This window comes from Heterocephalus glaber, unplaced genomic scaffold, assembly GCF_053883595.1.
Source record: "Heterocephalus glaber isolate CG9 unplaced genomic scaffold, H.glaber_assembly_v1.0 deba00001203, whole genome shotgun sequence".
Classification (NCBI taxonomy): domain Eukaryota; kingdom Metazoa; phylum Chordata; class Mammalia; order Rodentia; family Bathyergidae; genus Heterocephalus; species Heterocephalus glaber.
Genome location: NW_028258213.1, coordinates 11221 through 83309, shown reverse-complemented (window position 1 = coordinate 83309; position 72089 = coordinate 11221). Strand labels below are relative to the sequence as shown.

Here is a 72089-nt window from a genome sequence, read left to right as displayed (position 1 = left end):
CTTACCTTTTATTTTTTTTTCACAAAAATTCACCATTGTCCATCCTTTTTATCCATACTTAGTGATTTGCAGTCCACACTTTTATCTTTTTAAGGAGTGTCCAAAAAAAATAAGAGATAAGAAATAGGTCTTGCTTATGTCTCCATGAAGAACAAAAGAGCCCTAACATTTTACTCAAAAACATTTACATGTTTAAATTATTCAAATTTGTACCAGAGATATTTGTGGCCATGAAAAAAAAAAGAAAAGTGAAGATAGAAAGCAGGGAACATACTTTGTGCAGTTGGGAACAGGATTTGGTGACAATGAGAGAGATAATGAGAGGAGAAGAAAAAGTAAAAATAAAAATGATGTGATTTGTATATTTATCAACTCTGCTGATGAATGTAATTGTTATGCATCACAAACATACCAATAAATATCACTGTTATATAAATGAGCAATCAAAGTGTAAAAAGTCAAATAACTTACAGATGTATATCATAAAATTCTTTTCATTTTTAAAGACTATTTTTTGGATTATGTGATATCTTTGTGTACTCCAAACAATTTTTAAAACTAAAAGAAAATAACAAGAGGCATATAGACAAGTGACCTTTAAGCTTGAGATGGTTCACACCTGGGAGTCACATCATGTTTGGCTGCATCAGCTTTTGAAAATTATTTTCATCAATAACTCACTATTTCTATAACAATGGAATTGTTTGCTTGAAGAAATCATGATAAGAGAACATTTTATTAATTTCAAAACATTCCTTAAGTGCTAGACAGGCTGTGCAGATAGATGAAATTTTCCCAGTGTCTCTTAAGCAGCAAGAGCACAGAGAGGGGCAGAATGTACACTCAGGGTGCACATGGCAGCAGGTTACTCACAGAGACTTCAGTGTTGAATTTCTGTATCTCAAACCAGGGCAGTGTCTCTACTATGGAGGCAAATGGAAATACTATTCTCCAGAAATCATGAGATTTCTTAGTAATTATGCAAGGATTATTATTAGATATTTATCAGGATATTTTTGATAGAATAAGTTAACCAGAATAGCCTGTATTTGTTTAGGGTGGATTTACTTTTAGAAAAAATATAGATGCTTAGTAGTAGAATGAAACATGCCTGACTTGTTGTGATTTATATAAATATCCCCACCAATATACTAACCAGAAATGTTTATCTGTATGATATGGAGAGAAATGGAAAGATTTGAAAGGATTATAATAACAAATTCACTAAATGATGTTCCCATCTAGGGTGAGGCTTTGCATCATATAAAGCATTTGAGGTAAGCAATTCACAGAGAGCCTTAAAACTACCTGTCATTTTAATATGGCACACTGAACTAGATGATGGAACATTGTAGACTAGGTATATGAGCTATTTCAGTGATACTACCTTCTTGGGTGATGTGATTTTCCTTCCTTTGTAGATGTAAGTGATCACTCAAATTGTGATTGTCATTTTTATTAGTGCATGTTTGTAGTACACAATGATCACATTCATCATGGGAGGTTTGTACATGTACATAAGAGATCTTAATTCTCTCTTTGCCTCTTTCCCTTCCCCTCCCTCCAGTCTTTATTCCTCTTTCCATTTCCCAAGGCTCCATTTCCATTCATTTTCCTTCAACTTTTTTCTTTAAATCCCTGTTCCCTTCCTTCCCTGTTTCCCATCTCCTATTCCCTTCCCATTTGAAAATATTCTTTCTATTACTAATATCAATCCTTCATTTTGTTCCATACTTATATTTTGACATTCTCACATAAGAAAAAAAATATGTTATTTAAACTTGGGTCAGATTTATTCCACTTAAGACTAGTATCTAGAGAAGCATCTATTACTTTAAAATGTCTCAAGTCCACCATTCTTGCTAGCCAAAGACCCAGTTGAACAAGAATATTAAAAAGAATCAAGTGGAATTACATCAAATTAAAAGCTTCTGCACAGTAAAGAAAACCACCAACAGAGTGAAGAGACCATCTACAGAATGGGAAAAAGTTTTGCCAGCTACTCCTCAGACATAGGGCTGATTTATAGAATACATAAAGAACTCAAAAAATTAGATACCCAGAATTTAAATACCCAATCAAAAAATGAGTATCTATAATTATCATTTTAGTAATTTAATATATAACTGCTATTCTTGATTTTGGTTCTACAAATTCTGATAAACGTGGTCTAGGTAAATGCATATAATTTTATGAGATCATGGTTCACAAATGTAGTAATAGTGTACACTGCACCAGTCAATGATTAAAAAATAATGAAATGCAAACTAATAATTGAAATTATATATTTTACACATTTTTGCTTGTATCATCTCCAAACAAGCTCATAAATATCTGATGTAGAAAGTGCCTCATTGCCTGGGTGTGAGTGAGCAAAACTGCAACCCCAACACTAACAGACAGAGGCAAGAGTATCCCAAGTTCAAACCCAGCCTGTGTAACTTAGCAAGTTATGTTTCTAAGAATTTAAAAAAATAAAAAAAAGAAGGGGGATGTAGTTCGGTACAGAGACTGTAAGTTCGATTCAGAGAGAAAGAAAGAAAAAGAGAAAGAAAGAAAGAAAGAAAGAAAGAAAGAAAGAAAGAGAGAGAGAGAGAGAGAGAAAGAAAGAAAGAAAGAAAGAAAGAAAGAAAGAAAGAAAGAAAGAAAGAAAGAAAGAAAGAAAGAAAGAAAGAGGTGAAGGGAGGGATGGAGGGAGGGCAGGAGGAAGAAAGGAGAGTATTTCACTGTGTATGACTCCCCCCTTTTTTAATCCATGCACCCATACATCGGTTCTTAGATTGTCTCAATTCTTGATGCTAGTGAGTAGTTCTGCAATAAATATGGAAGTGCAGATGTCTCTCCAACAGACTGATGTCATTTACTTTGTAGCTCTATTTTTAATTTTTATGAAAAATATCTGCACTCTTTTCCACAGTAGAAAGACTTTTTAAAAATCCTATTGATAGAAGTGACTTCTCATCACTTTTTCAACATTCTCATGGTGGAGAAGAATCACTAAATTCATGACACTCAATGGGTGGGGATTACACAAGAGCATGAGAACTAGGAGGCTCCATGAGAACCATGCTGCAGTGGGAGAGGCTTAGCTGCTGCTCCTCTCATCTTCTACCAGAACTCTGAGTTTAAAGTGCATTAATGTCATGTTTTTCTACTTTCCAGCATAACCCTCAATTCAGCACATTAACAACATATCAACAAATATCTCCTTAAGACAAATAACTAGTGGACTGAATTTGCTGACTACTGGGTATGTCTACAGTTTTCTTTTAATTCTCCTGTGATTTCTCCTAGTGGTACAGTGTTATGTGATGCTCTGCTCTCTGCTACACCAGAACAGCCCCTCCACTGAAATCATGCATCCCACAACTATTCCAAACCCTAATGTCCTCTCTGATTCTGATTTTCCTCCAAAGAAGGAAATCACCTAGATCCAGAATATATTTTTTGAATTATTTCTGTTCTCATGTTTTGAGCATTTTAATAAAACACGCCTGCTGTCAGTTGGGTATGATAACACAGTGCCTTTAATCTCAGGACATTGGTAGGCTGAGGCAAGATGATCACAAGTTTGAGCTCATCCTGGGCAATAAAAAATAAAAAAGAACGGGAGATGTAGCTCAGTGTTAAAGCCCTGGGTTCAACCCTATGTACTTCTAATAATAAAAACAATAGTAATATTAATGGCTTCTACTTATTGTTTTGTTTCTCATGCATAAAGTGATGTGTATGTGAATAGTAATCTCTTGAAAGAGTGCGTTATCATATTTATAGACTGTGTTGAAGAAAACAAAATTTGTAGATTACATTTACTTGATTCAAAGAGTTTATTCTATCCCTAATCAAAGTGGATATGTAAGAAAGTCTGCTATATAGCTGTATGCAAATAAGTGATGGAGGAGACTCTGAGAAGAAACAAAATGGCAGTATTTGTAGTGATTAATATGAAAGGCAGAATATTTACAGTGCTTGAATCATAAAACTGTAGTAGTAAAATGAAATCATTTCTTATTTATAGGTCATAAATACTATGAGTATAGCCAATAATTTAATGTAAAAACTGAAATAGGTAGATATTTTTAAATTCCCAAATCTCAACAAAGAACACAAGTCATGCAAAGAAACAGGGAAATATGGTCCAAGGAATAAATTAAATCTTCAGCAACTGACTCTCAAATCTTTCTTAAAGAAAGGCAGAACAATGGCTTATATGAAAATAAATTCAAAATAACCACCTGGTCCTCATGCAGTGGGACACAAGTGCATCTAAGCACTCTGGGAGCGTGAAGCAGAAGGATCTCAAGTTCATACCCAGCCAGGGCAACTTAGTTATTTAGCAAGATGTAGGGTAGTGAAAAGCCCTGGGTTTGATCTGCAATACTAAAAAATGAGAATAAAAATAGTCATGTGAAAGATGGTAAACAAACTAAAGAACACAGGAAACAAAATAAGGAATGTGATACATGAAAAAAACAAGAATAATAAGAGAAAGATAAATTATTAAAAATATTTTAACAAGGAAGAAGGGAAAGGAAAATTATGAGAAAGAAAAAAATGGAATCAAACTCTGTGTAAATAGGGAAGGGTGGAGTGGGTAAAGGGTGCACAGGTAATGGGAGAAAAAATAAAAACTAAGATACTTCATGTTCTGGTACAAACACCCAATGATAAATGTAAATGTATTTTATACCTAAAATGTACCAATAAATATATATATAAATTTAAACAAATATTTTGAATTGGAACAATACAATTGAAATTGAAATAATCATTAGACAATTCATAGCAAACTCTATGAGGTAGAAGGAAGAATCAGTGAACATATGGACAGGATAATTAAAATTATTAAATCAAGCAGCAGAAAATGAAATGAAGAAAAGGTAAGATATTTTAACAGAATTGTGGGATATCATTGAGATGAACATTTTTATTTTGGGAATTCCAGAGAAGAGAGAAGGGGGGGAGAGAGAGAGAGAATGAATCAGAGAAACAATTTTCAAAAAATAATAAAACTTGAAAATTCTCAAACTTAAAGCTTAAAGAACTGGACATACATGTTCAAAAATCTGAACAAACTTCAAATATGGTAGATTCAAAGACAACCGCCTTTATCCATGTTAAAGATCAGAAATTCAAGGACAACCTGGGAAACTTACTGAACCTGTCTCAAAATAAATGATTTAATAGGCTGGGAATATACTTGCCAAAAAGATGTAAATTTTATTTATTTGCTTAGAATTATTTTCTTTTTTAGTACAGTTTTTTAGTACAAATGTTTACATTCTTTGTGTAGAGTTGGTACATGTTCATAATACATCTTACTTCTTGTTTTCATCCCCTTTCCCTTCCCCAACTCCCTCCCATCCATTCCTTGATCATCTTCATTTTTGTACCTGTTTTCAGTACACGATGTTTAATTACCATTGTGGAGTTTGTACATGTACATAACATATCTTAGTTCCTTTTTTATCCCCATTCCTTCCCCTCCCTCTTCTCACCTTCCATTTCTTTATCCTCTTCCACTTTGAGAAAGATTTCTTCTCCTACTCCCTATTAGCTACCTTTTATTTCACTCTGTGTGTATAGTTTGTATCTTTTATATAAGATAAAGTATGCGATATTTATACTTGTATTTCTGATTTATCAAACTTAATATTATGGTCTCAAGGTGCATCCATTTTCTCGCAAATGGCTCAAGCTTATCTTAATAGCAGAGTAGTACTGCACTGTATATGAATGCCACATTTTCTTTGTTCACACAACTGTTGATGGACATACAAATAGGCCACTTCCAAGATTTGCTATAAAGTATTGTGCTGCTATAAAGATGGTTACACATGTACCACTTTACTAGGATGTCTCAGCATTTTCAAGAAGATATTTGTTTCAAGTGTCTTTTTTATGAGTTATCTTTCTAATGTGTTTGGATCATTAACATTAAGCTACAGAAGGCCCCATAGCTATAATAGGATTCAGGAATGTACACATGCAAGGAATACAAAACACTCCAAAATTCTCATTAAAGACAGGTCAATAAACCACTATTTACATTTGAAACAAGAAGGTGAATTAAAGCCATGAGAGCTACAAAATGGTGTCACGAATGAGGTGAGATTTTCCAGTCTTTCAAACATGGACTCCAAACGAGATCAGACTGTCTTTCTGAAGAGCCTCCACATGGTTCTCTTGATGTCTCTGTTTCTTAGGCTATAGATGAATGGGTTAAGCATGGGGGGCAGTACAGTACTGAGGCCACTGCACACTTCCTTGTAGAAAGTGAGACAGCTGAATTGTGATAAACGCCAAGCCCTGTCCCATAAAAGAAGCAAACCACTGAGAGGTGAGACCCCCAGGTGGAGAAGGTTTTACATTTCCCAACTGATGATGGGGGGTCTTAGAATGGAGTAAACAATTTTATAGTAAGAGAAAAGGAACACTGAGATGGGAGAAAAAACAGAGATGGCACCCACAAAGTACATGACTATATTATTGGTGAAGATGTCAGAACAGGCAAGGTTGAGGAGTTATGAAGGGTCACAAAAGAAATAAGAAATTTCCACATTCTTAAAGTAGGTAAATTGTAACAGGGTTGAATTATGCATCTGGGAGACCAAAAGGCTGATGAGAACTGACATCAAAACCAACAACGGGTTCATAATGACCTGGTAGTGCAAGGGGTGACAAATGGCTACAAAGCGGTCATAGGACATCACACTTAGAAGCAGACTATCCAAACATCCAAACGGTATAAAAAAGACATCTGTGTCAGGCAGCCTGCATACTCTGTTGTGAGTTTGGATGTTCACAATCATCTTTGGGACAGTAGTAGAGGTGAAACTGATGTCAGCCAAGGACAGGTCGGAGAGGAAGAAGTGCATGGGAGTGTGGAGGTTGGAGTCAAAGCTGACAGCCAGGATTATGAGTAGGTTTCCGAGCATCATGACCAGGTACATGGACAGGAAGAGCCCAAAGAGAATGGGCTGCAGGTCTGGATCATCTGAGAGGTGAATGAGATGAATGAAGTGAATAATTTTAAAATTTTTAAAACAATAGTTAAAGTAATTATTTTCCCTATAGTACCAATGACAAAACTGCTTGCCTGTTTGTACATAAATTTAAGGACTTTTGTCTGTTGCAAATGTTCCCAATTAAATCCAAATAAGAGCTGACAAAATAAAGGAACTTAGTACTAACACATTGCTAACACCAGCTCTTACTAAAATCAATACATAATGAAAGAGTGAATGCAGAGAAAGAAAAAAAAAAAGTACATTGTGTTGACAACATCGGTGTAATACAAAAGAAGGAAGGAATGTGAGGCATTTGAGAGTTTTGGAGAAGGAAAGTAAGAAAAAAAGGAGAAGAGAGTTGAAATGAAACACCAAAGAGAGTACAGAAAGATTGGTGTAGATGTATTACAAAACCAAATTCATAACTTTTAACCTTATGAAACAATGCTTGAAATCAGAAAATCTAATGTAGTATGGTAAGAAAAATATGTCCGATTCCTGTGCTCTTACTATCACACACCACCTTCCTCAGCTCTTTCAAAAGCAATGTCAGATGGTAGGAGAAAAAAGGTGCACACAAACAAAAAGACAAAATACAGAGTCCTTTCAAAATCCAGTATAAATTTTCAGTTTTGAAAATGAAAATATCCTGAATTCATATGATGTTTAGTGTTTCAATACAATGTGAAAGTAATTAAAGTTATTAAAGTGCATACTTAATGTGGTTAAATTGTGAGGTTCTTGTTATGTGTACATGATTACAAAATGAAATAAATGTGGATGGACATTTAGAAATAATACATAAATGACACAAATGGTTCGGACACAAAATGCTTATCTGAGTACAGGAAAAAAATCTGTGGACATTTATTTTCCTGTGATCTCCTTCTTCTGTTAGGTTAAGAAATTCTTAGAGATTGTGTTGGCATGGACCATTGTGACTAATTATGTGCCTGTGCATTGACCCTACAAAGTCATACAGTAGTCAATAATTAGCTTGTGCCTCCAACCCTTCAGTTTGATGACTTCAGTCCTGTGAGTACCATGCCTGTTTCTCAGCCTCTGTGGTTGTCTACATCAGGAAGCTCCTATCTGACTTTGCATTAATTTCAGTATTGAAGACAGACACTGAGGCTTCCCTGGCAGCAGACATAGCAGGATCTTTGGGTCTTCTCTCCTTGACTATGAACCACCAGAGAAAGAGTATCATCCAGTAAGTGCAGAGGTAAGTCATTGATGTGGGAAGGACCCTTGAAATGTTGCTTCATTATCATAAAGACAAACATGACAGGGTAGCCAAATGGGAAGGTACAAATATGAAAAATATCTGTTATGTGAAATGGATATTTTATATTCTTAGCTTTGATAAGGAAAGCAGAATTATTATTAAAACTTTGCTTTCTATACACCCCATTCCTACTTCACATTGGAGTCTTGCTCACAGTAGTAAAAATGTGTCCTTCCGCAGTGTTTCTTGAGTGCTCCAAAAAGAGGAAGAAGATGATAATGAAGATGTTGAGGAGTAAGATAATAACCATTATTAACTTGTTTTGAGGTCTTGCTATATTCCAGGCACTGAGCAATGTATTCTGTCCAGCCGGATTCATTTCATGTGCTTTGTCTTCTTGGAATTGTAAGTGTCCACAGTGTTACTGCTTAAAGAAAATGGAAAGGACTCTCATTTTAATGAAATCTGCAATAAGCTATTCATTAGAAAAATATTGTCACATAAAATAATCCATACTCATCCATTCTCCCAGACTTTAATTTTGATTGTTCCATTCCAATTGGCACCATTGCTTTGTCTCCTTCTCATAGTTTTCTGAAGTGGAAAGACCATATCTGACATGGTTGATTCCATGAGTTGATTAAAAGCTCTCTCTGGTTTTCAGGTAAGTGGGTGGTATTGATTCATCATTTTAGATAGAAGCAAGTACAGCCACAGCCTTAGTCAATAACTGTCGAGGGAGAGGATGGATGGAGAAAGGAGCATCATAACCATTGTTTCCCATCGTGAATACATACATGAATGTAGACAGTGAGAAGGGATGATTGGATTGTCCACAGTTTTAGCTATGAGTACTTTGAAGTTTAGATGCAATTTTCATGGAGAACTAAACATTTCAATTGTTTTTTCTTTATTCCCACACTGGTCCTACTCCCCATAGACATCTAATTCATGATTGTACATTTGGCTTTTTATAAATTCTTTACTCAGCACCTCCAAAGGATTATGAGTGTAATGATGAGGATGATAATCACAGGATTGGGAACCAATATTGAGAGATTTGCAAATGACAGCATCTCAATTCTTTGTTCCTGTAATTTTTTTCATTTTATCTGTACAGTGTTTCTCAAGGGTAAGCTTTTATATCATTTCATTTATAAGGAAATAAAGGATGGGGCCAGAGATTTAGCTCAGTGGTTCTGTAGCCTGCCTTGCAAGCACAAGGACCTGAGTTCAATCCCCGGTATAAAAAAAAAAAGTAAAAAATGGAATACAGTATTTTTGTGTAATCAATTACAGCATGCAGCACAGGAAAGAAGCAAAATGTGCTTATGTAAGTCTATTTGATAACACATACAGTGGATCTTGTGGGGCAAATCCAGCACACATTTATTTGACAAATCAAGCACCCCTCTCTGTTCCCTGCCTCTCCAGGAATGAACCACTTTCTCATCACTCTTTGGAGTGCCAAGTGGATCACGGGAGAAAGGAGAGGTGACACCTACTGCATCCACTCTAGGGAGAATTTCTGAGATCAGAGGCAAGGATCAAAGATAGAGAGGGTCAACAATAATTAGAACAGACCTCATTCTTTTTCAACACTCCAGGATTTTGTAGAATCCCTCCCCGTGGTCCTCCAATCTTTTATTCAATATTCTCCCTCTCAAGAAATGAAATCAACTCAGGGTTTGATTTCATTCCTGTTCAGAAATCTGGGAAGAGGTTAAGATTCCTCACAGAGCAATGTGATGTAGACCTCCAAAGCTCTGGTGGAAACATTCTGATGGTTTGGAAACACAGGAAAAGGGTTATGGATCAAGCTGAGGGACTGACAATTTAATTTTGAATCCTGTCTCCATCCTTTACTTCTGTAACATATGGCAGGTTATTTGTATCTCTGAGATTCAGCATTATCATTGAAGTTTATCTCTAGTTGGTACAACTGCAGTGAGTAGGGGTTAAATAAATAACAAATGCTCATTCTGTTATTACTAGGTGATAGATGTATATCATGAGGCTAAATGAGATTTAGATATTATTAATAAAACATGATAAAATACTCAGTTTCATACCATTCAAAACAAATGACTGGGATCTGCAGTTGTATTCATCTTTCTAATTGGGACTGTTTTTCGGCATTTGTATCATAATATGCAAATATTTGGAAAAGATTGACTTTCACTTCTGAAACCTCACATCCTATTTAATTCCTTGTATGCAGGAGAAATTAAAAGTAAAAATCACTGTTAAACATTGAACAGACCCTGCCTTGGCTCACAATGAGTGAACACAATCACTGTTGCTGCTACAGACTGATACTTTCCTATCTGCACTTTCATCTCTGTTAGGAATTTCCCATGGAGCTAGAAACAAGGAAAAAGTGCTCCTGTTTGTGGCTACATTACGGACACATGGTGCCTGAATCTTCATTTAGCAAAGGCCACAACATTAAATTATTCAAAGATCATGACACAGATCTCTCTGGATGTAAAACTAACGTTTTTATAAAGAGAATGGGGTAATATTGTAAATGAGTTTGAGGAATATTTTAGTGTTTTGCATCATATCACACCTCAGTGCCTGTTCACAGTTTTATCTAACAATAAACATGCCACCTGTACGAAGATAGAGTGCTCTATTTGAACACAAACCACAGTAGCTAAATATTTACATTCCAAATTTTCTTTAGGTTGCACCAATCTTTTGAAGCTGGGTAATTCTATGCATATTTCCAGCAAGCAGTAACATCTGAGAGAGTTAGATAGATTTACACACTGTACATTTAGTAATAGGTCAGTGGTACACATCTAAAATATCAATTTCCTAACTCTCATTCCAGATTACAATTTTCTCTAGTGGAGCCAAGTGAAAATGTTTCCTGTGCAAGATGATATATCCTCATGAGTAATAATGCAGGAATTATTGTTAGACAAATTGTTTTCATTTTTATGTAAGTTATCAATAATAGAATTGAGAACACCTCAGTTGTTAGACTTCAAACACACAGTCTCTACCCCCATACTATCTAGAAATTTTTATTGCATGATTTGTGAAAACCATAAAAATAATAAAAGAATAGTGTCATAATAATGAACTAACAAATTATATCACATCCTTTTATCTTACAAAGCAATGCATCAGTGAAAACATTTAAAGTGGCTGTGTGTAATTCACAGAGAGACTTAAATCCAAATGTGTATGTAACTACTATATGTCTGGGCAATAGCTGTTGTTTTCTTCACTATTTAGAAGATCATTATATAATCTTAAAGTTATTAAGAAAAATATTTTTATACCTAAATGAATATTAAATATATTTTAGGTGGGTGTGATTATTAAACATTGTGTCATCTTGAGTAAGAAATGTCCAAGTGATTGGATAGCATAGCTCATGGTGTGGCTGAATGGATTTACTGAAAAGACAATACCTAACCTGGGTGTAATTGGCACTATCCAATAGCCTGAATGGAATAAAAATAGGAAAGAAGAGGGAAGACTCACTATATCTTTGAAGGAGTGCCAGTCTTTAACTTTTATTAAAGCTTATTCTATGATCACTGACTGATTCAGATTTTGAATCAGGAGTGGCTCTAAAAGCAACAAAATTGTAATAATGAAATTCTTTAATGGCTTTAGTGATTCATGGAGTTGACTCTCTAATTTGATGAGATGAAAATGTGACACAGTCTCTGCTTCTGATAATGTGCATAGTACATATAATCCTTTGTTTAAGCTCTGTAAAGTAATACACAATGTAGATTTATTTGATTATCCCAATTCACCAATTGTGAGATGTAAGGAATTTAGTGTCTCCATATGAGACACTTTAGAATATTTTTGGCAGAGTGGGAAATGTCTTGCTGCTGTCTGCTTGATCTTAGTATCTCTGGACAAACTAGTGGAGGAAAATAATGAGCTCAAAACATGCACAGAAAATCTCAAGTGTTCTCAATGTGAGAACAAATTTAAAATGAAAAAGGAACTCCATGATGCAAATTTCCAGCTCCATACACACATAAAGAATCTAAAACTTCCTAAGTGTGCCCTAAAAGAGATTATTGCCTCCTTTAGCCACAAGGCTGAGATTTCAGACACCCAATATAGGCCCTCATAATTCATTTAGCTCTATTCTACCATAAATTTAAAGCTCAGCATCAAGGGATATCTGAAGTGAAGGTGAAGACACTAATGGGTAAAGAACGGAATCCCATAAATTGAGGTGGAGATATTTGGGAGGATGCTGAGGACCCTGGGACATTCAGTTCTTAGGTTCTAGTGATGTTATTATGCCAGAGGAAGAGATTTCTCCACCCAGAGTAGCAGAGGCATCCTCACACCCACTGTCCTCCTATATCTGAGGACACTAACTCTGTGTTGACCACGCACAATGACCCTGACACTCCTCAGCACCTACCCTCACCATCCACTTTTGCACCTACACCAGGCTCAAATCACAGAAGACTCCTAAAGGTGATGGCCATAGTGTGACCCATGAAGTTCATTACACTCCCAAAGAATTTCTTGAGTTTTCTAATTCTTTTAAGTAGGGGTGTAAAGAGCAATTTTAAGCATGGGAATAGATTTTAAATATATAGAGTAATGGTGGCAAGAACACAGAGACATAAATCAGTGTGAGTCTTCTGATACTGGCATATTAAGTAGAAATGTTTTTTTAAAAAATTAATGTTATAGCTCATTGGGGTTTTAAAAAATGTATTAATGGTTTATTTGTCTGCTTGGCAGAAATATGGATCAAAAGATGCCCCACTGTGTGTAGTTATAGATGACTGCTGATCTTCCTTTATCTGTTGTTGATAAGGGGATTCAAAAGCTCATGGAAATGAAAATGCTGGAGTGGGTTTGCCATGATAAACCTATTCCTTCACACTGGAGTTATCTAGAAAATATACCCTTCACTAACACCCTGAGAAAGAGATTCACAAGGGGAGCACCAAACTCCCTGAAGAGCCCTGTCATTGCTTTTCTCTGTATGTCAGATCTGATGGTGAGGATAATAGTCACTCAATTGGAAAACCTAAGGGTAATGTGTACAATTGCAACCTAGAGTGGCAGGGGCCAATGGGCACCATTCAAATGACCAAGATGAGGTACATGATGTGTATACTGTAATGGACAGCAGAAGCAGAATAACGATGGGAATGGTCTGACACATGAAGACCAAATGGGCTGATTAGCCATGGTGTTCCCAAAAGTGAAAGAGACAAAAAGACTACTAGACTTTTACTAGATTGATATAATCAGGAGATTTTAAGGCCAAATGAGCAGAAATGTACTTCAAATAGTGATAACACAGAATCATGGTCGCCTCAAAAAATTTCCCAGATTTTAGCCAGTTTAGAGACCTAGAACCCCTTGAATAAAGGGATGGCAAGGTATCCTTTAGGAAGGATGCTGGTGGACTATAAAAAAGTTATACGATCAATCTTTCACCCATTCTTACCCAGACAGACATAAGGCCTTTTACCAGGGACACTGTGCACTGGGGAAAGGGAAATTAGCAGACATTTTTGGGACTGCTGGATACTGGTTTTGAATTCTTGGTGGACAAGTTTTCATCTTGCAGGCAATGTACTCCTCACTGAGATGTGTTACTCCTGCCCAGTAACAAAATAACTTGAAAACTTGCTAGTTTCCATGGATCTCAAGAGAGAAAAGGCTATGCGATGAGGCCAGGTTACTGAGCAGGCTGCCTTGTCACTAGGGCCATATGACCAGCTGATCCTGTGGTATCAGGTGTCAGTGGCAGAGAGTGATGATATTCGGAGTCTCTGCTAGGGCAGCAAGAGTGAATCACAGCAGAGGCTTTTAGTATTTTGGAGCAAGGTTCTGGTCATAAATTAGTTTGAAATGCAGTTTGGCTACTAGGCCTGAGTTGAAATTGGACAACTTCATCATTGCACATCAGGTTACCATGCAAACTGAGCTCCCCTTCAGGAGTGGGGTATTATCTAATCTACTAAGCTATAAATTTGAAAATACACAGAACAGTCCATCATTAAATGGAAATGATATATGTGTGATCAAGCCTGAGCAAGTGCAGAGTAGTGTACAAGCCATTTTCATGAAGAAGTTGCCCAAATACCCATGGTTTCTACTCCTGTTACCTTGCCTTCTGTCTCCAAGCATGCACATGTCATCTTGTGGATTGAACTCTATTATTGTCTGATTGAGGAACAGAAGCCCAGGCCTGATTTACAGGTGGTTCTGCATGTTGTGTAGGCATCATCAGAAAGGGGATCCCTGTAGCATTGCATCCCCTTTTGAGGACATCCAAGAAAGACAGTGTTGAAGGGAAATCTTTTTAATAGGTAAAACATTGGTTGGTGGACCTCTTTGTACATTCTATCTGGATGTAAAAATCAACAGATGTTCAACTATATACTGATTCATGGGCTTTAGTCAATGGACTGGCCAGATGTTCAAGGACATGGAAGGAACATGACTGAAAAATTAGTGCCAAAGATATTTGGGGAAGAGATATGTGGATAGATCTCTCCATATGCATGAAGTGTGTAAACATGTGTGTCCTGGGAAAATGCTCACCAAAATGTAATCTGAACAGAAAAATAATTTAAAAACCAAGCATGTATGATGATCTATTTTGAGGATAGCAGTTCATTCTTCCTGTTATCTCTTGTGCAACTGGGATTCTGCTCAGAAAATCCTTTCCTATACCCATGTCTTCTAGAGTTCTACTTATTTTGTCCTTCAGGTGATTAAGTGATTCTGTTGTTACATTTACATCTTTGATCTACTTTAATTTTAGTTGTTAGTTCAGAGATGTAGTCCTCAATTCAATATTCTGTCTGTGGATGGCCAGTTTTTCCAGCATCATTTGTTTATGAGGTTATCTTTCCTCCAGCATATATTTTTGGATTCTCTGTCAAAGATCAGATACACAGAAATTTTATTTTTATTTTGCAATCATAGGGTGTTGCTGTGGCTGTCCAGGTGTTGGTGTTTCCAGGCTGGGCTGAAACATAATGATCTGCTTCACTCAATCTTCCTAGACTGTTCTAATCTCACAAAGAAAAAGAAGTTTAAGATTTGATTTCACACAGCTGCATTTAACAGGATAGAGTCTAATATCTTGACACACTCCTGTTATGGGTTTCCCTGGAGCTCTGATGAAAATATTCTGAAGTAAAGCACAGAATGAAATAGGGAATGCATCAGGCCCAGAGATGCCCACATTAATTTTGAATCCTTTTTGTAACACTTATTATTTAATGACATAGTGCCGGTGGTTAGTATCTCTCACACTCAACATTGTCATTAGAAGACTCTTCTTGTCAATTTCAATGTGGTAGAATTAAAGTAGACAATAGATATCCTTCATGACATTACAGTGGGAAATGCATAAGAGTAAAAAAAATTAAATATTATTTACATTAATGGAAAAGTTATACATCATATCACTAACTAAAAAATTCTAAGATCTCAGATTTCCATTTTTCTGTTTCTGTTAATATTTACATATATAATCAGTATATTGTAACAGGACTGCCTAACTAATTTCTATTTCCTTAAAACCATTATGTTGTTTACCACAGGGGAAACATAAAAAAAATAAAAATAAAAAAAAATGAAAACCTATGTGAAACAGTAACAAATTATTCCTTGTTTCAAAAGAAACCATCCCGAGTGTGACTTCAATAATGTGCTTTCCTGTCCACACTTTCATCAATATTAGCAAGGTCCCTTGGATATAAAAATAAGATGATCATTCAAAACTCAATATCAGATCTCAAGCTCATAGGGGTAAATATTTATCTTTTAGTATTGGTAATGGGTATTATTGACAATAGTAACAGGAATCACTAATGAAGTGTTTTTTAAATGTCAGGAAGTGGTTCTCAACCTTGTAATGAAGGACCACCAAGAATTCAAAATGCAGATATTCTGGTTTAATATTTTTTTAATCTTGGCCAGATGTCAGGATATGTTAAAATATTCATGGTAGAAATATTTTAATGCCTAAGAATGAGAACCACTATTCTACATTTTGAAGAGTTTCATAACAACATGTTTGTAAAAAGTCTATAAGCTAAGTGATCATCTGCATTATACTTAGGAGGAAAGCATCCAGGTGTGCCAGCATCATTTCCTGTGCTTTCTTTTATATTTTCCCAAATTCTATCATGCTGTGTGCCAACCAAAGAAAAAAATTGAGTACCTTCACATATCCGATGTAGGAGATATGTAGAAAATGTAACACAAAAGACTGATAAGAAAATCTATTAACTAGACATAAAGATGTTGGGGCTAAAACCTTGGTTTTAGGACCTTCTATGGTTCTGAAGTTGTCAACAATAAATTCCAGGATTGATTATTTGTAAATATCAAGGAAGAATTACAGGGTATGATCAAAACTTTTGGTGAATATTTAAAATAGAAATTATTAAAATAGAAGGCAAATTATACTGAATTAAAATAAAATACTCCCTCTTGCTTTGAGTACACTTTCACCATTACCCTTGCCACTTTCTGAGACAGTTCTGGAAAGTCCTCTTCTTTGAGGATATTAAATTCTCCTGTTGTGGCTACCTTGATGTCTTTAAATAATTAAAATCATTCACTTTTCATGGTCATTTTTACTTTGGGGGAGAGCCACAAATTGCATGACGCTAGATCACACCAGTGAGTAAGCTACATGAGGACATACATTATTTCAAAAAAAAAAATCTCCATAAACATTTTGAATTGATTCAGGAAATTTAGGCTGCCACAAAAAGACACAAAAGAGAACACCCAAACTGCATCAGGAACCAGCTAGAATAATAGGATAAGTGGGCTCAATTTGAGGGGGACTATTTAGATAAGGATTAATGGCAATGTTTGGTTATTAATTAATTAAATTATAATTATAATTTTAAAGTTTTAATGTAAACATCAAGCATCATTCTTGAACACAACTCAGATTATCATTTCACCAGATAATACAGAAGAAAATATTTTAAACAGAGATATTTCACACTAGATATTTTGTGTTGTTTTAGGTTATTGATACAAAAAATCCTGTATAAAATACAAAAATTCAAAGAATTTCTCAATTTTTATTTTTTTCGAATTATAATTTTTTTCTTGTTACTTCTTTTATTGGTACATTTTAGGTATACAATACATTTACATTTATCATTGGGTGCTTGTACCTGTACATGATGAATCTTGGTTCTTATTTTTTCCTCATTATCTGTGTGCCCTTCACCCCCTCCATCCTCCCCTATTTACATAGATTTTGTTTCCTTTTTTTTCTTTTCCAATAATTTTTCCTTTCCTTTCTTCCCTTTGCCCTTCCTCTCCAACCACCCCTACACGTTTGGAACTTTTCCTACTTCAAATTGTCAATTATTCATTTTAAACTTTTTAATCCTTATTTAGACTTTCAGTTCCTTGCACTAAAGAAACAAATCGGTATTTATACATGTGTGTCCTATTTATTTCACTTAAGAGTATGGCCTCACTATGCTTCCATTTAGGTGTAAATGACTCTAGTTTCTCATTACTTATGGCTGAGTAGCACTCCATTTTATTAAAAAACCACATCATCGTTATCCAGTTTCCAGGTGATGGGCACTTGGGCTGTTTCCAAACCTTAGCTATTACAAACTTTGCCACTATAAACCTAGGTGCACATATATAACTGTGGTATGATTCTTTTAATTCTTTGGGGAAGATATCCAGCAGGGGAATACTTGTTCAAATTGGACCTCTAGTCCTAGTTCTTTGTGGTATCTCCATACTTATTTCCATAGTGATTCCACCAGTCTGCACTTCCACCACCAATGGAGAAGGGTTCCTTTCTCCCCACACCCCTGCTAGCATTTGTTATTGGTTGATTTCTTGATAGCAGCCATTCTTTATGGAGTGAGGTGGAATCTCAGTGTTGTTTTCATCTGCATCTCTCAAATGACCAGTGATATTGAACATTTTTTTATATATTTATTTGCTGCTTTTACTTCTTTGTCTAAGAAATGTCTGTTCATTTTGAATGGCCTTTTTTGAATTGGTTCTTTGAATCTGTGAGGTCTGAATTTTTTCAATTCTCTATATATTCTCAATAGTAGACCTTTGTCTGAGGTACAGCTGCTAAATTTTTTCCAACATTGTAGGTTGTCTCTTAGCTCTGTTGTTGGTTTCCATTGCAATGCAGAAGGTTTTTTTGTTTTTGTTTTTGTTTTTGTTTTTGGTACCAGGGATCGAACTTGGGTCCTTGTGCTTGTGCAGCAGGCAGCAAAGCCACTGAGCTAAATCCCTGGCCCTGCAGAAGGTTTTTAATAAGATGAGATCCCAGTTGTTGATTCTTTGTGCTTGCTCCCGTGCTACAGAGGATTTGTTCTATGCCAATAACATCAAGAATTCTACCTAACTTATCTTCCTACAAGTTTAGTGTTTCTGTCTTAATATTTGATCTTTAATCCTCTTCAATCTTAGTTTAATGCATGGCAATCGGTATGGGTCTAGTTTTAATCTTAGGCAGTTTGAAATCCATTTTCTTAACACCATTTATTAAATAGGCTATCTTTCCTCCAATGAGGGTTGTTGGCTCCTTTGTGAAAGATGAAGGGGCTGAGTGTGTCTGGAGCAGTTTCTGCATCTTATAATCTATTCCACTGATCCTCAGGTCCCCATCCCAAAAGGTAAAGTTGCCATATTGAAGAGTTTATACATTATAAATATATGTTGGGTTGGTCCTCAGTTTTGATTTAATTTACACAGTTAAATTTGATAGATTAATAACTGCCATAAATTGTCACTTTCTAAGCTGCATTTGATGCTATGGTATTGCTGATTGTATCATTTGTGATAAGATGCTGTGATTGATCTAATCAGTTTTCCTTCCTGCTATAATGACAATGAAATAGCCTCAGAGTCATTAGAGTCTCAAAACCTAAAAGCCAGCTATATCTGGAAGCCACCTCTGAAAAGCAATCATTCCACAAGGTTTTTAATCACAAGCAACAAAGATATCTACATTAAGCAATTTTGAAATATCAACCCAGGAATTTAACCAAGGACAGTACCAAAAACAAAAATGAGAAGACATTTAAGCAAGGTGCAAACTAAGGCTTCCACTGCAGAAAAGGCAAATTCTGGGGGAAATGAGGAGGAAAAGTCTGATAATCAACCACCTGGACACCCTGAACTGATTGCACAGGAAGTAACAAAAAATGCATGAGGCTCTAGAAAAATTCAAAGCAGAAATAATCTCCCAGATAAAAACAGAGATGGTGAGTAGAGTGAAAGACATGATTAGAGGCTCTAGAACAGAAACAGATGAGAAAATAGATGAGATCAGAAACATGCTGGAAGCCATAAATTCTCAGCAAAAGAAAAAAATGGAAACCATGATCGCCCAACATAAGAAAGAAATGGAATCCACGAAACAGATTCAAACAGATATTCAGGAGATTAAAAACTCCATCAAAAGCATGCAGAGCACATTTAGAGAAGCTGAAGACAGAACGTTAGATATAGAAGACAGGATTGTGGTTAAGGACCATGAAAATAGATTTTTTAAAGATAATAGGGTACCATGAGAAATCAATCCAACAGCTGCTAGGTGATGCAAAGTAGAATAACATAAGACTGATAGGAGTCCACAAAAAAACATGAGAAAGTACAATTCACATAAAAAAAACTGTTCATAGAAATAATAGTAGAAAACTTTCCAGACAGAGGTGGAGAATTGGACATCAATCTTTATTTTTTGACAGGTTCAGTATCCACTAATTCCAGAACTACAGTCATTGCCAATATTGATTACGTATACTTAACTAAAAATATTTACTAAATTTGAAATGCATTTAAGCCAGGAGAAAGGATTATATATTACATAATTTCAAATGACAAACAAAATTTGAGGTAGAACTTAAATTTATACAAGAGGTAATTCAGAAAATCACAGAAAGACAAAGTGTTTAGACTACACAGACACATGACAATATTTTTCTCATTGTGATCCACAGCTTTGATTGCCTATTCAAATAATATTTGTCTTGTTCTTCTATGTTTTTTTTAATATTATAAAATGAATTTTTACTTTGGTCTTAGAAATAAATGTGATATATCTCATCCTTCATTGATATTTTTTAGAATAATTTTCTTCCTAAATGGAGAATGCTACTATTTATACCCTACTTTTTCTTAAAACATTTTGACTTTTGATAACAATGTTGTGATTGTTATGTATAATATTCTTTGCCTTCTATGGCATTTGAGTGTCTCTAAAGTAAGTTTGTATAATATTACATGAATAACACAGAATTCAGCATTGAAAGTGTTTTAATAAGATTGAGTTTGAGGTTAAATAAGATTAAGTTTAAAATGATTGAGTGAGAAATATCATTGAAGAATATGGATATCATGGGGAAATATTTTAATTCTGAATACATCAACTCAAAATAGAGAGAGCTAGATGCCCATATATTTCTTTTCTTTCTTTCATTCTGTTTTATTTTTCAAAACAGATTCAAGATATGCAGAACTACTTATAGTCACATTTCTCATAATTCTATCAAGAAATTCAGAAGATTCAGAACTGGAGCCTGACTTTTTGAACTGGTCCTGCAGTAAACTCTATGGTGAATATCTTCATCTGCTGCCTGAAAAACATGTACATTAAATATGCCCCAAGGAGTCTCCACAGCCAGACAATTTAATCTCAGGACCAGTGGCATTCATTTGGAATGTAGGGTGAAAAATTAACATGCAGATCTTTTTGTCATGGTTCCTTGATTTAGATTTTTTATTTTAGTTCCTCATCATATTAATAGTAGAATGGTCATTGCCAGGGTTGAGAGAAAGAAAAGCATAGAGTTTTTAAATGACTATTAGGTTTTAGATTGAGAAGATGAAGCATTTCTGGAAAGGTACACTGGTGATAGCTGCACAACAAGATGAACCTAACTGATACCACAAAATAGTGCACACAACTTGGAAAAATGTGTTTTTTAATTATACATGCTTTACCTTAAATAACAATGGATGTAAATAAAATACAGATGGACCTTAATAAGAAGGGAAAAAAGAAAAAAAATTCAGGAAAATGTACCCAGCACTCCCATCTGAATAGAGGAAGAACCCCCAAAAGTTGAGTGGACATTCACTGGCTCTTCTGTTTCTTCACTAGTAGTAGAAAGTCCTTAGAGATTAGAATAAAGTGGACCAATTTTCTAATTATGAGCTCTGTGCATTGGGGCTCAAAGTTCATATAATAAGAATCAAGATGTTTCTCCAGCCCTTCAATGTGATGGCTGTAGTTCAATGGGCTGTATAATGTGATTCCTTTTGTCATATTTGTCCACATCAAAATGCTGCTATCAGACACTGGCTTCATATCAAGACTGAGAAAGAAGGCAGAGTGCTATAATAGTACAAGGCAGAAGAGTTGCTTTGGATGTGAATCTATTTGTCATGACTGAGCACAGAATCAATTTAAGGCAGGAAGTGATGGATGGCAATAGAGTTTGAGAAAGGACTGTCAGAATTATCTTTTCCTCCTCATCAGGACTAACAGAAAAGGTTGAATGGCCTATGCAAGGGATACTAAGAGAAAAATTATCAACTATGCAGAGTCCCAAGTATATGACCTGTGTTGTGTCAAAGGTCCCAGATAACTCATTCCTTTTGTTTTCCTAATATGTATATATATATATATATATATATATATATATATATATATAGTACTTCATGGACATCTCACCCACAAAAGCATAGAATATACCACTCCCCACTGTCCCTAACATTTCAAAGGATTATCAAGGAGATAAAGAAAAAAAGGAGGAGGATGACAGTAACACTAACCTCATGAAGTATGTCTGAGGGATTGCATATGTCCAGGCTCTGATTAATGTGTTCTATATCTTGGTTCATTTTATTTCAAATGTACAGTAGTTCCCAAATCATAATTGTTCACTTTATTTTGCAGAAAAGGATGAAAGACTTTAGATAGAAAGTTGGCTAGCTGTCCCATTAACAGCCCAACATGTGACTTCCCAGTCACTCCAAGAGGAGACCCTTTGGTCACTATGCTCTTCCTATGGAGGTTGCTAGCTGATCAGAGGAGAGAGCAGTGAGTGTTGCCTGCTGTATTCAGCATAGGAAGGACACGCATAGATCACAGGCAATGATCACAGAAGGACCAGGAACATGGTCATTCAGCACACACTCCTGCCCTCTGTTGTTCACCCTTGCAGAAGTCCATATGTGCTTAATCTCCCTATTCAATCTGAAAAGGAGGTATTGATTCCATTTCTTTTCATGAAACTTTCCATATTTAAAAAAAATACTTCTGCTGTGTCGATAGTTAAAACCATTAGATTTTGGTTTACATTTACCTGATGGATGGGAAACCATGAAAAATGCTATTGCATGAGATCCAGTTTAATTTGTAATTTTTCAGTTCCATTCATGATTTCTGAGCCACTAACTGGGATGTTAGCATTTATGACACTCAGAATTGTCATTAGGTTAGTTCTAGTAGATACAACTGGATGAAACCAAAAACAGATACAGTTGCTCCCTGTGTGTTTAATACATGATAAACTTATAAAACAAGTGTAAAATATTTTAAAATATTATTGATGATCATAATGCTACTCTTTCCAGTGGTCAAATACAATATCCTGTAGTTGAAATAATTATTTCTCTATTTTAGTAATAAGACATTTAATCTTTCCCTTACATAAATGTATGCTATGAATTTGTAGAGAAAGTATCACATCCTCCAAGTCTTTGCAATATGTGGCATAGAGAAGATAGCAAAATAAAAATCTCTACTAAGCACTGGACAGATCCTTCCTGTGTATTTTTTTCTTCTTTTTTGCACAAATATGCACAGTAATCAATGCTTTATGGACACTCTTGATGATATTCTGTCTACACATTTATCATTTTCAAGAGTACCCAACATAATAAGAGGTAATAAATAGTTCTTGCTGGTTGGTATATCATGGGCAAAAGAGCCCTGGCAATTCAGCATCTACACTATTCCATCATTTCAAGATTTTAGTAGAGATATTCAGGGGCAAAAAGAAGAGTAAGACATGAAAGGAAACCTAGAAGTAGACTCTGTGAGATAAGATGATTTGGGTATGAGAGTAGAGGGGAAGAGAATGGACTGGGAGGTGAAGTGGAAGTAATAATAAAAAATATTTGATACGTATATATACCAACTCCCTAAAATGAGTGCAATTATTTAACACAAACACATACCAGTAAAAATCATTACTATATCAATAAAAAAATCAAAGAGTAATTACTCAAAAAATTTTTAAAATGTATTATGAAATTCTTCAACATTTAAATATTATTTCCTGGATTGTGAACCATATTTGTACACTTTAATGTATTTTAAAAGAACAAAAATCATAAGAAGCAGGAAGACAAGGAACCTTATGCTTGAACTAGTCCACATCTTGGCATATGATGATTGTAGATGTCACTGGCTTTTGACAATTGTCTTCATGAACAAACTCACTATTTCTCTAATGATGGAATGGTTCATTTAAAGAAACAATGCAATGACCAAAATATTAATTTCCAAATATCCCTTAGCTGCATAAATGTATTAAAGATAAATGTTTCCCTGTTTCTGCTAAGCAGCATAAGATTGGAGAGATGGAGAGATGTACACACATTCTGCCTATAGTGGCAGGTCTATGACAGGCCCTCAAATGTTGATTTCCTGCCCTTTAATCAGGACACTGTTGCCCCTACAGAGGCAAATGAAAATATTGCCTTTATGCAATATAAAATTAATTGGTGAATAATCATCCAAAGATTATTAGTTGGTATAAAACAAATTTTTGACAGGTAATATTATGAGTAATAGGTTGCATTTGATTAGGATGTATTATTGGGAAAGTAATGTATGTGATTAATAGGAAATGGGACATGCCTCAGCTGTTGTAATTCATATAACAATCCCCAACCAATATGTTATTGAGAAATTTTCTTTGTTTGACACAGAGAAAAGCAGAATGACTTTTCAAAATTATGTAACAAACTTACCATAATTACCTCAGTTAATGCTATGCATCTGTTTAAGCACTTCAAAGTGACGTATGTAATTCAGAGTGATGTAAGTAATTAACAGAAACTTAAAACCCTATTTCAATATATGTGGGTCTAGATGTTGTTACAATATAAACAACATAGATGTGCTCTAGATACTATATAGTTTAGAATTATATAGGGCCGGGGATTTAGCTCAGTTGTTTCACCGCCTGCTGAGGAAGCACAAGGACCCGAGTCTGATCCCCTGTACCAAAAAAAAAAAAAAAAGAATTATATAAAAGTGCTATGGATTCACAATTCACAAATCATTACTGACATGTATATATTGACATTAAAATTACCCGCTGATTTAAAGGTAACAGTTTCTTTTGAGGAGCATGTGTGCAGAAGAATATAATCTTGCAAAGATATTAAGAACTGAAATTTCATAGTTGATCTCCTAAACCACTCTAAAACATGAATTCTGAAGCATATGATACTAATAAATGTTCATTTATAAATATGGGTATTAGTGGGTATATTTATAGGTAATGTTAATGTTCTATATTCTAAAAATGAAGGGCCTGGGGATTTAGTTCAATGGCACCATGCCTGCCTAGCAAGCGCAAGGTCCTGTGTTTGATCTCTAGATCCAGAAAATAAAGAAATAAGGAAATAAAAGTAAAATAACATAAAAATTAGGACACATTCAATGACTGGTATCAAACCTGGTGTATGACAGAACTGTCAAGAAGTTAACATGCAAGTATCCTGAAAAAAAATTTCAGTTTGGTTCCAAGCTAAAATATCTTGAAATTTTAATATATTCACAAGTATATTTATGAAGGAGACAGAACTATAGTCTTTTCAATTTAAAAATATTTTGATACTTCTTTGCAATAATTGTAAGCTATGAAATTTTTGTCTGCATTTTATTGATAGGATATTTCAAATATCTATTTTCTTTATATTTTGTGCTTATGTTTTGCATTTTTCTCATTTATTCATACTGTGAGAAGACCAAACAACAAACCTAATTTACCTTCAAGTAATACAGTTTAGAGAATTGCAATGCCTTTAGAAGAAAGTGCTGATGTGAAAACCTATTAAATGGCATAAGAATGATGTGACTCCAACTTGGGCATTGGATTCTTACCTGATACTAAATTACTTACTCATACATGAATGACTTTTAAAATCAAAAAATTAAAAATAAACAGTAGTGTTCCCAGGGCACTCTTGCTAGAATACAGATGGAGGGGGAAGTAAAGCACTGTCTTCCTTCCAGGATACTTTATTAAGGTAAGATGGGGTTTACATATGTAACAATAAAAATAATTCAAAAGTGTTCATCACATTGTACTATTTTGTTGCATCATCAACAGTGAAGTATACATAAATGTCAAATGTATGGTCAATGATAATATTGGTTATACGCATTTTACTTAAATTTATCAAAACCTGAAGTGTGCTAAAGTTAAAAAGACGTTATGTATTACAGAGTTTTAAAATATGAAAAACTGTGAGTGAGAACTTTATTCAGGAAGGAAATAAAAAACACAATGAAACCCCTAAAAGATGACTGGCAATACTTTCTGATTGTAAACTGTCAAATTAAATTTAGTGTGGGTATAATGTAGTTCTAGTTATTGCATGCTATTTTAAATGTTAAAAATCATGGGAAATTTTACTGTTATTTTGTATTGGGTGCCTATTCTTTCCATTTTTTTATCCTATTTTCCTTTTTCAAAGGTGCCCAAATAATACAGAAGCACAAATCGAACACGTGTCTCAGAATTCCATCTCATGGCTCTTTCAGATGATCCTGTACTTCAACACATTTTATTTAGTCTACTCCTGTCCATATACTTAGTCACAGTTCTTGGAAATCTGCTCATTATTTTGCATGTCTTCTCTCAGTCCCACCTCCATACCCTCATGTCCTTTTTCTCTCCAACCCATCCTTCTCCAACATCTGCTTATTATCTACCACAGCCCCAAAGATGGTTGAGGACATCTGGTTTCAGAGCACAGTGGTCTCCTGTGTGGGCTGCCTGATTCAGATGTCTGTATTTCTCATCTTTGCATTTATGGATAATGTTTTTGACAGGTAGGGCCATGATATTAAAAGGTTGTAGAAGAAATTAATAAACTATACATGTTTAAAGAGAAAACAAAAGAAAAGTTTTCAGAAATCACTTAAAATGTCCAAGCAGGTGGCATCATCTTCCCTGATTTAAAATTATACTACAGAGCTACTGTGATAAAAACTGCATGGTGCTCAAGGATCAATGAAACAGCCTATAAGATGCAGGAGCAATTGCAGAAATACTCAGTCACCTTATCTTTGACAAAAGGAGCCAAACACTTTCACTTGAAGAAAGATAGCCTCTTTAATAAATGGTACTGGAAAAAAAGGCTTTCCATATGCCAAAGATTAAAACAAAACCCATGACTCTTTCTGTGTACTAAACTAAAATTGAAATGGATCAGATATCTAAATATTAAAACAGAAACACTAAATCCGCTGGAAGAAAGAATAGGTAGAACTTTTGACAACATAGGTATGGGCAAAGACATTATAAATAAAACCCCAATCACACAGGAAATATTACAAGAAATGAACAACTGGGATCTCATCTTATTAAAAAGCTTTTGCACAGCAAAAATTCAGCAACAGACTATTCACATAGTGGGGATAAATTTTGCCAGCTGTTCCTCAGACAAAACACTAATACCTAGACTACATAAAGTACTGAAAAATTCAAACTCCTCATTTAATGACCCAATCCAAAAATGGGTATCTGAGACAAATACACACTTCTCAGATGAAGAAGTACAGCCACAAATAAATATATGAAAATATGTTCAACATCATTGGTCATTTGAGAGATGCAAACTGAAACAATGGTGATATTCCACCTCACTCCAGAACAAGTGGCTATAATCAAGAAATCAACCAATAATAAATGGTGATGGGGTTTGGGGGTAAAAAGGAATCCTTCTTCACTATTGGCAGAAGTGTAGACTGGTGCCACCACTGTGGAAATCAATACGAACATACTTCAAAAAACTAGGACTAGAGGTTCCATTTGAGCCAGGTATTCCACTTCTCAATATCTTCCCAAAAGAATTAAAAGAATCAGGCCACAGTGATATATACACACTTATGTTCCTAGCAGCACAGTTTGCAATAACTAAATCTTGGGAACATCCCAAATTAACATCAATTGATGAAAGGATAAAGAAGATGTGATTTTTGTGTGCAATGGAGTACTACTCAGCCATAAAGAAAGGTGAAATTGAAATATTTATAGCTAAATGGATGCACCTACTTACCATAATTTTAAGTGAAATAAATAGGACTTGCATGTGTAAATATGAAATTGTTTCTGTGGTGTAAGAAACTGAAAGTGTAAAAAAGGACTAAAATATATAATAGAAAATGTGAAATAATTAGAACATTTTCAAATGGGAAGGGCACTAATAGGGTGAGGGGGACAGGAAGAAAGGGAAAAGAGAAAGTGAGGAAAGAAAGATAAAATATAAACAAAGGTTTTATGAGTAAAGAGGGGAACAAGAGTGGAAGGAAATGGAGAAAAATAGGAAAAAAACAATTAAGATATATCATGTACAGGTGAAAATTCCATATTATGAATGTGATCATAATGTACATCTTAATTGTACCAATAAACTTTACTAAAATTTTTTAAATGCCTAAATCAGAGATGGATAAAATAAGAAAAAAATTAGAACACCTGACTGAGTCAGTTTAAAAAATTAATGATAATTTCACCAAAGTTATAAAATCCTTGAGATTATATCAGTCAGAAATACCTCAAATGAAAAACTGTAGAATTCATAAATTGTAGAATAGACCAGTGTAAAGACAGAGTGTCTGGATTTGAATACAAAATGGTAAATTATGAAGTACTCAGAGAAGAAACAAAAAATAAGAGAACAAGAAAAGACCATCCATCAACTACTAGAAGACACTAAAACTACCGGCCTAAATCTAACTGGAATTACCAAAAACTAGAAGATAATACAAATAGAGTTACTAATATATTTACAGAAACTGTACCAGAAAATTTTCAAAATATGAGAAAAGGGTTCAATATAAAAGTGAGGATCCACAACACCAAACAAATATACTAAAAAATGAATCTCATCAACATGTAGCCTTATTGTATTGTCAGGGAGACAACAAAAAGAGCAAAACCAAAATTATAAAAATCAGAAAAAAATTTTAAAAAATTATAGATAAAGGTAACACTTTTAGAATTACAGCAGACTTCTCAACTGAAAGCTTAAATGCAGGAAAAGCTTGGAGTGAAGTATTTCAATCCTTACCTTAAGGGCAAACAACTTCCAACATAGATTAACATATCCAAAAAAGCTCCCCTTAAACATATCAATAAGGACCTTTAGTGTAAAAGATCAACTTGAGATATATATGACTGTCAAACCAGTACTCCAGAAAATACTCAAGAATATTCTACATGAAACCGCAAAACCAATAAAGGTAAAAGCCAAGATCAAATGAAGATTATAAGCCAGGTCAATGGATAAACAGCAGTTAAAAGTGACTAAGTCTGTTTCATCTCAAACTTGGCTCCATAGATAATTGTGGACTTCCAACCTCAGAACAGAGTCATCTCTAAGTGGCCTGCTTAACACAAGTATTTTTTTTTTCCTCATCTCTGGGTGTATGGATGTCATGCTCCGTACTGTGGTGGTCTGTGATTGGTTTGCAGCCCTCTATGACCCATTGATTAACTCAGCCATCACAAACCATTGCCTTTGTGGAGTTGTGATCTTGATTTTTATTTTTCCTTATCTTTTTGTACTTCCATATTCATAATTTTATTGTGCTAAGACTTGCCTAGATCAACAGTTGCTAATTTCTTATGTACACTGCCCTCCTCTTTAATCTTCTCTATTTGGACATTTTCCCCATACCATAGTGAATTATTGATGGTGCCATATTCTTTTGCCACTCAATCTTACGGATTATTTTCTCACATTAAAAATTGTTTCCTCATCTGAAAATCATCATCTGATAGAAAAATATGATATCTTCTCTACATTTGACTCCCAACTGTCAGTTCCTTGTTTATTTTGTGGAACAGGTGTTAAAGAATATATTGACCCAGCTCTCTTAAATTTTACCAGAAGTCTGACAGCCACAGGAATGAGTGCTATGGTCAACCCTGTGTTGAATCCCTTCACAGCCTGAGTAACACAGTAAATATAAGTACCCTGGGGGGACTACAGCACAATCTCATGACCACTAACCATTTTGGTTGTGTTAGTATGATAATTTCATGTCCTTTATTTCATAGTGTAATGCTGGGAGAATGTAGAGTGAACTCTAAAGTTGAGCATAAATTTTCAGTTTAGAAAATGAAAAATTCCTGAAGATATAGGATGTGGAGTGACTCACAATAATATTAAAATCATTGAATTTTATACTAATCAAGTATATGTTAAGGGTGTAACTTTGTTACATGCATTTTACTTCAAAACTAAGGCCAGCCACCATTTAAAAATCATATATAAAAAATAAAACAGAAACCATATATAAATGAAAGAAGTGATTAGGATAAACCAGCTTTATATTTATCTGAGTAGATGCAAAACCCAAAACTTCTGTGGATGGTCACTTATCTTCCTTTTGTCTTTTTCTTCCATTAGCGTTTGGAAGTCCTTAGAGATGGGGATGGCATGGACCAGTTTGGCTGATTATGAGTCAGCTCTGTGCACTGAGCCCCCAAGGTCACAGAGTAGTTAATAATCAGTCTCCAGTCCTTTAGTGACTCCAGTCCTGTGTCCAGCTCCATACCCATGTCTCAGGCTCTATTGTTGTCTGTATTATGAAGCTCCTATGTGTCTTTGTATTAATTTCAATCCTCAGGACAGAGACTGAGCCTTCACTAGGCAGCAGACTGAAGAGGGTCTTTGGATCTGCTCTCCTTGACTATGACCCAGCTGAGTGACAGCTTTACCCAGTAAGTACAAAGGGATGTCACTGGTATTGAGAAAGATACTCAAAACTATTATTTACTCATCTGATGAGAAACATGACATTTTTGATAGTCAGATGTGAGGGTACAAATATTAAAAATATCACTTATAAGGAATAGAAATTTTATGATTTTGTTTGTAGTGGGGAAAGAAAAATTATTATTTCAAGTTTCCTTTACATACACCCTTTTTCTACTTACATTGATGTTTCACTCATAAGAGGAGTGTCTCCTAAGTGCTCTGAAAGGATTATAAATGTGATGATCAGGATATAGAGGAAAACTGTAACCACAACATCATGAACTGGATTTCAGCCTATCTTCCAGGCACTAAGTAATTTCTTCTATGTGTCTTGTTTTATTTCATATTCTCTGTCTTCCTGGATTTTTATTTGCTTACATTGTCTTTGCTTGTAAAAAAAAATAACAGAAGAGTCTGCCATTTTAATGGAACCTGCAATATACTGTTATGTAGAACAATGACTTGGTGGAATTGGGTTGTCTGATTACAGACACAGGCTAATCCTGTTAGGTTGTCTCAGAACAAGCAGACAATTAATTCTCTTCAGAAGAGACCCCTTGCTCATTGTTCCCTTACTGTTGGAGTTTTCTGAAAGCTCACAGAACAGAAGTGTGAATAACCCCATCTGTGTCCATCTAAGGAAATGCAGATGACAGGCAAAGATCTGAGAGCATGCCCCCTTGAGCATTCAGCACAGATTTCTCTTGTGCAACCAGCATAGATTATTTTTGAGTTTCCCACATCCTTCTCCATGGTTGCACTTATTTCCCGACAACTCAAATGTGGAAAAGTCATGTCTTGATTTCATTCCTCTTTAGGAAATGCGAGAGTTGAAAATGTGCCTCAAACACATCTATGATTATCAACTCAGAAACTCAGCTTAAACTTCCTGAGCCTTGGAAACAATGAAAAATTTCAGTGCCTTGGATGGCACCTGTCAATTTATTTATTTATTTATTTCTTAAATTATTTTATTGGTACATTTTAGGCATAAAATGCGATTACATTTATCATTGGGTGCTTGTACCTGTACATGATGTATCTTGGTTCTTATTTTTTCCCAATTACCTGTGTGCCCTTCACCCCCTCCACCTTTCACTATTTACATAGACTTTGTTTCAATTTTTTTCTCTTCTCATAATTTTTCCTGTTCCCTTAAAGCTCCACTTATTATTTCTGTCATTCAGGGAGGGCTTTTTATATCTTTGAGAGAACACTGTCATTACAATTGAATTTACTTGAAGCAGTTACACTCAGGATCATGCAGATAAGGAGTGCTCTATTTAGGGTTAATATCTATAAAATTAGATTAAAATAAAATTTAGCTATCATTACTATCAGCCATAAAAATATTCATACCAATTATCTACTGTGTCTTATAGTTACTCTCTTTCTATTCCTTTTTTGGACATTTTGTTGGTTTTTGTGTAATTATAAGCATATGTTTGGAGAGGAATGATGCACTTTCCTTTATATCTGATTTTTCAGACCTATACCTTATTTGGCACAAAAGAGACATCAAAAATAAAAACTCTTGTTCAACATTGAATAGACCCTTCCACAAGTCATGATAAGTGTCCTTAATGAGAAAGTCATGAAGATGCCTGGTACATTAATGTCTACACCTTTGTCCCTTGACAAATGCCCCATAGATATAAAGACAAAAGAAAATATCTTTCATTTTTTTCTCTCTGTCATTGATACAGAGATCCTATAATTCACTTAACTGCATCTCTATAAGTTATTTTAAAACAAAACACAAAAAAGATATTCAAGTGCTTTTAAAAAGGCACAAAGAGAAAGTATCAAGTGATTATATGTCTTAAGCCTAGGTACATTAAAGAACATATCATTCCAGGCTCCTTTGCCACTTGAACATAGTTTTCTATAATATTAAAAATTTTATTGCTTAATGATATATGTCTATATTTCAAAAATGAAATCTCACATTTGCTAAATGGTTAAGTTCTAAATTTCTTCATTTGTCACACATGTGGATGAATGCTATTTTCCTTATTTCCCTCAAGCATTATGAGCACAAAGAGAGACTCACACACATTCTGCTACTATAGCAGGTCAATGACACAGGAGTAAAATCTTCATTTCTTCAGTGCCATCCATTGGCACAGGCTCCAAAACTAAAGCAAAATGTCAATGTTATTTTCCAGGTGATGATGAAATTTCTTTGTTATCATAGAGTTCACTATTAGAAAGATTATGTCATAATTTGAAGGTTTTCCTGAAAAATAAAGGGATTTAGGTGAAAACGAGTGACTTGTTTTGGAAAAAACTGATATTTTACATGTGTATTATTTGTTGGAAATCAGAAAATTATCCCTGTAATATATTATATGCCAATTTTGACATGAGTGACAGGGGAAAAGGCACAAAAATTTTGAAAATATTCTCATAAAAATTAACTTACGAAGTAAATGAGGCCTCTCTCTCTCTCTGTCCAGCAGATAAAGCTGCTCATTAGTTAAAGCCCAAAACCTTATATGTGGATGTAACCTAGCCTATGTGGTGTGGAAAAGGTGGGTTTTTTCACACTACTTCGATGAGTTTTTGCTCTTTTTTGGTAAATTTTTAAGAAAATTGATTGTGGGTTCATAAATCTCTGTTGACCTGGAAATATTGATGGGAAAACCTACCCTTAAAATTCATAACAATAGATTCCCTTGAGGACAAGAGAGCAAGAGAAATGGTACAAAATACTCACATTTTTAGGTATTTGTTCTGATATCTAAAGAATATTAATGGTGATATAAATATAATTAAATATTTATATGTCAATATCTATAGAGATGGTATGAATGGGAAATTTTCAAAATGTCAGCAAATATTCTCAGACAGTGGTTCTCAACTTTTGTTTAAGAAAGTGACTGAAAAACTTGAAATGTACATATCATGGTTACATATATTAGGGTAAGCCTAGGATATCTGGATGTATGACCATATCCCCAGATAAATATATTTCTAAATTAGACCTAACAGTGATGCAAATTAAATGATTTTTATAATATTTTCTTACAGCAACCATATAAGTTAGGTCATTCTTATCCATAGTTTACAGATGAGGGGGAATACATTATTTGCATGTGTGTTTACAAGACTTCACATGCCTCTTTCTAGTGCACCTGAATTTTAAGTTGTGCTTACATAATTGTGTGTACTATTTTGGGCTTTTTTCCAATTAAATCACAGAATGGACTGATGAAAATACACATCCCAGCTTCTATCACATTAACTGAAATAAGAAAACTTCAACTCGTACATCAGGAAAGATTGATGTGAAAATCTGTTGCTTAGATGTATGAAGGCTGGAACTCAGCCAGGGCCTTGGGCATTTCTTAGTTTCCAGCATCATCAAATGGTTACAAGAGGGTTTATGATCATAATAACAGGCATGCATATTATCAAGCTATGGTAGACTACAGAATCAAGAAAGTGATGTCTTATATAGCAGATATTTTACGAATATTGCTTGATTAAATACATCTGTATTAATTTTAATGGCAAAGGTTTTTCTTATCATTTATTAGTTTTAGTAACAAATGCAGTGTACACTAATCTACATTTTTGGTAATTTTGTCCCAAGATTATGTGCATGTATCTGTATCTGTGATATATGAATTGAATGCAAGGAAGACAAGGATAAAACTCTCATATTGCATAATTTATACACAAACAATATGCCCAATTTATATACAAATGCTGGGTAAGCTCTTACATTCTTATGAGATGAAATCAGAAAGAAACAAGAAATATGAAAAATTCATTTATTTTAGCACAATGGCTCAAATCAAAGTATTCTGATTATAGAGAATTAACTTTAATTTTCAGATAATGCAGTCCTAGACTTTTTACTATTTGTAGACATCCTAATTAGGGAAATTTGTAGCATTTTATGAATATAAAATATGGAATATTTCAACGCTTTTCAATTTGCTTCCAATAAAATGACATTTTCTTAAAGGGGGGTGGCTTAACTACCGCTATACTTTTTGGAAATTAATTTTTCTGAATTTTTCTGTGATCAAGGGCTTCAGAAATATACCTCCTTGCTCTTCTTACACTGTGCAATAGAGAATATGTAAAGTAAGAGAGTACAGAGTAGATGGCAAAAACCAACTAACACTGAATCCTTGATGGCGGGGTTCATCAAAATAGATCAATGTTGCTGAAGGTTGTGGGTTCCTGGTGGGAATTATTTACTCACGAATACTTGAAATCAGAATGTATTTGTGTGATATTTCTTGTTTCATTTTTTTCATGGAAATTTATTTAAATGTGCTCAAGCAACATGGAAAGACATAATCTCACACATGTCTCAGTGTTCTACTTCATGCACTTCTCTGAGGATCCAGACCTGCAGCCCATCCTCTTTGGACTGTTCCTGTCCATGTACCTGGTTACAGTGCTCGGGAACCTGCTCATCATCCTGGCTGTCACCTCTGACTCCCACCTCCACACCCCCATGTACTTCTTCCTCTCCAACCTGTCCTTGGCTGATATCTGTTTCACCTCCTCTACAGTCCCAAAGTTAATTGTGGACATCCTAACACACAGGACCGTCATCTCCTACAGGGGCTGCCTGACACAGATGTCTCTTTTTCTCCTTTTTGGATGTATGGATGACATGCTTCTGACTGTGATGGCCTATGACCGTTTTGTGGCCATCTGCCACCCCCTGCACTATTCAGTCATTATGAGCCCTCACCGCTGTATCTTACTACTTTTGCTGTTAGTCATTTTTAGCCTTTTGGATTCCCAGGCTCACAATTTAATTGCCTTACAAATTACCTGTTTCAAAGATGTGGAAATTGCTAGTTTCTTTTGTGACCCTTCTCAAATCTTTGACCTTTCATGTTCTGATACCTTAATCAAAAGCATAGTCACATATATGCTTGTTATCCTATTTGGTTTCTTTCCCATGTCAGGGATCATTTTCTCCTACTATAAAATTGTTTCTGTTCTTCTGAGAATCCCATCATCTGGGGGGAGGTACAAAGCCTTTTCCACCTGTGGTTCACAACTGTCAAGTGTTTGCTTATTTTATGGAACAAGCTTTGGGACTTATTCTGGTTCAAGTGCATCATATACTCCCAGCAAGGGCATGGTGGCCTCACTGATGTACACTGTGGTCACACCTATGCTGAACCCCTTCATCTACAGCCTGAGGAACAGGGACATTCTTAGCAGCCTGAAGAGGCTCCCCTTTTGGAAAATCTAATCCCAGGATTGTTTCCCTTTATTTTAAATTTGCTTTAGAAAATGTGATAAAAAAAGAAAATCCAAAACTTATCTGTAAATACTTCCTCCTTGTTTTTATTTTTTTTGAAGTTTGAAGTCTTTTAATTTATATGATAATTCATTACAGTGTCATGGGTGTTGAAGGAGTAGTATTTAGTGATCTTCATACAGGTGCAAATTTCAGTTGGGAAAGTGAAAAATTTCTAGAGATGGGTAAAAGTGATGGTTGCACAAAACAGTATAATATATGTAACCAAACTCTGAACCTAAAATTGCTTAAAATGGTACCTTTAGATGTGTATCTCTTTCCACAATGAACACTGGAAATGAAAAGCTGAAGTCTTGTTTCAAAAGGAAATAATTAACAAAGATAATAATTCTCTTATGACTTCTTGCAAGTGAAGAGCCCAAAATTTTTGATGATATTCATTCTTTAAACATTCATTAAATTTCAGATATTTCAAAGATTGGAATAATATGGACCTATATGGACAATTATAAGCTGTGTGCATTGAGATTTCAAGGTAATACGATATGACATAACTAGTCAATTCTACTGTTTGTTTGACATCGTGAGATGTCTGTAAGCCTTCTTTCATGTTCAACTAAAACAGGAACCCAATACATAACATTATCCATATCAATTCTCTGAGCTGTTCTTGAGCTTTTTCTGGTCTTTAGGGAGATGAGGTGTGTGGGATATGTTTGGGAATTCCAGAGAAAACACAGCTTAATTCAGAAAATATTGGATACAGGAAGGACTATTAGACAAATTTCTTCTCATCAGAAATGAATGTATGAAGACATACATGAATATTTGGCCAGTGAGATATGATGATGGTTGTGGACAGTTTCAGCTCAGAGAACTGTGAAATGTATGTACTTGATTACTACGGAGGACCAAAAATCTCAAAGTTTTCCTTTCCTCCCACACTGGTTCTGCTTCTCAGAGGGATCTAACCCATTGTAGCATACTATGGGTGTCAGTAAACTATTGCCTCAGCATCTCAAAAAAAGTACGGTAGAGACAAGGAGAACAATGGTGAGGAAGAAAATAACCATAATGTCATGAACCAATAACTGAAGATTTCCTCCATGGCAGCATCTAGGTTATGTATTCTATGTAATTCATTTCATTTTTGTGCCCAATATTTCTGAATAAAAGCTTCTATATTATGATTTTAAAAGGAAATAGAGGCTCTATATTTTTGTGTAACTAATTAAAAGTTGTTGGATAGAAAATAGTGACAAAATATTTACACAAGGTTGTCAGAAAACACACACAGTATATTTTACCAGGCAAATCCTGGCACATATTTCCTTTAATTGTCTAAGCACCCATTTCTCTTTCCTGTCACTCCAGAAAGGATCCATTTCTTACTCTACTCTACCCCTAGGAGTCCCAAGTAGATCACTGTGGAGAAAGGGTTGAAAACTGCTGCATCCACCTTAGGAAGGATCTCTAACTTAAGAAGCAAAGATCAAAGATTGAGAAAGTCTACAATGATTAGTTTTTCTCTCATGCCCCCACTCCATACTTTCCTTGAAGCTGTCCACACCATGCTTCTCTCTTATAAATCCTCCTTCTCAATGATTACAAGGGAAATCAACTCGGGTCAGATTTCTCTACAACTCTGAAAACTGAAGAGAGTTTAATATTCTCATATAGAACTACAGTGCAGACATAAGATCCTTGGCTGGAAACATTATGATGGTTAAGAAACAAATGATTCATGGTTCCCACAAAGAACTAGACAATTTATTTTGGAATCTTGTCCCCACATCTTACTAGTACGTAAAGTGTGGTGAGTTGTTTTTATCTTTGACTTCTGAGTTGCTTTCTAGTTAGTACAACTGTATTCACCATCTATTAAACATATAATGGATGTTCCTTCAATTATTAACATGTAGTGAATATATAGGATAAGGATAAAATTTAAATTAGATATCATCAGTAGAACAAATGATAAAAGGGTTAAATTTATGATGTTCAAATAAATATTCTGGTATCTCAAATTGTCATTTTCTTTTGTACATAATGGGAATTTTTTTTTCTTTCTGCCAATATATGTATGTATTTAAATAAAATTCATTGCTGAATCCCTAGTTCATATCTCTATCCTGGCACACAAGAGTAATTAAAAACAAAAATCTTCACTAAACAATAAGTAGACTCTTTCACCTCATAATAAGTGACAGTTACTCAGAGATCTGAGCAAATATTTTTATGGATATAAAAATTACATAAGTGAAGTAAAGGATCTAGTATTCTCAATTGTGCTGAGATATATATTGGCATTTACATCATCACAGGCTCCAGTGCCCCTTGACAATCAAATTTTTACTTGTGTAGAGGGCTTTATTTGAAAAGAAAACTCACAGTAACTAAATGGTTTAGTTTCAAACTTCCATAATGCATATATATGTTGTGGAAATGAGTGATAGTTTCCACATTTCCACTGAGGAATAAGAGCAAATAGAACTGCATAAATTTACATAGATTTTACATTTCTTAGCAGGTAAATAACACATATCTTACAGATTAATTTCCTAACTCTCATCCCACTTTACTGTCTCCTCTAATCCAAGCTGAAACGTCTTGATCAGTAGTGATGCAAGGATTAGTACTAGACATACCTCAGGGAATTTTTGAAACTATACCTTTAAAGTAATCTGATGTATATGATAGGACTGATTTTTTTATTGGGAAAAACATAAGTGGTAGTAATATTAAGTATATATCACATGTTGGATTTAAAACAAACACCCTCAACTCACATAGTGTCTGATAATTTTCACTTTCATGAAATGAAAAGATACAAGAATTTTGAAAGTATATCATCATAATAGTAAAGTAACAAATTATATCATGACCTTTTATCTGATAAAGCTGAGCAACAGTGAAGCATTTGAAATAGCCATAATTACTTCCCAAAAAGCCTTGAATTATACTAGTACATTTCGGGGAAATAGGTATTTTGTAGACTGCTTAGAACAGCATTAGTTAAATTCACTATATGTTTTTAAGAAAACAGTTTAGGGGTATTAAAGAAATATTAATTATATTTGGGGTAAGATATTTGAGAATCTGTTCAGGGATTCATTAGTCTATAGTGATATGAGGACATCGATAGTCACATCTACTCACCCAATTTTTGACAAGCGTTGCTTTTAGGGATATGTGTGAAAGAAAATGGAATCATGTAGAATTGTAAAAAATAAAGTTTAGAAGATAATTATTTAAATATGCATTAAGTGTTAAATCTGTATAATATATCAAATTTTACAAAATTCAAATCTGTATAAAGCATCTATTCTGAGGCAAGCATTATTAAATGTTGATATTTTAATATAGGCAGTGGATATTTTTTACTGTAAGCTAATCCTAAGGGATTATTTTCTAAATGCAGAAAATATTCTAAAGCAGTAGTCTTCAACCTTGGTGTAAAGAAAGATCACTTAAGAACTTCACATGAAGATATCCTGTATACATAGATTTCAAAGTGAGGGTACAGTAAGTGGGTATTAAAAGTGTTCCCAATTATACATATTGATAAATGAGATCAAAGCTTTTTAATAATGCCAAGTTGAAAATAAATTTTGCAAAAGTCCTATCAACTAAATATTTATAATCTCCATTTTCAGATAAAAACAACAGCCCAGGTCTCTCTACATTGTTATCATAAATGTTCTATTTGCATTTCCCCTAATTGAACCATAGTGAAACCTGAGTAATAAACTTGCATTGCCTCCGGGTAGCTAAAGTAAGTGGATTGTAGTCTACGGGTCAGAAAATTTGAAGTGAAAATCTGCTAAGTACAAGAAGGTTAGGTCTAAAATCTGGTGTTTTGAGCTTTTTCTGGTACTGAAATGCTCAATCATATATAGGAGGATTGGGCTGGGGATTTAGGTCAGTGGATCTGCTCCATGCCTCGCACAGACAAGGTTCCAAGTTCAATCCCTGGTACCAATAAATAAATAAGTAAATAAGAGGCTTTATATTCATAGAAATGATAAAATGATATTTTTAATACATGAGAGTATATAGAAAAGAAGACCAAAAATAAAAAGTTAAGTTTTTACACACCAGATATTTTGCCTAGAATGAATTGGTTTGATACAATACATAACTAAACATTAAACATGTATATATATACATATGTGTAAATATATATGTATATATATATTTTATACTTTAGTGTCTCTCAGTCATAGACAGGGGAAATGTGCACTAATGCCCCTTTAGTGATCAGTGATGTTCTGTGATTAAATACATTAAACAAGTACATATCTATTCAAATTTGAATTCCACCAAAGAAAAAGACTCATGGTATGCATTATGTGACTTTGAAAAGAAAACAAAATATGAGTGAAAACTTAAATTCACCAAGGAAGAACATAGATTCACAGAAGGATTAACCCCATAAATGATAAAGAAAACATAACAAGTTTTTTATTATGAACTATCAAATTAATTAATATACAGGTAGCACAATTCTATTAATGTGTAGTTATTTGAAATTATTTAAGTCACAGGAATATCTCCTATTGTCTTAGAGTAAAATGATGTATATTTGACTGCTTTCTAGTATCCAATTTGAATTACTTCTTTTATTACAAGCAAAGGGCTCTTTTTTATTTTCTCCTTCCTCTGAAAATAGTAGGATGAATTTTGCAGTGATTATGGATTTGTTATCACTAAGAGTCTTGGGCTTCTAACAACTGAGTGTTTTTAATGTATGTGTGAACAATAAGAGGTGACTATCACAAAAACCAACAATGCAAGAATTCTTAGAGAATGAACTTATAAGTAACTTCCTAAGGATGTGAAATTTTCCAATTCCTTTTGTGCTCCTAAATCAAGAGTCTTTCTTAATACTCCTTGTTATGAACACTTCTCCCACACATCTTCCCATCACCATAATGATTATTTCATCTTTCAGGGATCCTTTCTATTACTATATAAATATTTTCTCCATTTGGAAAATTCAAACATTAGGTTGGAATTATAATCCCTTCTCTTTCTGTGGGTATAACCAGTAAGATTTCTGTGGAATTTATGGAAGAGTCATTGTAGAGTCTCTTGGTTCAGCTATGTTGGTGACTGTTAAGGCAGCGCACCAGGTAAAACACTCACTACAAAGATAAAACTAAACCTCCATAAAAACTAACACAGATGGGAATAGGTATTGCAGATGACATTAAAATCCTTTATGTAATTTTACCATAAACATCTTAAAGAAACAGTTTTTGGTTACTAAACCAATATTAGGTACATATTAGGTAAGCTTTGCAGCAAAGTGTTTAAAGATACATAAACCTATACAGACTTGAGAACATGGAGGGGGAAATTTATTCACCTAATTCTTGAGAGTCCTTGACTTTGGGGATATGTGTGTGGGAAAATGGAATCATGCAAAGTAACCAAGACCTGCAGTTTTATAGACAATAATTCAAATCTCTATGAAGAATCAATTATGAACCCTGTACTATTACATGTCTATGTCTTATATAGTGGGAATTATTGATTTATAATACAAAGCACTAAGGAGTTTTTTTCACTTATAATTAGGTGAACAGCACGGGTGTTTCTCATAATTTTCTTTCTTTTATTTTTTTTATTTTCCCCTATTGAATCATACTGGAGAGCAGATTAATAAATCTGTTTTCTTCCAGTAGCTGAGGAAAAAGAATTTCAGTATATCTTTCAGAAAGGATTGATCTGAAAAATCTCATAACTAGGCAAAAGAAGGCTGGGATGAAAACTAAGTGTTGAAATTTTCCCGGTGCTAAAGTTTGCAACCATATATATGATTTGTAATAAAAAATAATGAAAGACTATTCACAGGCCACTAAAGCATACAGAAAAAAGGACATTACAATAATTTAAAATTATGTATTACCAGTTTTGATTGTGTTCAAATAATGCTTCCCTAATTGTTACCCAGCGTATTAACAACTCTGAATTTAATCTGTTCTGATGTTGTGGAATAAAATAAGGTATATTTGACTGTCCTAACTTCCTTTACTTAGAATATTCTTCTCAAATGGAGACACCTATTTGTCTCTATTTTTTTTGTAAAAGTGTTGGCTTTGTTTAACTGTGATAATGCAACCCTTAAATGTAATGATGTTGATCTTTTTCAGTTGAGTGACTCTCAAGCAGATTTTTATAGAATGATGTGAAAGACAAAGAGTGTAGCACTGAAAGGTGTTTAATAAAATTGTGCTTGTCACACCTGAGAAGTGTTGCTAAAATATATGGATGTCAGGTAGAAATATTTTACTTATGAAAGCATGAATTCAAAACAAATAGACTGCTGGGGATTCATATACTTTTTTTTCATTTTCTTCATTTTATTTGTTTTTCAAACTGTGTTTAAGCAATACAAGTCCACCTATTTTGACACATCTCCGAATTCCATTTCAGAAAACTCTCACAAAACTAAGAAGTGCAGCTTGTCCTTTGTGGTCTGTTCCACTGCTGAACTCTATGCTGGATCTTCACCTGGGGCCCGATGAAGAGGACTTTAAAAGTGCTCTGAGGAGGCTCCATAGCAGAGCAACCTACTCTCAGGACCTGTGGCATCCATTTGGAATGAAGGATGGAAAAGGCAGGAAAACTACCATGTAGACCCATATGAGACCTACTTATTGGAGATTTTAGGCTTTAACATATCATCATGTTGCAGAGTGAAATTTTTTTTTCGAGGTTAGGAGGAGTGAAAAACATGGAGTTTGAAAATCAATACTAGGTATTAGTTTGGAAAGAGGAAATATTTCTAGAAATGTATGCTCGTGATGGTTGCACAACAAGGTGAACAAAATTGATAACACTAGAAATTCACATGATGAATGATGATATATTTGAAAAAAGAAAAGCAACATGGCTTACAGGCATAAGACAATAGTATCAATTAAAGTGCATCTTATAAAGGTAAACTCTGGGCCCAGTGGAGACACTAGGCCACCTACTCAGGCCCTCACTTGTCTTTCTCCAGAAAGGGGTGTCAGGGAGAAGCTGTGAATGACCCAGTGTAGTCTAGCAGAGCTACTTACTGGGCTCTGCCACTTAGTCGCTCTTTAGCCCTCTGCATCTGCTGTCTTGTCTCAGTGACAATATTTTGTTTTTAGGTTTTTACAATTCTGAATTCTGTAAGGAAGTGAGTGATATATATATTTGAATGCAGGTCTGAAGAAATTCTCCTGTCTTGTACCATTTTTGTACTTGCTCTGGCTTCTTCCTTACAATGAACACTATTTGATTTCTATCAAACTGAATGGTTGCAGTAAAATAAAGATGGTAAAGAAAAATAAAGTAAAATAAAGATGGATCCTAATAAGAATACAAATAAAAGAAAACCAGTAAATTGTTCCTAGACCTTCCAATGAGTAGATGAATCCTCTCAAAATTTTGGTGGACATACATTATCTTTTCTTTTTCTTCCACTAATAATAGGAGATACTTAGAAATTGAGACAAAGTGGACCAATTCATTTAATTGTAAGCTCTGTGCTCAGATTCTCCAAGGTCATATAATAGTGAGTAAACAGCATTTGTGTCCAGCCCTTCAGTTTGGTGGCTCTGGGTCTATTGTGCTCTAAGTGAGCATTTCCTCCTCTCATGCTTGTCCACATCAGGAATCTGCTATCAGACACAGTATTCATAATAAGGCTAAGGAAGGAACCAGAGCCCTGTAATAGTACAAGGCAGGAGAGTGCTTCAGATCAGCAACCAGTACCCATGAACTAGCACAAAAGCAGCTTTATACAGTGTGTTGAGGGAGAAAGGACTATCAGAAATATTTTCTTCTTCATCAGGACTAACAGGACAGTTTTGGGAGCCAGACAAAGGAATACTAACAGAAAACTTTCAACTAGGCAGAGTGTGAAGTTTTGGTCCTGTGTTGGGCTAAGGGTCCGAGATAACTCATTCCCTTTTATTTTCCTCCTACACGTGTTGCTCTTCATAGACATCTCACCCACAAAAGCTTAAACCGGGGCCCTCTGAACTCTTCCTTTTTACTCCAGAGGATTATGAAGGGAGTAAAGATAAAGAGTAGGAGGATGAGGGTAAGCACAATATCAGGAACTATATATGATATGATGGAGTCTAGATTTCTGGCTCTGAGCTATGTCCATGATATATTTCAGTTTGTTTCATTTCATATGTACAGTCACCAACCAATCAAAAATGCCCACTTTTTTCCTAAGGAGGGACGAGTTGTTTGGATTTGTCTGTCTGAACACATTTACCAGACAGCCTTCCAGGACAGTGTTGACAAGCTGTTCTCTTCTCAGCCCTGGCATCACTTCCCTGTCACCTTGGGAGGACCCTCTTTGTTCACTGTGCTCTTCTTTGGTGATACCTGATTGATCACAGGATATAACAATATGTGCTGCCTGCTTTACTCAGCATAGAAAGGACAGCTGTGTATCACAGTCTATGATCATAGAAAGACCAGGAACATGATAATTCAGCACACATTTGCATCATGCCCCTGTCTAGTCTATACTTGCAGTGGTCCACATCTTCTAAAATGTTTGTGATTTGCCCACTCAAATTGAAAAGGAAATGTACATTCAAATATAATTTAATTTCTGCTGAAGTAATTTGCAAGTTTAAAAATGTTCTTCAGATGTGCCTGTGGTTTATACCTCTAGATATTGGATTAATTTTTCTTATGGCTGTGAAGCAGTGAAGAATGTTAGTGCATTGGATTCTGGGCCTGATAATCTTTTTAAAGTCATGTCTGCATGCACTAATGATTGCATTTCTTATGGGGAGTTGGCACATGTATACAACACATATCAGTTACTATTATATTCCCTTCATTTCCCCTCTCCCCCTCCTCCACTTCTTGTTTTGTCCTTTCTTTACAATTTGTGTTTTCATGTAAAAGAAACCATGTGATATTTAAGCTCATGCATCAGATTTATTTTACTTAATATGACCTTATGATTTCTATGACTCGTGACACATTGTTAGCATCTCTAAGACACAGAGTTGTCATGAGTTTATCTCTAGCTTATATGACTGAACTGAACAAGAAATAAACGGATGCTCAGTGCTTTCCATGTGTTTAATATGTGGCGAATGTATAAAATAAGGATAAAGTACTATTTAGATTGTATTATTCTTAGTCATAATGGTACTTTTCTTATCATTCACCTAAAATATCCTGCACTTCAAGTAAATATTTTCCTATTTCTATAATAGGTTATTTAAATTTTTCTTACATAAGTATGTGCTATAAATTTGTAGAGAAATAACTAATTTTGTTTTCTGATTCTGCAAGCCTAAGTCATATTTCACATAGAGGAGATATCAAAAATAAAATCTTCTGTTAATCATTGGAAATATCTTACTTTTTTTGGAAAAATTCACTATTGTCCATGCTGTTTCTCCATACCTAGTGATTTGTGGTCTATACTTTTATCTTTTTAAGGAGTGACCAAAAGAATTAGAGATAAGAAGTAGCTCTTGATTATATCTCCATCAAGAACAAAAAAGCCCTAACTTTTATTCAAAAACATGTACATTATTCAATTATTCAAATTTATACTAAATATATTTGCAGGCATAAAAAAAGATAAGTGATGGTAGAAAGCAGGAAACATACTTTATGCAGTTGGGAACATGATTTGGGGCTAATGAGAGAGAAGAGGACTGAGCAGGGAAGAGAGTAAAAATAAAAAAGTTGTGATTTGTATATTTACCAACTCTCCTAATGAATGCAACTGATACATATCACAAACACACCAATAAATATCACTGCTATATGAATGAGCAATCAAAGTGTAAAAAGCCAAATAACTTACAGATGTATATCATAAAATTCTTTTCATTTTAAAGAGTATTTTTCTGGATTATTTGATTCTTTTTTGTATTTCAATTTTTAAAACTAAAAGAAAATAACAAGAGGCAAATAGACAAGTAACCTTTATGCTTAAGATGGTTCACACCTGGGAGTCACATCATGTTGGGCTCCATCAGCATTTGAAAATTATTGTCATCAGTAACTCACTATTTCTATAACAATGGAATTGTTTGTTTGAAGAAATGATGCTATGAAAACATTTTATTAATTTCCAAACATTCCTTAAGTGCTACACAGGCTGTGGAGATAGATGACATTTTCTCAGTGTCTCTTAAGCAGCAAGAGCACAGAGAGGGGTGGGATGTCCACTCAGGGTGCACATGGCAGCAGGTTACTCATAGAGACTTCAATGTTCATTTCCTGTATTTCAAACCAGGGCACTGTCTCTACTATGAAGGCAAATGGAAATATTATTCTCTACAAATCATGAGATTTCTTAATAATTATGCAAGGGTTATTATTAGGTATTTATCAGGATATTTTTGATAGAATACATTAACAATAATAGCCTGTATTTGATTAGGATGGATTTATTTCACACAAAAATATAGGTGCTTATTAGTAGAAAAAAACATGCCTGACTTGTGATTTATATAAATATCAGCACCAATATACTAACCAGAAATGTTCATTTGTAGGATGTGGAAAGAAATGGAAAGATTTGAAAGGATAATAATAACAAATTCACTAAATGATGTTCCTGCCTAGGGTGAGGCTGTGCATCATGTAAAGCATTTGAGGTATGCAATTAACTCAGAGGCTTAAAGCTACCTGTCATTTTAAAATAGCACACTGAGCTGGATAATGTAACATTGTAGACTACATAGATGAGTTATTTCAGTGATACAACCTTCTTGGGTGTTCTGATTTTCCTTCCTTTGTAGACGTAAGTGCTCACTCAAATGTGGTTATCATTTTTATTAGTGCATGTTTGCAGTACACAATGATCACATTCATCATGGGAAGATTGTACATGTATGTAAGAGATCTTAATTCTCTCTTTGCCTCTTTCCCTTCCCCTCCCTCCAGTCTTTATTCCCCTTTCCATTTCCCAAAGCTCAAGTTCTATTTATTGTCCTTCTACTTTTTTCTTTAAATCTCTGTTTCCTTCCTTCAATGTTTCCCATCTCCTATTCCCCTTCCCATTTGAAAATGTTCTTTCTATTACTTAATATCAATCCTTCATTTTGTTCCATATTTATACTTTGGCATTCTCACATAAGAGAAATAGTATCATATTTAAACGTGTGTCAGATTTATTTCACTTAAGACTAGTATCTGGAGATGCATCTATTACTTTACAATGAATGTCTCAAGTCCACCATTCTTGCTACCCAAAAACCCTGTTGAACAAAAATATTATAAACAATCAACAAGTGGAATCATATCAAATTAAAAGCTTCTGCACAGCAAAGAAAACCACCAAAAGAGTGAAGAGATCATTTACAGAATGGGAAAAAGTTTTTCCAGCTACTCCTCAGACAAAGGGCTGACTTCTAGAATATATAAAGAACTCAAAAAATTAGATCCCCAGAATTTAAGGCCCAATCAAAAAAATGAGCATCTATAGTTATCTTTTTAGTCATTTAATATACAACTGTTATTCTTGACTTTGGTACTACAAATTCTGATAAATATTTTCTAGGTAAAAATGCATAATTTAATGAGATCGTGGATCACAAATATAGTAACAGTGTACACTGCACCAATGATTAAAAAATAATGAATTGCAAACTAGTAATTAAAATTATATATTTTATACATTTTTGCTTGTATCATCTCCATACAATCTCATAAATACTGGTGTAGAAAATGCCTCATTGCCTGGATGGGGGTGAGCAAATCTGCAATCCCAACACTCTAACAGACAGAGGCAGGAGGATCCCAAGTTCAAACCCAGCCTGTGTAACTTAGCAAATTATGTCTCTAAAATTAAAAAAAAAAGAAAGAAGGGGGATGTAGTTCAGTACAGAGACTGTAGGTTTGATTCAGAGAGAAAGGAAGAAAAAGAGAAAGAAAGATAGAAAGAAAGAAAGAAAGAAAGAAAGAAAGAAAGAAAGAAAGAAAGAAAGAGAGAGAAAGAAAGAAAGAAAAAGAAAGAAAGAAAGAAAGAGGTGAAGGGAGGGATGGAGGGAGGGCAGGAGAAAGAAAGGAGAGTATTTCACTGTGTATGACTCCCCCCTTTTTTAATCCATGCACCCATACATCGGTTCTAAGATTGTCTCAATTCTTGATGCTAGTGAGTAGTTCTGCAATAAATATGGAAGTGCAGATGTCTCTCCAACAGACTGATGTCATTTACTTTGTAGCTCTATTTTTAATTTTTATGAAAAATATCTGCACTCTTTTCCACAGTAGAAAGACTTTTTTAAAATCCTATTGATAGAAGTGACTTCTCATCACTTTTTCAACATTCTCATGGTGGAGAAGAATCACTAAATTCATGACACTCAATGGGTGGGGATTACACAAGAGCATGAGAACTAGGAGGCTCCATGAGAACCATGCTGCAGTGGGAGAGGCTTAGCTGCTGCTCCTCTCATCTTCTACCAGAACTCTGAGTTTAAAGTGCATTAATGTCATGTTTTTCTACTTTCCAGCATAACCCTCAATTAGCACATTAACAACATCTCAACAAATATCTCCTCAAGACAAATCAACAAGTGGACTGAATTTGCTGACTACTGGGTATGTCTACAGTTTTCTTTTAATTCTCCTGTGATTTCTCCTAGTGGTACAGTGTTATGTGATGCTCTGCTCTCTGCTACACCAGAACAGCCCCTCCACTGAAATCATGCATCCCACAACTATTCCAAACCCTAATGTCCTCTCTGATTCTGATTTTCCTCCAAAGAAGGAAATCACCTAGCTCCAGAATATATATATTTTTGGATTTATTTCTCTTCTCATGTTTTGAGTACTTTAATAAAACATGTCTGCTGTCATTTGGGTATGATGACACAGTGCCTTTATTCTCGGGACATTGGTAGGCTGAGGCAAGATGATCACAAGTTTGTGTCCATCAAGGGCAATAAAAAATAAAAAAAGAACTGGAGATGTAGCTCAGTGTTAAAGCCCTGGGTTCAACCCTACGTACTTCTAAAAATAAAAATCAGCAAAAAATTTTCACTGTCCTACCTCTGGACTATATTCACTTTTCATCCCTGTGTTACAACTTAGTTTTCAGGGAAGTTGATCATCTTTCTCTTCCACAAGGTATTGCACCTGTCCTTCATATTGATGATATCGTGCTGATTGGACCAAATGAGCAGGAGGTGGTAACTGTTGTAGACTTGCTAGTATAGCATTGCATGCCACAGGATAAAGGAAAATCCAACTAAAATTCAAGGTCCCTCTATCTTGGTAACCTTATCATGGTCCCTCTATCCCTTCTAGTCATGTGGGGCATGCAGAATTAACTCTTCAAAGGTGAAGGATAAATTGTTGCAAGTGGCTTCTTCTACAACAGAAAAAGAGCCATAATTCTTGGTGGACAAGTTTTCATCTTGCAGGCAATGTACTCCTCACTGAGATGTGTTACTCCTGCCCAGTAACAAAATAACTTGAAAACTTGCTAGTGTCCATGGATCTCAAGAGAGAAAAGGCTATGCGATGAGGCCAGGTTACTGAGCAGGCTGCCTTGTCACTAGGGCCATATGACCAGCTGATCCTGTGGTATCAGGTGTCAGTGGCAGAGAGTGATGATATTCGGAGTCTCTGCTAGGGCAGCAAGAGTGAATCACAGCAGAGGCTTTTAGTATTTTGGAGCAAGGTTCTGGTCATAAATTAGTTTGAAATGCAGTTTGGCTACTAGGCCTGAGTTGAAATTGGACAACTTCATCATTGCACATCAGGTTACCATGCAAACTGAGCTCCCCTTCAGGAGTGGGGTATTATCTAATCTACTAAGCTATAAATTTGAAAATACACAGAACAGTCCATCATTAAATGGAAATGATATATGTGTGATCAAGCCTGAGCAAGTGCAGAGTAGTGTACAAGCCATTTTCATGAAGAAGTTGCCCAAATACCCATGGTTTCTACTCCTGTTACCTTGCCTTCTGTCTCCAAGCATGCACATGTCATCTTGTGGATTGAACTCTATTATTGTCTGATTGAGGAACAGAAGCCCAGGCCTGATTTACAGGTGGTTTTGCATGTTGTGTAGGCATCATCAGAAAGTGGATCCCTGTAGCATTGCATCCCCTTTTGAGGACATCCAAGAAAGACAGTGTTGAAGGGAAATCTTTTTAATAGGTAAAACATTGGTTGGTGGACCTCTTTGTACATTCTATCTGGATGTAAAAATCAACAGATGTTCAACTATATACTGATTCATGGGCTTTAGTCAATGGACTGGCCAGATGTTCAAGGACATGGAAGGAACATCACTGAAAAATTAGTGCCAAAGATATTTGGGGAAGAGATGTGTGGATAGATCTCTCCTTATGAATGAAGTGTGTAAGTATATGTGTGTGCTGTAAAAATGCTCACCAAAATGTATTCTCAACAGAAAAAGACTTTAAAAACCAAGCATGTATGATGATCTATTTTGAGGATAGCAGTTCATTCTTGCTGATATCTGTTGTGCAACTGGGTTTCTGTTCAGAAAGTCCTTTCCTATTCCCATGTCTTCTAGAGTTCTACCTATTTTGTCCCTCATGTGAATAAGTGATTCCGTTTTCACATTTACATTTTGATCTATTTTAATTTTAGTTTAGTGTTAGTTCAGAAATGCATTTCTCAATTTAATATTCTGTCTGTGGATGGCCAGTTTTTCCAACATCATATGTTTATGAGGTTATCTTTCCTCCAGCATATGTTTTTGGATTCTCTGTCAAAGATCAGATACAGAGAAATTTTATTTTTATTTTGCAATCATACAGTGTTGCTGAGGCTGCACAGGTGTTGCTAAGTTTTTCACGCTGGATTGAAATATAATGATCTTCTTCACTCAATCTTCCTAGACTGATCTAATCTCACAAAGAGAAAGAAATTTAAGATTTGATTTCACAAAGCTGCATTAAACAGGATAGTGCCTGATGTCTCGACCCACTCCTGTGATGGGGTTCCCTGGACCTCTGTTGAAAATATTCTGATGTAAAGCAAAGAATAAAATAATGAATCCATCACACCCAGAGATGCCCATGTTAATTTTGAATCCTTTCTGCAACACTTATTAATTAATGACAGTGTAGGTGGTTAGTATCTCTCACTCTCAACTTTGTCTTTAGAAGACTCTTCTCTTCAAGGGAGTTTCAATTTGGAAGAATTAAAGTAGACAATAGATGTCCTTCTTGACATTACAGTGAGAAATGCATAATAGAAGAGTAAAACAAAATTATAATATTATTAATATTAATGGAAAGGTTATATATCATACCACTAACTAAAAAATCCTAAGATCTGTGATTTCTATTTTTCTTTCTCTGTTAATATTTTATATATAAACAGTATATGGGAAGAGAACTACCTCTTTCATTACTATTTCCTTAAAACCATTATGTTGTTTAGCACAGGGGAAACATAACAAAATGAAAACCTCTGTGAAACAGTAACAAATTATTCCTTGTTTCAAAAGAAACCATCCATAGTGTGACTTCAATAATGTGCTTTCCTGTCTACACTTTCATCAATATTAGCAAGGTCTTATGGATATAAAAACAAGGTGATCTTTCAAAACTCAATATCAGTTAAGAAGCTCATAAGAGTACATATTTCTCTTTTAGTATTGGTAATGGGTATTATTGACAATAATAACAGGAAATGTTAATGAAGTGTTTTGGAAATGTCAGACAGTGGTTCTCAACCTTGGTGTAATGAAGGAACAACAAGAATTCCAAATGCAGATATTCTGGTTAAATATTTTTTAATTTTGACCAGATGTCATTATATGTTAAAATATTCATGGTAGAAATATTTTAATACCTAAGAGTGAGAACCACTATTCTACATTTTGAAGAGTTTCATAACTACATGTTTGTAAAAACTCTATAAGCTAAGTGATTATCTCCATTATACTTAGAAGGATAGTATCTAGTTGTGCCTGCATCTTTGCCTGTGCTTTCCTTTATATTTTCCCAAATTCTATCATGCTGTGTGCCAACAAAAGAAAAAAATTGAGTACCTTCACATATCTGATGTAGGAGATATGTAGAGAATGTAACACAAAAGACTGATAAGAAAATCTATTAACTAGACATAAAGATGTTGGGGCTAAAACCTTGGTTATAGGACCTTCCATGGTGCTGAAGTTGTCAAAACTACATGTCAGGGTTGATTATTTGTAAATATCAAGGAAAAATTACAGGGTATGATCAAAACTTTTGGTGAATATTTAAAATAAAAATTATTAAAATAGAAGGCAATTTATACTGAATTAAAATAAAATGCTCCCCCTTGCTTTGAGTACACTTTCATCATCATCCTTGCCACTTTCTGAGACAGTTCTGGAAAGGGCTCTTCTTTGAGGATATTTAGTTCTCCTGTTGTGGCTGCCTTGATGTCCTTAAACAATTAAAATCATTCATTTTTCATGGTCTTTTTGACTTTGAGAGAAAGAGCAAATTACATGGTGCTAGATCACACCAGTGAGTAAGCTACATGAGGACATACATTATTACAAAAAAAAATGCCTGTAAACATTTTGAATTTATTCAGGACATTGAGGCCACCAGAAAAAGACAAAGAAGAGAACACCCAGATTGCATCTGAAACCAGCAATAATAATAGCATAAGAGGGCTCAATTCGACGAGGACTATTTAGATAATGTTTAATGGCAATATTTTTTAATAATTAATTTAATTATAATTATAATTTTAAAAGTTTAATGTAAACATCAAACATTATTCTTGAACACAACTCAGATTAACAATTCACCAGATAATACAGAAGAAAATATTTTAAACAGAAATATTTCACACCAGATATTTTGTGGTGTTTTAGGGTATTGATACAGAAAATCCTGCATAAAATTCAAAAATTTGAAGAATTTCTCAATCTTTTGTTTTTCAAATTATATATATATTTTTTCTTTTTACTTCTTATATTCATACATTTCAGGTATACAATATGTTTACCTTTATCATTGGGTGCTTGTACCAGTACATGGTGAATCTTGGTTCTTATTTCTTTCCCGATTATCTGTGCACCCTTCACCCCCTCCACCCTCCCCTACTTACATAGATTTTGTTTCCATTTTTTTCTTTTCTCATAATTTTCATTTCCCTAATTCCCTTTCCTGATCCCCTCTCACCACCCCTACACCTTTGGACCTTTTCCTATTTCAAATTATCAATTATTCATTTTAATCATTTTAATCCTCATTTACACTTTCAGCTTCTTACACTAGAGAAACTATTCGATATTTACACATGTGTGTCCTTTTTATTTCACTTAAGAGTATGGCCTCAATGTGCATCCATTTAGCTATAAATGTCTCTAGTTTCTCATTCTTTATGGCTGAGTAGTACTCCATTTTATTAAATAAAAAACACCCACAACTTCTTTGTCCAGGTTCCAGTTGATGGGCATTTGTTCTGTTTCCAAACTTTAGCTATTACAAACTGTGCCACGCAAACATAGGTGCACATATATCACTGTGGTATGATTCTTTTAATTCTTTGGGGAAGATACCCAGCAAGGGAATAGCTGGGTCAAATGGGACCTCTAGTCCTAGTTCTTTGGGGTATCTCCATACTGATTTCCACAGTGGTTGCACCAGTCTGCACTCCCACCAACAATGGAGAAGGGTTCCTTTCTCCCACATGCCAGCCAGCATTTCTTATTGGTTGATTTCTTGTTAGCAGCCATTCTTTCTGAGGACAGGTGGAATCTCAGATTTGTTTTCATCTGCATCTCTTGAGTGAGCAGTGATGTTTAACATTTTTTCACATATTTACTTGCTGCTTTTACTTGTTTGGCTAAGAAATTCCTTTTCATTTTGGATGCCCATTTTTGAGTTGGGTCTTTGAATTTGGGGTGTAAGATTTTTTTTCAATTCTTTATATATTCTCCATAGTAGACCTTTACCTGGGGTACAGCTGCTAAAATTTTTTCCCACATTGTAGGTTGTCTCTTAGCTCTGTTGTTGGTTTCTCTTCCAGGGCAGAAGCTTTGTAATAAGATCCCAGTTGTTGATTCATTGTGTTACCTCCCCTGCTACTGAAGATTTGTTCATAAAGTCTTTTCCTATGCCAATATCATTGAGAGTTCTATCTAACTTTTCTTCCAGCAAGTTTAGTGCTTCTATCTCAATATTAAATCTTTAATCCACTTTGATCTTAGTTTAATGCATGGTGATAGGTATGGGTCTAGTTTTAATCTTTGGCAGGTTGAAATCCAGTTTTTCAAACATCATTTATTAAATAGGCTATCTTTCCTCCAATGAGGGTGGTTGGCTCCTTTGTCACAGAAGAGGTGGCTGAGTGTGTCTGGAGCAGTTTCTGCATCTTATAATCTATTCCACTGATCCTCGGATCCCCATTCAGAAACGTAAATTTGCTATATTGAAGAGTTTATACATTATAAATATATGTTGGGTTGGTCCTCAGTTTTGATTTAATTCACATAGTTAAATTTGATGGATTAATAACTACCATAAATTGTCTCTTTCTAACCTGCACTTGATGCTATGGTATTGCTGATAGTATCATTTGGGCTAAGAAGTTGTGATTGATCTAATCAGTTTTCCTTCCTGCTATAATGAAAATGAAATAGCCTCAGAGTCATTAGAGTCTCAAAAACCTAAACACCAGCTATATCTGGAAGCTACCTCTGAAAAGCAATCATTCCACAAGGTTTTTAATCACAAGCAACAAAGATATCTACTTTAAGCAATTTTGAAATATCAACCCAGGAATTTAACCAAGGACAGTACCAAAAAAATGAAAAGACATTTAAGCAAGGTACAAACTCAGGCTTCCACTGCACAAAAGGCAAATTCTGGGGTAAATGAGGAGGAAAAGTCTGATAACCTCTTGGACATCCTGAACTGATCGCACAGGAAGTAACAAAAAATGCATGAGGCTCTAGAAAATTCAAAGCAGAAATAATCTCCCAGATAAAAACAGAGATGCTGAGTAGAGTGAAAGACATGACTAGAGGCTCTAGAACAGAAACAGATAAGAAAATAGATGAGATGAGAAACATGCTGGAATCCATGTATTCCTGGCGAAAGAAAGAAATAGAAACCATGGTCATCGAACATAAGAAAGAAATGGAATCCATGAAACAGATTAAACAGATATTGAGGAGATTAAAAACTCCACTGCAAGCATGAAGAGCACATTAAAAGAAGCTGAAGACCTAATGTCAGATAGAAGACAGGATTGTGGTTAAGGACCATGAAAACAGAGATTTCTTAAGAGAGTAAGGGACCATGAGAAATCAATCCAATAGCTGCTATATGATGCAAAGAAGAATAAAATAAGACTGATAAGAGTTCATGAAAAAACAGGAGAATACACAATTGATATTAAAAAAAACTGTTCATAGAAATAATAGTAGAAAACTTCCCAGACAGAGGTTGAGAATTTTACATCAATCTTTATTTTTCACTGGTGCAGTATCCACTAATTCCAGAACTGTGATCACTGACATCATTGATTATGTATACTTAACTAAAAAATAGTTACTAAATTTGAAATCCGTTTAAACCAGGAGAAAGGATTACATATTACATAATTTCAAATGACAAACAAAATTTGAGAAAAATTTAAATTTATACAAGAGGCAATTCCGAAAATCACAGAAAGACAAAGTGTCTAAACTACATTGACACGACAATATTTCTCTCATTATGAGCAATCAGCTTTGATTACATATTCAAATGATATTTGTCTTGTTCTAATATGGTTTCTTAAATATTCTAAAAGCTATTTTTACCTTTGTCTTAGAATTAAATGTGATATATCTCATGTTTCATTGACATATTTTAGAATGATTTTCTTCCTAAAGTGAGAATGTTACTACTAATTTCCTATTTTTTCTTAAAATATTTGAACGTTTTATGGCAATATTGTGATTGTTTTGTATAATACTTTTTGTCTTCTATGGCTTTTGAGTGTCTCTACAGTCAGTTTGTATAGAATTATGTGAATAACACAGAATTAAGCATTCAAAGTGTTTTAATGAGATTGAGTTTGAGGTTGAAATACATTGAGTTTAAAAAGACTGAGTGAGATATATCATTGAAGAATATGGATATCATGGGGAAATATTTTACTTCTGAATACATCAACTCAGAATAGAGAGAGCTAGATGCCCATTTATTTCTTTCCTTTTGTTTTATTTTTCAAAATACATTCAAGATATACAAAACCGCTTATAGTCACATTTCTCATAATTCTATCTCAAGAAATTCAGAAGATTCAGAACTGGAGCCTGTCTTTTTGGACTGTTCTTGCAGTCATCTCTATGGTGAATTTCTTCATCTGCTGCCTGAAGGACATGGAGATTACATGTGCCCCAAGGAGTCTCCACAGCAGGACAATTTAATCTCAGGACCAGTGGCATTCATTTGGAATGTAGGTGGAAAATGCAGAGAAATTAATGTGTAGATATTTTCTCATGGGTCCTTGTTTTAGATTTTTTAATTTTAGTTCCTCACCATATTAATAGTAGAATGATCATTGCCAGCGATGAGAGAAAGAAAAGCATGGAGTATTAAAATAAGAATTAGGTTTTAGATTGTGAAGATGAACCATTTCTGGAAAGGTATACTGGTGATAGTTGCACAAAAAGATGAACCTAACTGATACCACAAAATAGTGCACAAAACTTGGAAAAATGCTTTTTTAATTATACTTGCTTTACCTTAATTAACAAAGGAAGTAAATAAAATACAGATGGATCTTAATAAGAAGGGAAAAAGGAAAAAAACATTCAGGAAAATGTACCTGGGGACTCCCTCCTGAATAGAGGAAGAACTCCCAAAAGTTGAGTGGACATTCACTGGCTTTTCTTTTTATTCACTAGTAGCAGAAATCCCTTAGAGATAAAAATAAAATGGACCAATTTTTCTAATTATGAGCTCTGTGCCTTGGGCCTCAAAGATCATATAATAGGAAACAACATTTTTCACCAGACCTTCAGTGTGATGGCTATAGTCCAATGGGCTCTATATGATTCCTTTTGTCATATTTGTCCACATCAGGATGCTGCTATCAGACATGGGCTTCATATCAAGATTGAGAAAGAATATAGAGCCCTATAATGGTACAAGGCAGAAGAGTTGCTTTGGATGTGAATCTATTTGTCATGACCGAGCACAGAATCAGCCTAAGGCAGGAAGTGATGGATGGAGAGAGAGTTTGAGAAAGGACTGAATAATCTTTTCCTCCTCATCAGGACTAACAGAAGGCTGGATGGCCTGTGGAAGGGATACTAAGAGAAAAATTATCAACTATGCAGAGTGCTAAGTTTATGTCCTATGTTGTATTGAAGGTCTCAGATAACTCATTCCCTTTTTCTTTCCTCCTATATATTTTGTATTTCATGGAAATCTTACCTACAAAAGCATAGGATGTACTACTCCACATTGTCCCTACCATTTCAAAGGATTATCAAGAAGATTAAAAGGAGAGGAGGAGGATGACAGTAACACTAACCTCATAAAGTATGTCTGAGGGATTGCAAAGGTCCAGGCTCTGAGTAATGTGTTCTATATCTTGTTTCATTTTATTTAAAATGTACAGTATTTCCCAAATCATAATGGTTCATTTTATTTTGCAGAAAAGAATGAAAGATTTTAGATAGAATGTTAGCTAGCTGTACCATTAACAGGCCAACATGTGACTTCCCAGTCACTCCAAGAGGAGACCCTTTGCTCACTATGCTCTTCCTATGGAGGTGGCTAGCTGATCAGAGGAGAGAGCAGTGAGTGTTGCCTGCTGTATCCAGCATAGGAAGGACAGGCATAGATCACAGGCAATGATTACAGAAAGACCAGGAACATGGTCTTTCAGCACACACTCCTGCCCTCTGTTGTTTACCCTTGCAGAAGTCCATAAAATATAAACCAATGTTATTTGCAACATAATTCTTACTTTAATCAGATAGAAACTACTACCTGCATAATTCAAATAATTGGCATTTCTGCACTATTCTGTTCTCCTGCACACTTATTCTCCAAAGAATTTTAAATGTAAAGGGGGAGAACTCAACAAAAAGGAAAAGGCATGGCAATGATAAGTCAATACGTTTCAGTTATAACTATTAACATTTATGGTCTCAATTCACTAATCAAAAGAAATAGCCTGGCAGAATGGGCCAAGAAGCAAAATCCAACAATATGCTGCATACAAGAAACACACTTAATTCAAATGGAAACTCATAGACTGAAAGTTAAAGGGTGGAAAACAATACTCCATGGGACAGGAACCAAAAAAAAAAGCAGGAGTAGCTATCCTCTTTGCAGATCAAGTAGATTTCAAACCAACACTGATTAAGAGAGATAAAGAAGGACACTATATCCTTGTAAAGGGAACAAACCAAGAAGAAGAGATGTGTGACACATCAATGGAAAGTAGAAACAAGTGTGTAGGAAGTGAATCTGAGATAATAATTTCCTTTCTGTACTACAAACTGTAACACAAAATTTCCATTACTTATAATTGACATTTTTTCATATCTGTACCTTCAATTTTACTACTAAAGGCTGTTGTATTTTTCCTCATGATGGTGAAATAATTAACTCAAGGATTCTTCCATATTCACTTGTCCTTCTCAATGTACTAAGTGATCCTGTTTCTCTGCTGGGACATAGTCCAGGAGAGCAGATTCAAAGACCCTCCTATATCAGCTGCCCAATAAAGACTTGTTCTCTGTCCTCAGACTGCAATTAATACAAAATCAGATAGGAATGTCCTGATTCGGGCAATAACAGAGCCTGGGACATGGGTATGGAGCTCACTGGGCTGGAGTCACTAAAGGGCTCAAGGTTGATTATTGACTGCCTCATGACCTTGGGGGTTCAGTCCACAGAGTTCATAATTAGCCAAATTGGTCCATACCATCCCAGCATTAAGGATCTCCTGTCATCAGTGGAAAAAAGAGACAAAAAGAAAATAAGTGTCCGAAAGAAGTTTGACATTCTTCCTCTACTCATGTAAAGCTGATGTGTCCAAAACACTGCTAGTATTTTCATGTAATTATTAAACATCTGTCTGCTTTTATTTTATTTTTGGTACAAATATAAATAACAAAAAATTGAAATTTTCACCATGTTAAGCACACACTTCAATGACTTCAACTCGATTTGCATTCTTTTTTCATTGTTCATTTAATTTTTTAAAAAAATTTGTTTTGTTAGTACATGCTTGCAGTGCATGAAGTTAGCACTTATCTTGGGGAGTGGGTACATGCACACAATACAGTTAGATTCTTTTCTAGCCCTTTCTCACCCACTTGCCTCCCTCTCCCTCTAAATCCCCTTTTGTCATTTTTATTATTATTATTATTTTCAGTTCATGTTAATGACATACAAGACTTACATTCATTGAGTTTATTAGGTTCCTGTACATAGCATATCTTAATTTTACTCACTTCCACTTCCCCTTCCTCTTTCCCTTCTCCTTTGGTCTCCTGAACACTTTCCCATTTGCAATAGATCTATCTCCTTGGCTAATTTCTATCCATCCTTTATTGTTCTCTTTGTTTGTACTCTGCCTTACTGCAATGCGGGACACTATATGGTAGTTAAGCTTCTGTGTCTAATTTATTTTACTCTATATTACATTTTCATTGTGTCCTTTTTCTTACAAATGTCTCAGATATATCCTTTTTATAGGCAAGTAGTTGTCCATTATATAGACGTCACATTTTCTTTATCCATTCATCTGTTGATAGGTAAACAGGCTGCTTCCAGGTTTAGCTGTCATGAATTGTCCTGCTATAAACATTGGCATGCATGTATCACTGTAGTATGGTGTCTAGCTCTTTGAGGAAGACAGCTAGAAAGGGAATAGTTGAGTCATTGAAATTTATAATTTTAGTACTTTGAGAAATCTCAATACTGATATCTGTAATGGTTGTATTAATTTACATTGCCACCAATGAATTTAGAGAACTACTTTCAGTTTTTGTTCAGTTAATCTGATGTTGGCCATTGGTTTGTCAGAAATAGCTTTTGTCAACATCAGGTATGGTCCTTCTACACCTATTTTCTACCTATTTTATTCAAGGTTCTTATCATAAGGGGGTGTTTGGTATTGTGAAAAGTTTTTATGCATCTATTCATATGATTATGTGATTTTTGTCCTTGATTCTGTTTATGTGATGAGTTACATTTATCGATTTACATGTGTTGAATTATCTTTGTACCTAGGGGATGAAATACATTTGGTCACGATGCATGATCTATGTTGTTATATTCTATTTTGTAATATCTTGTTGAAGATTTTTGCATCTTTGTTCATTAAGGGAATTGACCTCTAGTGTTCTTTTTTCTTTTTCTTTTTCTTTATTTATTTTTTGTTTTAGTTTTCTTTTTTTAGCTGGGTGTTTATCTGGTTTTTGAATCAGACTGATACTGTCTAGCATAAATAATTTGGAAGCACTCAATCTCTGTCCATTTCTTTGAAGAACTTGGGGAATATTGGTTCTGTAACATCCTTAAAGGCTTTGTAGATTCCACAATGAATCCATCTGCTCTGTGCTTATTTTAGTTGGCAGATTTTTTAAAAAATTACTATCTGAATTTCTTTTCTTTTATTGGCTCATTTAGCATTTTTTTATCTTCTTGGGTTATAAATGGGAATTAGTATCAGATAGGTATCTACTCATTTCTTCAATATTTTCTAATTTGCTGGAATATAATTATTCATAGTAGTTCCTAATTAACTTCTGGATTTTTACAGTTTCTGTTATGATTTCATCTTTCTTATTTCTAATTGCATACATGTGAGTCTTTTCTTTCTCTTGGTAAGTTTGGCTAAGGTTTTATCTATTTTGTTTATTCTTTCAGAGAACCACCTCTTTGATTTGTTAATTCTTTGTATTTATTTTCATTGATTTCTGCTCTAGTCTGCATAGTTTTCCTCCATAATTTTGGTCTGTGCCTGGATTATTTTTTGGAGGGGTGTATTTTTGTTGTTTTTCAAATATCTCAAGCTTCCTCACAAGATTATTTGTTTGAACTCTTTCTGTTTTCCTGATATAAAATTGATTACAATAAGCTTCACTCTTGAATGCTTTCATCCATTGTCCAATCATTTCATTAAGTTCCAGAAATTGTTCAATTTCTTCTGTGACCCCCTGGGTATTCATAAGTGTGTTATTAGGGCCAGGGATTTAGTTGAGTGGCATGGTGCCTGCCTCAAAATTGCAAGATTCTGAGTTCGATCCCTGGTACCAAAAAAAAGTGTGTTTTTAGTTTTCAAAAGCTTCTAAATTTTTCCTATTTCTTCTGTGGTTGATTTATGTATTCATTACACAGTGGGCTGATATTAACCATGGGGTTTCTTTGATTATTTTATATTTATTTAAGGTTGCTTTGTGGACTCATATATGATATATTTTGGAGAAAGTGGCATGTGCTGCAGAAAAGAATGTATGCTCTGCTGTAGTGTGGTGGAATACTCTGTAGATATCTATTAAGTCCATATAATTAAGGTTATAGTTTCTGGTATGATTGTTAGTGTTTATTTGATATTTGATGTTCAGCAGAATTAGTTTCATGAAGATAGGTGCTCTGGTATTCGGTACATTAATATTTATATGTATTACCTCTTCATGTTCGATTAGTCACTTATGTAGTGTCCTTCTTTGTCACATCTAATAAGTTTTAGCTTGAAGTTTACATTTTCTGAAATTAAAATTGCTACCCCTTCTCGTTTTGGGGCTTCTGGTGCTTGAAATCTTTTTTTCATTCTATAAATTTTAGCCTATGAATATCTTTTTGCATTGCATGTATTACTTCAGTGCAACAGATCATTGGATTTTTGATCCAGTCTGCCAGTCTGTATCTTTTAATTGGAGAGTTGTGGCCATTAGCATTAAGACATATTACTGAAACGTGTTGATTAATTATTACTCTCACTGTGCTCTTTATTGATGATTGCTTTGTTTTTCTTTTCCTGATATTTTTTATTGTTGTTGTTTATCCATCGTCCTTGCTTGATGTTTTCACTCCATCTGGGTTTTCTCTTCTGGCCCTTCAACTTTGTTTTGAGAAGTCTGTTGTAATTCTAATGGTTTTACCTTTGCATGTGATTTTTTTTTGTTTTTCTCTGATTGCTTCAAAAATTCTGTTTTTAACATCTGGCCACTTAATAATTATATGCATTGGTTAGCTTTATTCATTTTAGTTGTTTGGTGTTGTAGATGTGTCCCTTCCTTGTATGTTGAACTCTTTTTTCATATTTAGGAACATTTCTGGTATGATTCTTGTAAAAAATTAATAACTGAACAGACAATTTTCAACTCTAATACGTCATTGTTTTAAAATGTGGCAGGAGAAGTGGAGGGAAGAGATTGAATAGTGGGTGAACGAGAAGTGCAAGTCAGTTATGGGTGAGGTTAGGAGGGGTAAAAATGACAGGTGCATAAAATTGATATGTGATCAGTTTCTGTTGTAAAACTTCTATTTGGGTCAAAGGTTTAGTATTGAGGGTTTTAAGAAGATATCTTTGGACTGAGGATGAAATATAAGAGGAAGGAGTTGTACTTTTCAATTGAAGAGAGCTAAGTTTCTGTCCCAACCTGTTGACAAATTTTGGTACCTGAGGTGTAAAAGAAATATGGGAGGATGGAAAGTTAGGTAAGATACAGAAGAGCCAAAGAAATAGGATGGGAGAGGATAGAGGGCTAACAGAGGAGAAAATAGGAGAGAGAGAGAGAGAGAGAGAGAGAGAGAGAGAGAGAGAGAGAGAGAGAGAGAGAGAGAGAGAGAATGGAAAACTTGACAGGAGGAGTTCATATATATATATATGGGGAGAAAGAACTAAGAAATAAGAAAATAGTACCCCTGTGGGGGCTTGAGGTGACAAAAGTAGACAGGGAAATGAGAAGTAGAGAACTTAGACACCAATTAAATCAAAGCAAACTTAAGAAGTTGGAGGAGGAAGAGGAGGAGGAGAAAGAGAAGAACAAAAAATCCAAACATATTTAAAAACCTAACCAAACCAAACCAAACAGCACACCAACCAGGAAACCAACCAACCAGCCAATCAACCAGCCAACTAAAAAGTGAAACTGCAGAAGATATCCAATGGGAACTAATTTTACATACTCCAAAAAGATTCCCAAGTAACCTCCCTGCCAGAAAGTCTGTATGTTCTCACTCTTCCCTTCTTGCATTGACTCTGGCAGAGTTATAATGCAGCCACAACAATATCCCTTTGACCTTTCCTCTAAAACTGAAGCTAACTCCCTCTCAGAACTTCATTTATCAGCTCACAGGCATTCAGACAGAGTCTGACACTGACCCAGTTCTTGGTTTAGGAACTCTTCCCACTCATCTGCCAGGTGTGATGGTGGAGTTGGCAGATGGATTCACTGCCAAGTAAGGGTCCAACGAGTCAGGGGTGCACACATGCAACTCTCCAGTGAGTGTCATTGGGGGCTTCAATTGCTTTCACACACTAGCTTGAGATTTTGCAGGAGATGGCAGTGACTGATATGCAACCACTCAGATCCACACTTTCAGAAGTTTCCTCAGGGCATGTGTGCCTGCCTGGTGGAGTCTGCAGTCCCTGTTCTTTCTCCGAGGGTGTAGGCTTGGTTCCCCATCCGTCAGTGAGAACCGATGGGTTTTTGCAATGGGTAGGGATGGCTGTAATTCCTTTTGAATCACTATGTTAAAGAACTTATGAGTCTGCACAACTTCCTTCTTGTCTTAGTTGCAGTCTGTGTTCTCCAGAGGTAGATGTACACTCTGGTGATGGGTTACATGCTGGCAAATGATAGGGGATGGCACTTGTGACACAGAAGTCCAGTGGGACTGTGGGACTCATGATGAGTGGCTCAGATGCACTCCCTGTGACTCACCTCATCTCTGGTCCCACAGAGCTGGTGCTAGCTGATCTGTGTGCACTTGCTTGTGACTTGGTGGCCACTCTGGGCAAGCAGACTTTTTAGCGGAGTGCCAGCAGATATACATGCTCATGTCAGTGACTTGAGTGGGTAGGCTCATGAGCCAGGCCAACTCAGCTAGGATGTCTTTCACCTGTGTATACTCTCTCTGGCTTGAATCTGGTGGAGGGAGGTGGCTGCTGCCTGAGGTCCATGCTGGAGTAAAGAAGAGAGAAATGGTGCTTTCCTGAGTGTTTTCTCTTTTGGGGGGGTAGTGTGGTGGAGGCATTGAACACATTCTCTGTCCAAGGAATCTGGTTTCTGCAGGAATAGATTTTCTCTGCACTATCAAAATGGCTGCTCATTGGCCAGGGGTTTACCTCAGGGATTCTGCAACCTGCCTCACAAGCTGAATGTCCTGAGTTCAATCCCCAATAACAAGAAATAGACAGAGCAAAACGGCTGCTCCCCAGAGTTATGGGGAATGGGGGTGAGTGGATCCATCCAAGCAGTGCTGTTTCCCCTTTTCAATTGTCCATTTGTTTTACTTGATAAATGTCTTTCTTATTAATTTTCTGTTTCAGAGTGAGGGCCCCTCCCACTTTCCTAACACCTTCTTTTTCAACAGATATTTTCTGAGCTTCTCCAATGCAACTCTTCCTCTACCAGCCATGTTGAATCTCTACATTCCCATGCTTATGAAACACTCCACATCATAAAATTCAGGAAGTTCTTGTTTTCCAAATTGATAATTTTCACTGAACTTTAAAATTCCTTCCTCATCCCAAAAACATATTATGAAAAAATTATGAGAAATTAAAGCTAGGAAAATACAATATTAACATGATGAAAGTGGTAAAGGTTTCTTCCTAGAGAGACAGGAAGTGAAGTGTGTAGCTGACTTGCCAAGGACACATTCTGTTAGGATTCATTTGCAGAAGTGCCCTGTGTTTCTAATCACTCAGACAAGTTCACACATGACTTCAGTGTTTCAAGCTAAAAACCTAGTGAAATTTATGTTATATTGCTGTGCTCCTCACTTTTCTATATATTAGAGTGGTATTTATAAGTTGTAGAAGAATTAAAACCATCTACATAAAACACATATCATAACACCTGTTACACAAGATTGTCTCAATATCAGTTCATGATGCTGTGATTGTTGTCATCTACAATCTCTGCCTCAGTGTGTCTTTTGTAATCTTTTTGCAGTGATTAGGAAATAGTGTGGGTGAACCCACTTTCTGGTGTCATGGATGAGATATCTATGAGAAGTAGAATCAGTGTGGAAGGAAAACAAAAAATTTAGATGACATTTTTATGAACTCTCAAACAACTATGTATATAAACCCCACAGTGCTTAGTGCTAAAATTTACCACACTATCTTCCACCCATTCAGTTAGCTGAAATGAATGCTTAACCTGATGAGGAGAAAATGTTCCTCTTGGGCCTCCACCTATCTGTCATCTACATTAGCACTTACTGGCTTATGCTACATCAGTACTGGGACAGGACCAGGGAGTGTGGATACAATGCCCCTGGATGCTACCCAAAAATGGCTCAGGCTCCATCATCAATATTGATATAAATACTGTCTCTGAAAGCATTCTCTTGATGTCAATGGCCATAGAAGGAGGAGATGCCATTTTGATGCCCAGTGGACTGGAGCAATCAAACTGAAGGGCAGGAGGGAGCAGGTGATGATGGATTAACATTTTATTACCTTGGAGAATCCATGCACAAGGCTTTTGTAAGCCATATTGTCAAGGTTATTCCAGTTTCATTTTCATTGGAGTGAAATATATATAACAAAATCCCCAAAATTTTGTTTTTAAAAAATTAATAGTACATAATTGCAGTACATAATTGTCACATTCTTTGCGAGGAGTTGGTACATGTAAATAGCACACTTTAATTCTTTTTTTCATCCCCTTGAACTCCTCTCCCCTCTGTCTCATCTCTGGGAGCATTTCCCTTTGGAAAAGTTCTATCTCACAATTTTCTATTACCTATATTTTATTTCTCTTTTTATTTATATTTTGTTTGTCATATAAGAGAAAGCACGCAAAATTTAAGTTGTGTTTCTGAGCTATTTCACTTAATATTATGGTCTCAGGATGCACCTGGGCATCCAAAAGTCTAAGTAAAAACAATACCAAAACTAAGAAGACTCAATAGTGAAGGTTCATGATGACTAAGACCAAGTATGTCAGATGACCTCTAACTGGTCATAGCCTTCACAATTAGGTGCATATCATCTGTACATGCAAAAATAATTAAAAAGACATCACTATCAAAGATTCTACACAGGAGATGCATCTACTGTAAGTTTGGGTGTTACAATGATTTTAGGGATTTAGTAGTGGTAGTGATTTAGTAGATATCTGACAAAGACAGGTCTGAGAGAAAGGACATGTGGATTTTGAAGTGGGAATCAGAGCTGATGGCTAGGATAATAAGCAGGTTTCCCAGCACCCTGAATTGGTACAGAGACAGGAATAGTTTAAGGGGATGGCCTTCTTAAAGATGAGTCACATGGAATTTGGAAACATATGTTTTACTTTGTGCTTTGATATTATTTGGACATCTTTTAAAAAAGAAAAAGTTTGACTAACTTTCCAAAACAAACCACACTATTATGTAATATTAATATGCAGTAATAAAATAAACTAAATCCTTTATAAATAAGAGAATGTTAGTAAAACAGGAAAAAATAAATAGGGATCTAGCACTCTGTGTATTTTGAATCCCAATATTCACAAGTACATTATACACAAAAGGCTCATATACCTTCAACTATATTTCAGTTCTGTCAAGCACAATCTTTATAGAATTCTTACAATATTGGCTTTTGAGTTATTGAACACTTTATTTGCACACCTACAGTGGAGACCATTCATTGAACAATTAAATGCTGAAGAACATTAGCAATAATAAGTCCATGATCACAGTGAACTATAGCCCACTCTTGAAACACAAAAGACAATGAGAAATATCCTTCCATCTTTAAGAAGAAAGTACTTTTCATTACAAAAATTTAGAAGCAGTGAAAGATCTGTTATTGTGGGAAAATGGTACAAATTTCTTTAACTTCAAATATTTTTGAAGAATCAATAGGAACCAGGACGGCTATATGTGTACAATCAATAAATTTGATGATTTATTATAAACAGTTTTGTTATGTAGAATTTTCTCCAGGAGCTTCTTTACACATTGGGTTTTCTGATTTCCTTCCTTTGTTGGTATAATTGCTCAACCAAAAGTTTCTTTAGCTTTCAAAATATATTGGTGTTAGAATTGCTATGGTTTATATATAAAATGTCCCCCAGAAATAAGATACTTTCATGACAAAGACCACCTTAGGAACTTTGTGAATACCAAACCAGCACTCCAAAGAATTTTGCACAATATCATACTAACGGACATTGAGGATCACAACTCCAGGAAACAAATCAGAATGAACCCATCTGGCATGACAAGAAATTAAATCTAAATGGGGAGAACCCAACAAAAAGATAAAGTCATGGCAAAGATAAGTCAATACGTTTCAATTGTAACCATCAATGTTAATGGTCTCAATTCACCAATCAAAAGAAATAGACTGGCAGAATGGGTCAAGAAGCAAAATCCAACAATATGCTGCATACAAGAAACACACTTCATTCAAAAGGAAACTCATAGACTGAAAGTTAAAGGGTGGAAAACAATACTCCATGCAACAGGAACCTGAAAAAAAGCAGGAGTAGCTATCCTCTTTGCAGATCAAGTAGATTTCAAACCAACACTGATTAAGAGAGACGAAGAAGGACGCTACATCCTTGTAAAGGGCAGAATCCACGAGGAAGAGATGACAATCATAAATATCTATGCACCAAACACTAGTGCACCCAACTATATAAAACAAATACTAACGGACATGAAAAGTCATCTATGCACTAATACAATTGTAGTGGGGTACCTCAACACCCCACTGTCACAAATAGATCAACTAGACTAAAAATAAGTAATGAAATACTAGAACTCAATCGAACTCTTGAACAAATGAACTTAACAGATGTTTACAGGGTCTTCCAAACCACAAAATCAGAATACACATTCTTCTCAGCTGCACATGGGTCATTCTCCAAAATACACCACATACTCACACATAGAACATGTTTAAGTAAGTGCAAAGGAATTGAAGTTATCCCATGTATATTATCAGACCATAGTGCAATGAAATTGGAGATCCATAGCAAAAGAAACTGGAAAAATTTCATGAACACGTGAAAATTGAATGACACTTCTGAATAACCAATGGGTCACAGAAGAAATTAAAGAAGAAATCAGACAGTGCCTTCAACTAAATGACAATGACAATATAACATATTGGAATGTATGGGACACAATGAAACCAGTCTTATGAGGGAAATTCATAACAGTGAATATGCATATTAGGAAAGCAGAATGAGACCAATTAAACAATCTGAAGCTGCACCTCAAGCTTCTATTAAAAGAAGAGCAGGACAACCCCAGAGCTCATATAATGGAGGAAATTATAAAGATCAGAGGAGAAATCAATGCAATGGAGACTAAGACAATGATACAAGAAAATCAATGAAGTCAAGAGTTGGTTCTTCAAAAGAATCAACAAAATTGAAAAACCTTAGCCAACCTTATCAGAAAAAGATAAGAAAAAGGCCCAAATCCATGCACTTAGGAATGAAACAGGTGAAATTACAACAGACCCAGCAGAAATCCAGAGGATCATCAATACCTATTTCCAGAACCTATACACCAATAAGATGGACAACACAGAAGAAATGGACATATTGCTAGATACAAATGAATTACCAAAGTTGAACGAAGAAGACCTAAAAATTCTGAACAACCCAATATCAACCAATGAAATTGAAAACTTAATTAAAAACTTATCAACTAAGAAAAGCCCAGGCCCTGATGGCTTCAGTGCTGAAATCTACAGGACATTTAGACAGGAACTACTACCACTACTGTTTAAACTCTTCAATGAAATTGAAAGGGAAGCAATACTCCCAAATTCATTCCTGGAAGCAAGCATCACCTTGATCCCCAAAGCAGAGAACGACTCAACTGAAAAGGAGAACTATAGGGCAATCTAACTAATGAACATAAATGCAAAAATCCTCAATAAGATAATGGCAATCAAAATGCAGAAGATCATCAAAAAGATCATACATCCTGATCAAGTGGGATTCAACCCAGGGATGCAGGGATGGTTCAATATATGAAAATCAATCAATGTAATACACTATATCAATAGAGCCAAGGACAAAAACCATATGATTATCTAAATAGATGCAGAAAAAGCATTTGACAAAATCCAACATGTATTTATGATAAAAACTCTACAAAAATTGGAATAGATGGTCTCTACCTCAAACTGATAAAAGCAATCTATGAAAAACCAACAGCCAATATCATACAAATGGTCAAAAATGGAAATCCTTCACACTAAAATCAGGATCAAGACAAGGCTGTCCACTATCACCACTCTTGTTCAATATAGATCTGGAAACATTAGCCACGGAAATTAGACAAGAGAAAGAAATAAAAGGAATAAAGATAGGAAATGAAGAAGTCAAATTGTCATTATTTGCAGATGACAGAGTACTGTATATAGAAGACCCCAAGAACTCCACCAAAAGTCTTCTAGACTTAATAACCAAATTCAGTCAAGTAGCTGGATACAAGATCAACACAAAAAAAAATCAATAGCTTTCCTCTACACCAATGACAGACACACTGAGAGAGAAATAGGGCAAATGATTCCTTTCACAATAACATCCAAAATACTGAAATACCTAGGAATCAACCTAATGAAAGAAATCAAAGACCTCTTCTCTGGAAACTATGGCACTCTGAAAAGAGAGATTGAAGATGATATCAGAAAATGGACAGACATCCCCTGCTCCTGGGTAGGAAGGATCAATATAGTGAAAATGGCCATACTTCCAAAACTGCTATATAGATTTAATGCAATTCCAATTGAGACACCAGCAGCGTACTTCATGGATCTTGAGAAAACAATCCAAAAATTCATTTGGTACAAGAAGAGGCCCAGAATATCAAAAGCAATTCTAGGTAACAGAGACATTTCAGGGAATATCACAATCCCCGACCTGCAACTATACTACAAAGCTTCTGTGATAAAAAAAAAAAACAAAACATCATGGTACTGGCAAAGAAACAGACCTGAGGAACAGTGGAACAGATTAGAAGATGCAGAAATAAAACCAGACACACTCAGCCATCTCATCTTTGATAAAGGAGCCAAATACCCACACTGGAGGAAAGATAGTCTCTTTAATAAATGGTGCTGGAAAAATTGGGCTTCAACTTGCCAAAGATTAAAACTAGACCTATATTTCTCACCATGCACTATACTAAAATCAAAATGGTTTAAAGATCTAAATATTAAAATAGAAATTCTGAACCAGTTGGAATAGAGTTTAGGTAGAACTCTCAAAGACATTGGTGTAGGAAAAGATTTTATGAACAAAACCTCAGTTGCCAGTGAACTAGCACAAACAATCAACAAGTGGGATCTCTTCTTATTAAAAAGCTTCTGCACAGCAAGAGAAACCACCAGCAGTGTGAAGAGACAACACACAATGTGGGGAAAAATCTTCACCTGCTTTTCCTCAGACAAAGGTCTACTATCTTGAATCTATAAAGAACTTAAAAAGATCAGACCTCCCAAATTTAAAGACCCAATCCAAAAATGGGCATCTGAAATGGACAGACATTTCTCAGACAAAGAAGTAGAAATAGCAAAGAAATATATGAAAAAATGTTCAACATCACTGGTCATTTGAGAGATGCAAATGAAAACAACGCTGAGATTCCACTTCACTCCAGAAAGAATGGCTGCTATCATGACATCAACCAATAACAAATGCTGGTGGGGCTGTGGGGAAAGAGGAACCCTCCTCCACTGCTGGTGAGAGTGCAGACTGATACAAGCACTGTGGAAATCAGTATGGAGATACCTCAAAGAACTAGCACTGGAAGTCCCATTTGACCCCACTCTTTCACTGCTGGGGATCTTCCCCAAAGAATTAAAAGAATCATACCACAGTGATATATGTGCATCCATGTTCATAGAAGCACAGTTTGTAAGAGCTAAAACTTGGAAACAGCCCAAATGCCCATCAACTGGAGACTGGATAAAGAAAATGTGGTTTTTTAATAAAATGGAGTACTACTCAGCCATAAAAAATGAGAAATTAGAGACATTTATAGCTAAGTGGATGCACATTGAGGTGATACTCTTTAAGTGAAATAAATAGGACACACATATAAATACTGAATAGTTTCTCTGGTGTGAGAAACTGAAAGTGTAGATAAGGACTAAATGTGTAATAGGTAATGTGAAATAGGAAGAGAAGGGGCAAAGGGGAAGGAAGTGGGAGGGCTAGGGGAAAGGATAGAAGGACATGGGATTAATATGAGAAAATGGAAAAATAGGAACAAAATCTTTGTAAATAGGGAGGAATGGAGAGGTTGAAGGGAGGGCTGGGCAAGGGTGAAAAATAAGAACCAAGGGAGACTATGTAAAGGTGCAAATTTCCAACAAAGAATGTCAGTATATTGTATACCTACAATGTACCAATGATTAGAAAGACTAATCGATAATGCAAAATAGAAGGAAAAGGTCCAAAGGGGTAGGGGTAGTGGGAGGGGCAAGGGAAAGGAAAGAAGGGAAAGGAAAAATGCTGAGAAATGGAAAAATTGGAAATAAAGTCTTTGTAAATAGGGAAGGGTGGAGGGGGTGAAGGGAGGGCTAGGAATGGGAAAAAAATAAAAACCAAGATGCATTATGTAAAGGTACAATTCCCAATGAGAAATGTAATTGTGTTTTATACCTACAATGTACCAATAAAAGAATTTAACAAAAAAAAGTGTCCTCCTATGGGCCGTGGATTTAGCTGAGTGGCGCCACACCTGCCTCATAAGTCTAATGTCCTGAGTTCGATTCCCAGTATGGCCAAATCATAACATAAACTGTCCCCCTGCATGTCTCATGTGTGTGGAAGGTGACAGGATCACTGTGGCTTTTTAGGTGACTTTCTGTCAGGAGGTGGGGCCTGGGTAGAGGCTGCCACTGCAGTGAAACCTGCAAGGGTGTGTTCCTGTCCTTGGCTCCTCCCTTCTCTCTCTCTGATTCCTGCCTGCCATGGCTTGAGCACTTTTTCCTCTGCCAGGCTCTCTGCCATCCTGTTTCTGCCTGGGGCCAGGCAGCTGAGAACTGAAATTCAACCGAAATATATCTTTCCTCCTTCACATTGTGGATGTGGAGTATTGTGTCCAGTGGTGGGAAAGTAACTAAGACAATAACTCTTCTCCTATGCTTTCATCGACTCAAAATTTTAATGAACACTTTTTAGTAAAACACACACTCTAATATGACAGCACTGACCCAAAATATGGCACAGTACACACTGCACTTCTCCATGTGAAAAAAGGAAAAAGAGAAACAAAGTCTTTGTAAATAGGGAAGGATGGAGGTGGTAAAGGGCGGGCTAGGAAGGGGGAAAAATAAGAAGCAAGATGCATCATACAAAGGTACAAAATCCCAATGATGACTGTAACTGTATTGTATACCTAAAATGGAC

General features: G+C 35.2%; 2 protein-coding genes across 2 annotated transcripts; one reads left to right on the top strand and one right to left on the bottom strand.

The window, feature by feature from the left end:
- Window positions 1–6524: 6524 nt before the first annotated feature.
- Window positions 6525–6938, bottom strand: LOC147828228 (olfactory receptor 7E178-like). The gene has a single exon (XM_087210774.1). The coding sequence runs from the start codon at window positions 6936–6938 to the stop codon at window positions 6525–6527; it is 414 nt and encodes a 137-aa protein (XP_087066900.1).
- Window positions 6939–34602: 27664 nt separating this feature from the next.
- On the top strand, window positions 34603–35541 carry LOC147828227 (olfactory receptor 7E24-like). The gene has a single exon (XM_087210772.1). It carries the CDS (start codon window positions 34610–34612, stop codon window positions 35537–35539), a length of 930 nt encoding a protein of 309 aa, XP_087066898.1. The 5' UTR covers window positions 34603–34609; the 3' UTR covers window positions 35540–35541.
- Window positions 35542–72089: the final 36548 nt, after the last annotated feature.

Coding starts and splice junctions, on each gene's coding strand:
- LOC147828228 (XM_087210774.1), bottom strand. CDS start 6,938: ATGCTCGGAAACCTACTCATAATCCTGGCTGTCAGCTTTGACTCCAAC.
- LOC147828227 (XM_087210772.1), top strand. CDS start 34,610: ATGGAAAGACATAATCTCACACATGTCTCAGTGTTCTACTTCATGCAC.